The sequence below is a fragment of the Arvicola amphibius genome, chromosome 12 (assembly GCF_903992535.2).
Source record: "Arvicola amphibius chromosome 12, mArvAmp1.2, whole genome shotgun sequence".
Lineage (NCBI taxonomy): Eukaryota > Metazoa > Chordata > Mammalia > Rodentia > Cricetidae > Arvicola > Arvicola amphibius.
The window spans coordinates 99,544,607-99,616,348 of record NC_052058.2 but is presented as its reverse complement, the minus strand read 5'-3'; the positions used below and the strand labels follow the sequence as shown (position 1 = coordinate 99,616,348).

General features: G+C 47.4%; 1 protein-coding gene across 1 annotated transcript; it reads right to left on the bottom strand.

Annotated features, from left to right (window-relative positions):
• Nucleotides 1-35,026: 35,026 nt before the first annotated feature.
• On the bottom strand, nucleotides 35,027-70,700 carry Marco (macrophage receptor with collagenous structure). Its single transcript, XM_038349160.2, has 16 exons — nucleotides 70,551-70,700; nucleotides 56,653-56,754; nucleotides 55,767-55,982; nucleotides 55,345-55,380; nucleotides 52,134-52,178; nucleotides 49,280-49,324; nucleotides 48,816-48,923; nucleotides 46,526-46,624; nucleotides 46,404-46,439; nucleotides 45,689-45,787; nucleotides 45,540-45,602; nucleotides 40,162-40,206; nucleotides 38,154-38,252; nucleotides 37,678-37,722; nucleotides 36,898-37,074; nucleotides 35,027-35,262 (listed from the first exon to the last, which is right to left on the bottom strand). Exons 1-16 carry the CDS (start codon nucleotides 70,657-70,659, stop codon nucleotides 35,132-35,134), a joined length of 1,455 nt encoding a protein of 484 aa, XP_038205088.1. The 5' UTR covers nucleotides 70,660-70,700; the 3' UTR covers nucleotides 35,027-35,131.
• Between the last annotated feature and the right edge of the window lie 1,042 nt (nucleotides 70,701-71,742).

Genomic DNA, 71,742 nt, shown 5'->3' with positions numbered 1-71,742 from the left:
AGGGCCAGGATGTGCTAATGGTTTTACACGCATTGTGACACGATACTGATGTCAACTTGGTCACTTAGATTTTTCTCTTCTCACTTGACAGAAGTGGAAACAGTATGTGGGGACGGAACCAAGTGTCCAAAGTCACCCAGCTAACAGGCACCTGAATTTACACCTGCCTTGTCCCAAGAGTTGTTCCCATTAGAAGCCTTGTGAGGGCACAAGACAGGTTGATCGGCTGCACTGACTGAGGGAGCCCAGGGCACGGTCAAGGATGTAAGTTGGCACTCTGAGGTTTGCCTCTGTGTGTTCTGCAGTAAACGTTCCCATTTCTCCCATGTGCTAGCCTGCTGGCCATGTTTCGTCTTGGATTTGATGACTCTACAGTTACTCTCCTCTGACACACGAGGAAGGGGGTCTCCCCTGCTGTGGCCCCAAGCTGTCTGGATAGTAAATATTGATTTTGGGAACTAGAAGGAGAGACTCATTTGTGAGTTGGTTCTGAGTCAAGCTCATCTTGAGTGGTATCCCAACACTGATGGTGGTGCCTCGTCCTTTTGGGTGACACACTGAGTGTGAAGGGAGGTGGGGTTTTCTGTAGACCACTAGGAAAATGTTAGGATCTCCACACAGCATCCCCGATGAATGCTGCGCCCACTCTGTGAGGAGGGTGTCTGAACAAAGAGTGGGTGCTTCTGATCAACAGGCACAGGGCTTGCCTCTCTGAGGTCTGCCCATGGAGCTGGCTCTTCATCAGTTGGAACACAAGGCACCCCTCCATACACTGTCTGCATAGGGAGAAGCTATGTGTCCCCAGTACTCAAGTGGGGCTAAGATCCCCTTTTCTGTTCCAGAAGTCAGTCTTCAGCTTCCCTGGAAAGACTAGGGTGGCCTTCCCTGGGTAGTGCTCCAGCAGTACAATCATTAAATGGCTCTTGGGGGATGCTCGCATGTGCCTGCAGGGATAGCAATAGAGTGATCGCTTCTGGGTGATATCTTCTGCCCTGGGGGTGGAGGACAAAGTGACAAGAGGCCAAACACACCTTACAGTGAAATTCCCAAAGGAACTGAAGGAGAAAAATCACAGTGCTAACAATTTCCAATGGCAGCCCAGACCCAGAGCTGAGATGCCTGGCTTAAGGAACAGATGCTGAGAGATTCCACTTGTCAAAAGCTCAAGTGCATCTAAGGCCCTGTGTGACTCTCTCCTACATACTGAGATATTCGTTCACTTTTGGAAGAAAGAGGAAGAAACAAGGAGGAAGGAGGTGGAACCAGGGACCAAGGAGCAGGAAGTAACGAGCAGGAACCATAGAGGAGGGAAGAGAAAGCATGGAGGAAGGAAGAAGGAACAGGAAGAAGTGAGGCGGGATGAAAGAGAAGGGACAAAGGAGATGGAACAAGAACCAGAGAGGAGGGAGCAGGGAAGAAAGAGGAGGGACCAGAGAGGAGGACATAGAGAGGAGGGAGCAAGGAGGAAGGAAGCCTTAAGGCCCAGGAAGTAAATGAAACTCAGAAGCCTCAGGAAGCTCCTGAAACTTACAAGACGTCCATGGACTGGTGTGGAGGGTGGACTTCTAAGTGGAGCTGCGAGCAAGTTGTATAGGGAGTTCCTGGGATGCAGCTTTGGTGAGTCTTCACGAGGCTAGGTGGGCTTTTCATTCTGCCCCTGTCACTGAGTCACCCATGCTTTTATACGCAGCTCCCCCAAATCTCAGTGCTTCCGGAGGGCTTGTTTCTTTAGTCTGTTGTCAGTGCCTTATCTGGGATGGATTGACATTTGTTCACATCTTCTCAGGGAAAGTCATACAACACCTTCCCCTCCTGCTTGCCCTTTTCACTCTGCGAAATCACAGCCTGCTACCTTGAGCTGAGTGGCTGAGGTTCAGTCATTTTCAGGCCTAGGCCACCACTAGACCAAAACCTAAGAGATGTACTTCACTGTGTGGCCAGCAGGAATCAGAAGACCACGGCAAGGAAAGACAGTGACAAGAGCAGATATGGTAGCACACAACTTGTGCTGGCTAATTTATGTCAACTTGACACCAACTAAAGTCATTTGAGAGGAACCAAACTCAGTTGAAGAATGTCTCCATAAGATCAGGTTGTAGACAAGCCTGTGGGGCATTTTCTTAATGATTCATGGGGGGGGGGAGGACCCAGCCTATTATACCCACCACCTGAGTTGGTGGACCTGGGTTTTGTAAGAAAGTAGGTCAAGCAAGCCATAAGGAGCATGTCAATAAGCAGAACCCCTTCACGGCCTCTGCATCAGCTCCTGCCTCCAGTTCCTGCCCAGTGTGAATTCCTTCCTTGGCTTCTCTCAATGGACTGTGACTCTGGATAAGTAAGCCAAATAAATCCTTTCCTCCCTAAGTTGCTTTTGATTGTGGTGTCTCATCACAGAAATAGTATCCCTAATTAGGATGCAGCTATAATTACAGGACTTGAGAGGCTGAGGCAGGAGGATTGCCATGAGTTTTTATATCACCAGAAGGCCTTCATTCTCTCAAACTACATGTGTTTGTTCACAAGGATCTTAAGTTAGGAAGCGAGAGAAACCACAGAGGCTGACACAGTGGGAGTGGCTTGCTTTCCAGCCCGGCTGTCTGCCTCCATGGATCCTGACTCTGTCGCCCCATGTTCCCATATGCTGCCAGCTCATCAGACAGACATGGGACACAGTCCCTCACCATGTCATTTTTTCATTGTTTTTGTTAATTTCATGGATATCCATGCTTTCCTACATGTATGTCCGTGTATACATGTGTGCCTGGTGCCCAAATAATCCAGAAAAGGATGTTAAGTTCCCTAGAACTGAAGTTACAGATAGTTGTGAGCCTCTCTGTGGATGCTAGGAATTGAACCTGGGTCCTCTGCAAGAGAAGCCAATGCACTTAACCTCTGAAGCCATTTCTTTAGCCCCTGTGCCATTTCTTTCACAAAAGACTAATCAGGAACTCTCTAAAGGGGGACATACAGGAGAAGCCCCCTCATATCCAACCAGCCAGATCCAACCCGCTGTGCTATCCAGTATCAGGCTGCCCAGTTACAGAGTGAGAGAGGAGAGGGGAAGGGTCTGACAGTGCCACGGGAGCACATCCTTAAGGTAAAGAGAAGTCGGGGTCAGGACTGAGCTGCAGCCTCAGTAAGCAAGCATGGGTGGAACTAGCCAAGCAAGCAGGCCGTGGACTTCCCGGTGTGGGGCAGTTTTCGGTACCCTGCAGGCAGCCATAAATGGGCTTTTAAGCATCTAGGGTTAGTTCTGCCCTCTGCACTTTGGGAAAAGATTGACAGGCCCCAGAGGCTTCCTTCCTCCCACCTTAGGACAGCCAGGAAAAACAGTTTGTGAGGGGAGAAAGCATCAGGCAGGTCTGAGATAGGCAGGGCTGACACAGTGAAAAGAACAAGAAGAAAGAGTGTCAAATCTTATTACTAAGTCTTTTTTTGTTTTATTAGTTTGTAATATTTATTTTTAACTTTCTTTGTGTATCAGTGTTTTGCCTATGTGCATATTTCTGTACCATCTGCGTGTCTGGTACCTATGGAAGTCAGAAGGGGGCTTTGGATCCTCTGGAACTGGAGTCACAAATGACTGTGAACTAATATGTGGATGCCTGGACTTGAACCCAGGTCCCCTGTAAGAGCAAGTGCTCTTAACCACTGAGCCATCTCTCTAGCCCCACCCTGTTGGTCTTGATATGTTCATCATCTCTGAATTTGCTCAGCCAATTTGAAGGCCATCTCTCCACACTGTGAAGGCATTTTAAAATGTTTTATAAAACTGTTTATGAACAAACTCATTTTACATACTTGTAACTTTTTCTTGAATGTTGTATTTTTTAACTATGTGTATGTACATGTGTCTCTCTGTGTGTGCTGGAGGTGGTGGTGGTGGTAGCATGCAGGATCAGCTGGGAACTGATCCTGAGTCCTCTGTAAGAGCAGTATATTCTCTTCAGCACGGAGTCATCTCTCCAGCTCCATGTGAGCTGTTTCATGACCATTTCTAGAGAGATCTCCATTTTGCTTGGCACGCTGCCTCTCTCTCTGATCGTCTGTTATAGGAGTTGTTATAATCAGAATGGGGGCCCTGGCAGCACTAGCAGGCTGGGCTTGGCCACCCATCCTCACTAGTCTAGTAAGGAAACAACAACAACAAAACAAAAATAGTAAAAGGAGGTTTATTCCGTGTGACCTCATTGGGGGAGGACCAAAGTGACCCCAGTCTCAATGGGGTCCGGACGTGATGTTCGAGTTCAAACAGAGGACAAGAACTGTGCATAGCTGAGCCGTCCTGATCAGGTGTGGTCCTGCCCATTGTTGGGGCCAGCAGCTCCAGTGTCTCCTGCAACGTAATCTAAGAAGCTGTCAGAACTGTGTGCAATCTCGATCTGGGAGACAAACCTCTTCCCTGTCTGGCATCGTGTTCCATACTTTTTCTTCTCCCAGAATGAGGTTCACAGGGGACACCCCAATTTCGTGGAATCCAATAGTTTGAAAACAAGAGGGAAGGACACAAGTGTCTCTTTCGAATAACTTCATCCTTGCCAGACCCCTGCCCTAATCCAAGCCCTTCTGTGGATAACTTAGGCTGACAGCTGGCATGTGTCATGTGTCCTTCTATATTTATCCCTCAGTGTGTGTGTGTGTGCATGCATGTATGAGTGCATGCACACACGCACACACACACACACACACACACACACACTCCCCTAAGCACAGCGAGTGATACAAAGGCACTTTATTAAATGGCTGCCCAGCAGGCTATTAGGCGAACATATTATGGAATAAGATAACCTATCACCATTTATTCAGCTATACTTAGCTGACAGCCATTTATAGTCTGCATCCTATTATAAACATCAATTACACTGTATAGATCACGTCCATTTCCTAATTTACTAATGTTTTAATGGGGTATGCTTTTATGTCTATGGGATAAATAACAAGAATGAGGGAATGAGGGCACTCTTAATTTTAGCATCTTAATTTTAACAGGTGTTTGAAAATGATCCTAATAATATTAATTTTCACAGCCACACCAGCAGGAGCTATTCTCAGTCCTGTGTGTGTGTGCGTGTGTGCATGTGTGTGTGCACGTGTGTGTGCACTTGTGTGTGTGTGCATGTGTTCATGTGTGTGCGTGCGCATGTGTGTGTATGTGCTTGTGTATGTGTGCACATGTATTGTGTCTGTGTGGGTATGGGCATAGTGCAGAGCCCACCGAGTCCAGACTCTAGAAGAGTCTGATCCTCAAAGCTGATTGTGAACTTCCAGACCTGAGGACTGGACACTGAGCTCAGGTCCTCTGCAAAAGCTACAAGTGCTCCTAACTGCTGGGCCATCTCTCCAGTCCAGGTTTCCCAGTCTTTAACATTAGTTTATCTGGCAGGTCTAGAGTAACTTCTCATTGTTATTTTATATGTCTGTGACTCATTCGGAATTTGGGTGTATTTTATATTTATTGGTCATTTAAATCTAAGCCTCTGTAGATTTTCTCAGGGTCTTTGTTTATTTTTTTTGGTTGTCTGCCTTAGCAATTTGAAAACAATTATATGTGTTTGGGGGTGAGTGGACTGGTGAGAACAGATGTGTGTGTGTGTGTGTGTGTGTGTGTGTGTGTTGCTGCTGCTGTGTAGCAAGTTCTAACTTGACATGTTACATTCTAGAGGTAGGCTCATTAAAACGCAGAAAGTAAACAACACATGTGTCTCAGGAAGTTCTTAAAACTCAACAAGAGTTGAGTCTTTAAGACTTACACGGTACTTCCCTCCTCAAGGGGCAAGCCTTAGAACTGATGGAGAGAGAAGACACTGGCAGTCAAGTTGCCTGCGAGTCCTTTGGGGAGCTTCATTATATGTATTTTTATGAGTTAACAGCCATGCTGAGGTGCTTTTTGGTCTTGTAGCTATCTTTGAGCTGGTCACAATCCTATAAGTAACCCTTCACCTATACTCTGTAAGTAAATCCAATAAACTCATGGGTTCACTGAAAATTCACACAGCAGGTGTTTGCATACACATGAGCAAATGGGCACATGTGCTTGTGTGTGCACATGCAGAGGAGGATGGACGATGTCTTCATCTATCACTTGCTACCTGATTCCCTTAAGACAGGGTCTCTCACTGAATGCTATCTGGCTAATGAGCTCCCTGTGTTCAGCTATCTCTGAGCCCCCAAACCAGGGTTACAGGCATGTAGAGTCAAGCCCAGCTGTTCATGAGTACTGGGGGTTCAAACTCAGATCCTCTTACTCATCAACCTTGATTGCTGTCTGTTGCTGTGACAAAGCACCATGACCAAATGCAACATGGAAGGAAAGAGTTGTATTGATTATAGGTTACAGTCCATCACTGAGGGAAATCAGGGAAGAATCCTTGAGGCAGAAATAGAAACAGAGATCATGGATGAATGTAGATGGAAGTTTCAGTCCTGCCTGGTCCTGCAGCTGTCTAGTCCCAAAGAAACACACAGGGGATTATATTAATTATAAACTGTTTGGCCTATTAGCTCAGGCTTATTATTAACTAACTCTTACAACTTAAATTAACACATAATTCTTGTCTATGCTTAGCCATATGTCTTAGTACCTTTTATCAGTGAGACATTCTCATCTTGCTTCCTCTGCTCCTGGTTGGTGACTGTAGACTGAAGCTTTTCTCTTCCCAGAATTCTCCTAGTCTGGTCTCCCTGCCTATACTTCCTGCCTGGCTACTGGTCAATCAGTACTTTATTAACCCAATACAAGTGACAAATCTACAGGGTACAAGAGCATTCTCCCATAGCCGATGAATGCTGCTCACTGGCTTGTTTTCAATAGCTTGCTCAGCTTTCTCTCTTTTTAAAAAATATATTTATTTGTTTTTATTTTTATGCCTCGGTTACATGCATGGATGTGTACATGTGTGTACCTGTTGCAGGAGGAGACCAGAGTAGGGTGTCAGATCCCCTGGAACTGGAATTACAAATGATTGTAAACCACTATGTGGGTGCTGGGAACCCACATAGTCTTCTGCAAGTGCTCTTAACCCCTGAGCCATTTCTGTAGCCCCTAAGCTTGCATTTTTAACACAACCAGGACCACCTGTCCAGGATCCATAGAGCACTGGGCCCTCCCACATCAATCTCTAATCAAGAAAATGCCCTCACAAGCACACAGGCAGACCACTCAGATGGAGGCAAGCTCTTGGTTGAAATGTCTTCTTGCAGGTGGTTATTCTATGTGTTAAGTTGAGACAAATTAACCAGTGCATCCACTGAACCCCAACCCTAACCCAGTTTGTGGAAAAGGTTGTGTGTGTGTGTGTTGAGTGATTTGGTGCTATGCCTCCTTGGGATACATTTTTTGACCGCTCTACTCTGCTGTGCTTTAAAACTTGGGCTTTCCCTCTTCAGTTTGGAAGATTTTCCTTGTCCCCACACTAAGTGTGTAGGCTCGGGGGTTTATTGGGTAATCTCCACATTTTAAATCCTTAAGAGAATCTCCTTAGCTTTGTGTTGCGATGAGAGGCTCATGTGCTGAAGGTCTGGTCCAGCTGCTGGAGCTGCTCTGGAGAGTTACTGGAGCCTTCCTCTTTCACCTGGCAAAGACATCCAGATACTAACCTCCCCTCCTCTTCACTGTCCCTGCTGAGTCAGGAGCACTAAATTTGCTTAGTGTGCTTAGCGCTAGACTGGGAGAGAGCTCCCTTTGAGATATAGCCCTTCAGTTTCTCGATTCTTTGTTTAAGAGATTTCACATTCCCAGGGAATTCAGGGTTTCCCTCATTCAGGGACCTTTCTCCATTGTTCCTCTAGTGGTTTTCTTTCTGCTGGGTGATTCCCTTTTTGTTTCTAGAATCCCCTCAGTGCACCACATCGTCTTTTATGGCTCCACCCTCAGCTATTCCACTTTAAAAATATCTTATTTATTTTAAGTGTGTGTGTGTGTGGGGGGGGTGCGTGCATGCACATGCAAGTGCATGTGAGTGCAGGTGTCTAAGGACTCCAGAAGAGGCTTCCAGATCCCTTGGAGCTGGAGTTATGGGCAGTTGAGAGCTACCTATCATAGGTCATGGGAACTGAAGTTGGGTCCTCTGTAAGATCAGCAAACATCTTTAACCTCCGAGCCAGCTCCCCAACTTGACCTTTGACCTTTCACTTTTTCCTTGCTAATTTTCACCATCCAATGCTTGTGCCCTGGGCCCTGTCAGAAATCCTTGCTATGTGACTCTCTGTAGCACTGTTGCAGGTGTTATGGGTTGGAGTCCAGAAGGCACCCTCCAGAATGCCCAGGTTCTTGTGTCTTAGAACAACAATAACAATAACAACAACAACAAAATGGACCAGGGACACAGAATAGTGGTAAAATAGAGAAAGTTTATTTCATTTAATTAAAACATTTTATTTATAGGTCAGTGTGTGCAAGTGTATATTCAGGCATGTGTGCCGGTGCCATGGAGACCAGAAGAGGGCATCAACTCCTTCTGCAGCTGGAGTTGGGCAGTTTTGAGTCTCCAGATGTAGAGGATGGGGAATGAACTCTGGCCCACGCCAAGAGCAACAAGTGCTCTTAACAGTTGAGTCTTCACTCCAGCCCTGGGATCTTTTTTTTTTTTTTTTTTTTGGTTTTTCGAGACAGGGTTTCCCTGTAGTTTCTAGAGCCTGTCCTGGAACTAGCTCTTGTAGACCAGGCTGGCCTCGAACTCACAGAGATCCGCCTGCCTCCGCCTCCTGAGTGCTGGGATTAAAGGCGTGCGCCACCACCACCTGGCTCTGAGATCCTTTTTTAAGGAGGAGAAAGACACCCCCAAGTGTGCAGTGGGGCTAGAGACCTGGGGAAGGGCTGGGGAGACCAGCATTGGTTCCCCAGAGTCGTGAACCTCCAGAGGTCATTTACACAGCTCCCGCTTTCTCCAGATGGAATTCTGGTTTTTCTTTCCTTTCCCTCACACATGCTCTGTGTATTGTGGGGAGAACATTTCTGCTCTTTATCTTTATCATTAATAATCTCTCCACCTCCTCTCCCTCCCTGCTTTCCTGTCACAGGGGTTATATACAATAGCCATCTTTTCCTTTTTCTCGCCAATCATGTTTTGGGGATGAGAAACCCTATTTTTCCTTCAGAAAAACTTTTATATGTGCACACTACTCTTGGTGACCAAAAACTGCTCAGCTTTCCTGATTAGTACCAGAGAATGGCTAAGAAAATAGAGCCACAGACAGATATGAGAGAAATTAAAATATTTATATGCAAATTTGGGCCATCATTTTTGAAGTCCAGAAGAAATGGATAATTTCCTGCAAAACTCGTTTCAAAATTGACCTCAGAAGTGAAACACTTGCAGAGAGGATGAACAGAAAGAGAGAAGTGTTGAGAATCACCACTTAGCAAGTAGCGGGCACCATCACAACCCAGACTCACTGAACATGAGGATCCCAGAAGAACAACAATCTTCTGCTGGCTGGGTGCTTACTCTCATGGGCTGTCCCCTTAAAAGTGGGGATCCCTGGAAACATGTTGAACTAGAGACTAGCACACATCTGGTTCGTCTAGAGGTTCTCAGGGTGAAGACAGCAGAATTCAGGAGAGGGAAGATTTGGACCCTTGGACCAGACGGGCATCTCCATAGTTGGATTGGGAGGCACCATGATGCCTCTAATGGCCCTTCAGGATCACCCTAAACCACATAGAGGGGCTGGGATTTTCCCTCCTTGCTTCACCTTGTCAACAGATGTTGTCCTTGGGAGGGGCACAGCTGTGGATATACCAGGGCAATTCACAAAGAGGCGTGGCACTGAGTCCCTGGCAAACCTCTCAGACTCCTGCAGGGGATTCTGGGAACCACACCGTGATATCCACTGCAGAAGACCCCTGTTCCTCTTCACTCTCGGTGTCTGTCACCTTTCCTGTTGCTGTGATAAGATTGCTGAAAGCTCAATGAAGGGATTTAAGGAAAGGGTTGTTTCAGCTCACACTGGGAGAGTACAGCCCATGGTGGGGGAAAGGCCTGGCGGTAGGAGCAGGAGGCAGCTGCTTGTTTTTACCACAGTCAGGAAGCGCTCAGCTTTCTCTCCTTTTTCTTCAATCCAGGACCCCAGGCCATTGGATGGTGCTGTCCACATTTAGAGTAAGGTTTCCCACTTCAATTCTCTCAGTCTACAAACTTCCTTGTAGACCTGTCTAGAGACGTGTTTCCATGATGACTCTAAATCCCATCAAGTTGACAATGAAGACTAACCATCCTGCATCTCCAGTGTCTCTGGACGGTTGTTGGAAGATCACAAGGGTCAGCAGATCTGAGAATGGTAAACGGGTGGGGGGGGGGGACCCACACTACAACAGCAGCCAAAGGGCTTCCCACTTCCTCCCACTTTCTCCTGTTCTTCCTGCCCCAGGAGCAGGGAGCATGCAGCCACACCCTGATAGCTGAGGAAGGGGATACAGAGGAGGGAGCATCTCTAAAGAAGGAAATATTTTAGCAGGCAAGCTCCTCCCACACTGTACTGTGTCACTATCCTTGCCATTGGGTGCCTGGAGGGGAAATTATTGTGTGAATTGAAGTTTTCAAGGGGAAAAAAACCCACAAAAAAACAAGCCTATGGCAATGATTCTATGAGGCTGGTTGGCTGGTTTCTTTATTATTTTTTTCCTATTCTGGTGTGGTGGTCTCTGCTTTATCTTATTTTATCATCCATTATCCCTTAGAAGCCTATTCATTTTCTAATGAGATGGGGAAGCGGGTGAATCCTGATGGGTGAGGAGGAACTGAGAGGAGTAGTAGGGGAAACTGTAATCAGGTTATATTATTTGAGAAAAAAAATCTATTTTCAAAAAAAGGGAAAATATTTTTTTAAAAAATCTTATTGTTTGTGAGAGATTAAAATGTAGCAGATCAGAGCCAATTGTCTTGGCCTATCTTTAGCCCTCCATAATACTGGACATAACATTTCTGTTACTGTCTAATGTGAAATCTTTTGGAATGTATTAACAGAGCACTAGATTCTACCAAAAGCTACTCATAGGTCATTAGACAGAACCTGAACTCTATAGGAGAGACTCCCTCTTTACTATACCCACTTACAGGATACTCCCATCATATATTTGAAGTGTCATGATTTATTAACTTTAGTTGTTCTGTTACTGTAAAAACTTCATGAAATTGTTACCACTGGAACATGGAATTCTGGGTAAGCTGAATCTGTGTTCCTGACTTCAGTATAATCATCTCTCTCATTCCCTTTGAGGTGAGAGCTATGTTTTGGCATTGATGCTTGTGTCTGTTTCCCTGACCACAACCCTGGGAATCAGCTGACCAGAGCAGACAGTGTAGGGAAAGAACTGAGCACCCCTTCCTCCACACCCCTTCCTCCACATCTTTCTCCCTTGTCCGTGGAAAACATTCCATTTTTTTATGTTGCTCTAACAGAATGCCTGAGACTGAGAAATGTATATATATGGAGGTTTCTTTTAATACTCATAGTTCTAGAGTCTGGGAAGCCCAAACTGAGGACCCACATCTGATGAAGGCTCATACTCTACCAACTGGCAGGAAGTGGAAGGGAGGTAGTGTGCAAGAGAGGCAGGGTTCCTCATCTCACAACTGCCTGTTTCCAGAGTGACTGACCCAGAACTCCCTCTCGGGAGACTCATTCATCCCTTTGTGTCTTTTCGTTGTTGTGATTCTTTATTGGTTCTTTTTGTTTTGAGACCAGGTTTTTCATGAACCCCACACTGGGCTTGAACTCACTGTATCATCAAGGATGACTTTAAACTTCTGAGCCGTCTTACTCAGCCTTCCCAATGCTGGGATTGCAGATGCACAACTCTACACTGAGCTGGGGATCAAAGCAGGGCTTCGTGCATGTTAGGCGGTCAACTCTCTCCACTGAGATATTTTCCCAGCCTCACTAAACCCTTTAACTTAGTCACCTCCTAAAGGCCCCGCATCTCTGTATTGCTCCAGGGACATAAAACATCGACGGGAGTTTATGAGAGGGTACATTGTGATGGAGCAGAGAACACCAACAAGTAGGGCTAGTAGCTCTGGTGGAAGCACAGCTGGGTTAGACCTGGGCTGGAGGCAGAGAAAACACTCCCTTTGGAGCAAGGGGCAAGTTTAAGCAGTCCCCAAATAGGCTGCTTGACTGTGAGTTCCAGCCCTGGCCTGGGCCCTGCAGGGACCAGAGGGGTTAGAAAGTAAGCTCCAAGAGCTCGGGTGTCCTTCCACTGGTGGCCCTCAGTATGAGCCACTTGCCTATGCAAAGCCTCTGCCTTACACATGAGTAGTTTGGGGAAATGTTTGCTCAGTCCTGAGTACTCACAGTTCTTGGAGATTTGGGTCCTTTGAAATTCTAACGTATCCATGAGGCTGAAGTATGGAAGCCAAGGAAGTTGTCTCAAAAGTCAACTGACCACCCTCTGCCTAAGCTTGGAAAGAGCCGTGTCCTCCAGAGGACCCCTGGTGTAAGGAGCAGTGGGCGTCTGCCACACAGACCTGGCCCTTCTGTTTGCATGGCTTGGCCAAGCTTAGCAGGAACCATGTAGAGAAGACAGAAGGAAAGGGTAGAGATGTCCAGGGATCTTAGCCTGGGTCCCAAGGTTTCCAGGTGACACAAAAGCAGACACCAAGTCAAGGACAGAACGCTGCGGTGCGCTCTGGAGCAGGGAACACTGCATTTGCAAATGCTGCAGCCGCTAATGAGCCGAGGTTTGGGAAGGCAAAAGTGAAGGACGAGAGAAAATTAATTTTTCCCATTTTGTATGAAGCCAGCAAAATCTGAATGGGGATAATTTTTAAGAGGGGCTGTGGGTCCCCCACAGGTGACTGTTTCCCAGTCCATGGGCAAGCATGTGTGTGGCAAATGAGCTGTGCTCAGAGCAAGGAACACAAGGGAGGCAGGCGGTAGGAGGACCTGTGGGTGAGCCCTCCCCATAGGACATGCCTGCAGCTGTCATTGCTAACATGACAGTCTGTGTGGTCATCTTTGGCATCAGCTCCAAGTATGAAAAGAACTCATTCACATGGCCTCAAAGAACTCGTGGAATGGCATCCCCAAGGATAATCAAAAAGGAACTTGCCTAAACCTGAGGGGGTCTCTCTCTAGTGGTTGGCACAAGCATGGGTTGAGCCAGGCGACTCTGTGTGATTCAATATGGACCGAAGCTCTTTCCTCCAAATGAAACCTTCCCATTTGAGGAAGGGCATGGGGCGGGGGAGGGGCAGGCGAAACAACACTCAGGAAGTAAACAAAACAAACTCAGCAAGCTCCTGAAAAGTACAGGATTCACGAGGTCCCACCCAAGGTTAGATGAGCAATAACAATGATGGGGAGAGGAGACTCTCCATCTGGCAGCTGCCCCAGGTCAGGCAGGGAGCTCTCGGGATGCAGCTTTTGTGAGTCATTGCCCATGCTGCAGTGGGCGCTTCAGGGATGAAGCTGCCTTTGAGTCACCCTGCTCTTGACAGTGACCCCTGATTCATACTTTGTAAACAACTTCAGGAAACATTTGTTCCTCAAACTAGACTTAGGTAGAATGCTGTAATTGGTACTCTCTCTGGGATGAATAGACAGTCACACAGCAAGAACTGATAAGCACAATGATGAAACACACACCTGTTCTTACTTGAATGAGCTTTTTATCCTTAGACATTGGCTTACTCAATCACATTAGCAGAACTGGGGAATCAAAACAAAAAGTTAGGACCGAGGCTGTCGCTCAGTAGAGTATGTGTTTAGCATGTGGGAAGTCCCTGGGTTTGATCCCCGCCACTGCTACACAAAGTCAATTAACTTGTTGTTTCTCCTCAGCTTCTTCATCTGTGAAATGGGAAACACTTAACTTCTATTTGGAGAATTATTCACAGGCACACAAGCACAAACTGTATATATACTCACGTGTATGAGTATGCAAGTATGCATGTCTGAATGTGTGTATACAGACATGGACTTTTGTGTGCGTGTGTGTGTGTGTGTGTGTGTGTGTGCGTGCGCGTGCGCGTGTGTGTTTGGATGCACATAGAAGTGTACACATGCATGTGGAGGCCAGAGGCCAACTTCAGCTGTCATTCCTCAGGATACCATCCATGAGAGTCTCTCACTTTTACCTGTAACATGCCAAGTAGGCTGGGCTGGCTGGCCACTGGGGCTTAAGGATGTGCTGTCTTTGCCTCCCCAGCATGGGGATTTTAAGATGCATGAATTCTGGGGCTTAAACTCTGAGCCTTGCATTTATCTGGGAAGCAGTTCACTGAATGAGACCCAGCCCCAGATGTATACTCTTTACATTTGTAAAAAACAGCAATTTGAATGTGTCTGTGTGTGTGTGTGTGCATGTGCATGCACATGCACACACACACACACACGCCTTTCATGGTGTCAATGCCTTTAATCTAAGTACTCAGGAGGCCAAGATAGGCAGATCTCTGTGAGTTTAAGGTCAGCCTGGTCTACATAGGGGATTTCAGGCCAGCCAAGGCTACCTAGTGAGACCCAGTCTCTCTATATGATATATGCTTATATATGTGATATGTGAGCATATATGATATACACATGATGCCTACATATACACATAATGAGTATGCATAAATACTACTCTGGCTGATGTTTCAGGTTCCTGGGGTCACCGTCATCTCTCCCTTCAAGAGGCAGGGGCAGGAGCTTATGCCAAGGGCAGGTGGTGGTGGCCCCCAGGGCACCAATGTATTTGAACATCAAGGACTTTATGAAAAGAAAAAATTTAAGGTTGAAGTCAGTCTAAAAGGAAATCGTAAATCCTGAGCGGATTGGCTAAATGAGAATGGATTGCCTTGATCTGGCCAGAGGGAAATTTAGGAGTTAGCGTGGCAATTACAGCACTCCCAGAGTTATAGGGTGCACCGGAGAGTCTTTAACCAATGCCCTGTAGCCGGAAGAGTAATTCACCAGCCTTGGCTGTACGTCTAAAGGGAAGACTGGTTCAAGACCAAGCAGTTTTTTCTTCCAAATTAAAAAGCAATTTGCATCCTTAAATCACAAGCAGCCCAGTTCTCTCTCGCACTATGCAAATCTTATTCTATGTGCACACAGACTGAGACAACAGTAAAAAGAAAGAAGCAAAGGAAAGGAAGCGGATGGAGAGATGCCTGAGTGGACCAAAGCATTGTAAAGAGGCTAAAGAAGAGCCTAGAAAGTTAAGGGGAAGCTGGGAAACCTAGAAAAACATCTAGTTGACCCATCAGCGTGAGATGACTGTCTTGATTGTGTGAACAGTTAGGTGCTTCTTAGGCCTGGATGAAGGCTGGCGCGCTGTGGCTCTGCCTGGTGAAGGCTGGAGCTGTGGCTCCGCTGGATGAAGGCTGGTGCGCTGTGGCTCTGGTGGTGCTCTGTGGCTCCGCTGGTGCTCTGTGGCTCCGCTGGTGCGCTGTGGCTCCGTTGGGTGAAGGCTGGCCATGTGTCTCTTCTGGGTGAAGGCTGGCGCGCTGTGGCTCCGCTGGGTGAAGGCTGGCGTTGTGGCTGTGCCCATGTGTCACCTTTGGCCTCTGGGCTATGTTATCAACGAAACTCTTCTTTGGGGTGCCTACTTGCCTGTTATGGAAAATATCCAGTTGGTTTCTTCTTGTTCACCAACCACTTGTGGCTAATCAAAAGGATGAAGAGAGGCCTTGGAAACCAAATCATGGGCTGGGGCAATGGCTCAGTGCAGTACCTGCTGTGCACATAAGGATCTACTGGCCATTGTAGTGTGCGCTTAGTCCCAGTGCTGGGGATGTGGGGACAGATGGCTTTTTAGGGCTCACTGGCCAGCTGGCCTAGCCTACTTGGTGAGTTCCAGGCCAGTGAGAGACCCTGTCTCAAAAAATAAGGTGCACAGTGCCTTTAGAATAACAGTTGTCCCCAGGTCTCTACATGCACACAGACATGAGTTATCTTGCATGTTGGTGTGTGCTCAATTCACTTTCTTCTTTGTGTTTAGTCTGGGATTACAGCCCAAGGCACAGTGCTACCCATATTTAGGGTGGGTCTTCCCCACTTAGTTAAACCTTCCTGGAAACACCCTCAAAGGCACACACAGAGGTATGTTTCCATGGTGATTCTACCTCTTATAAGGTTGATACCATGTGTACATGTCTTGCCAAAAGAACTCAGGCAAATGAGAGAAAGAAATCTCTTTCCTGTCGTGTTAAATTCGCCACTTGTAATTTTGAAGCATAAATAGGGCAGCCTAGGGACATCTCCTGAACTACCAGGCTGCAGTAGCCCATGTCTCCAGAATAAGGTGGCTGTCAGCGTGGCCTGCACCCTGGCCCTCATGGGAAAGACTAGTGTTTGTTCAAGGAGACTCTCCCCTGTGATTCACTGTAGGGAGTTCCGGGGAGCCTGGCGTCACCACATCCACCAGTGACAAGACACACATCAGTTGAAAAGGTTCATTGCCCTGGGCCTAACCACAGTAAGGAAGGGGGCATGGCACCCTTAGAAGCTACCTGCAAAGGAGGAGGTGGGGGCACCATCTGGTGCCAGCAACAGGAAGCACATGATGCCTGCTACCAGCCTTCACACCTTTGGGTGTCACCGTCTTGAGACCCGCAGACAACACACTAAAGGGGCCTGTGCTCAAGGAGCCTGAAACAAATCCTCTGGCCAGCCGGCACCAGAGGAGTCTCCTGAAACCAATGACCCAGAAGATTCTGAAGGCCCAGGCTCCAGTCCTCTGGGTCGACACCCCTCACTACACCCCCACCTGGAGGAGGGACAGCAGCTCTGAGTCCGAGTCTGAGCCCTGGGGCACCTATGGTGGTCTCTTTAATCTCATGAGTGGAACAGAGGGTCTGTGAGCTACAGGAAAGGAAGAAATATGGGCAATAGCCCAGGTGGCTCAGGAGCATTTTGTAAACATCTCCATAAACCCTAGAGGGCCTTGGGTGCCATATGGGACTTTAGAAAATTGTGAGAAGGAACCCAGGACCCAAATGGATCCAGCCTGGACCTCAGTGCTCGTCTTCAACAGAGTCCCCAGCCCTGGTTGGCTCTGGGGATCCATGTCTGCTTTCTTGTTCTGGGGTGGGTTTCAGCTGGGCAAATAGACCTGGTGTGGGTGATAATCTCTGGATTTCTCAGAGGAGTTATGAATTGCATAAGGTAACTCGACAGGATGGGTTTGTCTTTAGGCCTCAGCACTCCGGGTAAGAGCAGGGCAGGGCTTCTAAACTTACAGGAACATCAGAAAGAACTGAGAATGATCTGAAACCAGTGCTTTGTCGGTCTGGAGACTCTGCGCTCAGGAGTATGCCAAGAAAGAACAGCAAGGTCTTAGGAGTCAACAGTCTAAGTCAACATCTGAATTCCCTCACTTCCAAGTTGTGTGAGGTCAGGCAAGTTGACTCAGATGCCAACTGGAGACGTGGAGGAGTTCAGGCCCGTGTGTTTCTAGTCTTTATGGGCTGTGTGATCTTCGTAAGGTACATAACCTTTCTGAACCTGCTTTTCACCAGTTTATAAATGAACGGAAGGGTGTTCTATCCCACGGGTGTGAGGCTTGAGCAGAATCAGCCGTTTTAAATACACAACACAGCATCGAGGATTCTACAAGGAACTAAAAACATTTTTCCATTTGAGATAATATGATTGCATCATTTCTCCCTTCCTTTTCCTCCTTCCAAACCCTGCCATATGCTCCTCCTCGCTTGCTTTCAAGTTCATGGCCTCTGTTTTTCATTATTGTTACATGCCTATATATATGTATATATATGTATATATATGTGTATATATATATTCCTAAATGCAACCTGTTCAGTCTGTATAATGTTATTTATAAGTATATTTTAAGAGCTAACCATCTAGTATTGGAGAACCAATTGATGTGCTCCTCCCTGGCAGGGGGACTATTTATCCCACTCTAAATATTCTTTAGATGCCTGCAATTCTCTGTATGGGGTTGAGGCTTTATGGACCCCCTCCTGTCTGCTTTGGCATGTCTAATGTTGTTCTCTTTGTTCTGCTCATGTTTAGGCATAAAGACATTTTTTAAAGGGCAATGTCTCATGTATCACAAGCTGGTTTTGAACTCTATGTATAGTTGAGAATGACCTTTAACTTCCGATCCCCCTGCCTCTGCCTCCCTGGAGTTATAGGTGTGCTTCACCATGCCTGGTTTATGTGGTGCTAGGCATGGGTTCCAGGGCTTTGTAGACAAGCACCTTGCCCATCCAGCTGTCTCTGTCCTGAGCCCCAAATCTTAGAATTCTTCCTTTCCCTCTCTTCAACCACTGCTGGAATTGCAAGCATGCTAGGTAAGCGCTCCACTGGGAAGGTTAGGGGACAGCTTGTGGGAGTTGGTTCTCCCTTTATACTGTGTGGGACCTGGGGACTGAACTCAGGTCATCAGTCTCGGTGACAAGCACCTTTACCCGCTAGTCCAATTGCTGGTCCACAAATACTTTTTAAAAGAAGGCTCTTCCCTTGCCTGCAAGTTGCAGAGGCTCAGAATTCCCCATCCAGCTTTTAGCTGTGTCCCCCGCGGCTCCCTGCGGTCTCCTGTCTTGACAGCGCACACGCTCATCAATCCTTCTCTCCACTAACTGCTCCCGTCATATTAATCTTCCATGTTCCCTCTCATCTCTGAGCCTTTGCTCCTGTCAGGTGCCACTGAAGGTTCCCCCTCCTTGCTGCCAAACCAGGATGAGCACCCTTTTCACGAGCCTTTGTCAAGTGAGAATGCCATTCTTCATAGTGAGAGGTAGCAGAAAAGAGGCGGAAGGACAAAGCCAGGAACAAGCTTTCCATATTCATATTCGTGCCGTCGGAAGAGGGGGGAGCGCTTCGAAATTAGAGACGAAGAACAATGCATCAATTTAGAATCAATAGGAAATGAACACACGCTGGCAGCTCACAACTAGGGACGGGGGGGGGGGGTGGTAGGGACAGTCGATAAACATATGAAAGAGGCTTGTCCCAGCTCGTCACTCACACAGCTTCATAGCGACATGCACTTTCCCGTAAGTTTATTGGCAAAATTATGATGACAGTGCTCAGTGGGTCGGGGAGCACGAGGCGACGCCATGGGGTGCTGCTAATGGGCTGTCAGTCAAGGGAGCCTCTCTGGAGGTGCTGTGGCAATATTTACCAAATAGCACTTATTTTCAGTTTTTAAATTCTATTTTGTTTACTTTTTGCAGTTCAAGGAATTGAACCCAAGGCTTTGCATAAGCAAGACAAGCACCCTCCCCTGAGCTACACTGACAGCCAGCCTGCAGGCCTTCCTGCCTTCCTCCCTTTCTCTCTTTCTGTTTCCCTCTCTGTCTCTGTCTCTCTCTCTGTCTCTCTCTCTCTCTCTCTGTCTCTCTCTCTCTCATGTGTGTGTCCTGAGACAGGGGTCTTCCTAGGTAGCCCAGGCTAGCCCAGAATTTGTGATTTTTTTTTTTCCTTGCCTCAGCCTCTGAAGGCTGGAAGTATGGATTTGTCACCGCGCCCTGTTCACGAGGTGCCCTGTTTCTGCCTCCACAGTACTGAGGTTGCAAGTGCTCACCACAAGCCTTGTTCTCACGTAGGTTCTGAGACTTGAACTCAGGTCCTTGCCAGGTCAGCACTTTACCAACAGAGCCATCTCCCAGCCCCAAAGGGCTGTCGGTTACTGGTGGGCCGTAGGCTTGCCGTGATGCACCCTTGTCACCTGAATGTCAGGTACAGGGACATGCAGTCCATGCCTCCACTAGGGCACTGTCCTAAGTGGCAATGGGACAAGCTGGATTCTGAGCTGATGACTGCATGGCCCTGGGCCTTTGTGTGAGGAGAGCACATCTGGAGTGACTCATTGCTGCTCTTTGTGGAGTCTGAGCTTGTGAATGAAGCAAGGGAGCAGGCCAAGGCCGGCCTCTCTCAGTCCATCCCATTGCATGGCTTTCATTTTCTCCCTGCGTGAGGATCACTTTTTTGATAAAGGAATTTGGCCTTCTGAGCCTTTATGTAGCCCCACCCCACTGCATTCACTATTTTTCACATCGTGATGACAAAATGCCTGACACAAAGCTACCCAAAGGAGGCAAGGTTTATCTGGGTTCACCTTCCAGGGTGCAGCTGTCAGGGTGGGGAAGGTGTGACTCAGGGGTGTGAAGCAGCTGACCACATTGGACTCACCTTTCAGGGTGCAGCCATCAGGGTGGGGAAGGTGTGACTCAGGGGTGTGAAGCAGCTGATCACGTTGGGCTCACCTTCCATGGTGCAGCCTTCAAGGTGGGGAAGGTGTGACTCAGGGGTGTGAAGCAGCTGATCACATTGGACTTACTTTCCAGGGTGCAGCCATCAAGGTGGGGAAGGTGTGAGTACAGGAGTGTGAAGCAGCTGATCACATTGGGCTCACCTTCCAGGGTGCAGCCATCAAGGTGGGGAAGGTGTGACTAGGGGGTGTGAAGCAGCTGATCACACTGGGCTCACTTTCCAGGGTGCAGCCATCAAGGTGGGGAAGGTGTGACTCGGTGTGAAGCAGCTTATCACATTCGCAGCTATAGTGGGTAGACAGAGAACACTGAAGGCTGCTGCCTAGTTCACTTTCTCCTGTATAGGTAATCCAGGACCCCAGCTTATGGGATGGAGCTGCCTGTATTCAGAGAGAGTCTCCATCCTCAGTCAACCTGATCTAGAAACTCTCCCACAGACATGCCTGCAGATTCTAAATCCTATCAAGTTGGTTATCAAGATTAATAATCACACCAGCATGCCTGAAGACCCTGCTTAGATTCTCTTCCACCTGGACCTCTCTTCCTAGGTGCTCAAGGGCCAGACATCTATTCATCTGTTCAACAAACCAGGGTAGGCAGCAGTGATGTGCAGGCCCTGGAAGGCAGAGCTCGGTGTCCCTGGATTGGGAGAATGTTTACTGGAACTCACATCTCTCAAGGACGTCTGGTTCACACCTAGGCCTGTTCAACCCGTGACCCACAGGCCACACACACCTCAGGATAGAAATGAATGCAGCTCAACACAAGGCTGAAACGTTTTGTAACTTAAGATATCATGAGATTGCATTCTTACGCTTTGGTTTTGTAACTTGAATTCATGGTCCTTGCACGTGAACTCTGCCAACAGCAGTGTTAAATGGTCAGTGTCAAAAAGTTGGGCACACCTGTGAATTCAGACCCCTAAACATGGGTGTCCACACTCAGCTTGGCCCTGAGCTGGTGGAAGGAACTGCGACGTCAAATTTAGGCCTCAGAGAACTCCAGCTACAGAGGATCACAGAGATCTCAAGGGCTCTCCTGGACAAGCTGGAGAGGTTGGGCTGAGAGGGGTCAGAGGTCTGGATTGAGACAATGGCTTCTGGGAATGAGAAATGATCTCAGCAGGATCTGGTCACAGAACCAGAAGCGCTGGAGGAAGGAGGAGGAGCCCTTGGTTTCCCATCCAACTTTTCGGGAATGGAACATCTTCAAGGAAAAGAGGAGATATGTGGATGGGGAGCGGGAAATGTCCCAGCTTGGGGGCTTGAAGGTGTGTGTGAGAGGAGAATGGCATTCGGAGGATGGTGAGGCCACAACACTAGGCAGGGTGGACAGTGTTCAGTTACAGTAATGGTGCTAGAAGCTTCGGTAGTGCTAGGGCCCAGGGCTCAGCTCCAGGCTGCATGAACACAGATAATGACCTGTTTCTGTTTAGATGACACCAGCAGAAATAAAGTCTTTGTGCTGTAGCTCCTGGGAACAAAGTCTTAATGAGGAGTTGTCTAGATTTGGGTGTCCTGTAGGCATGTGGAGGGATTGTCATAATTGTTAACTGAGGTGGGACGACACCCTGAATGTGGATGTCACTCTTTTTTTTTTAAAAAAAAAAAAAAGAAAGACTATCTTTCTGCATCATACATACCAATCCCAGTTCCCATTCCCAACCCTCCTCCCATTCCCTCCACATACCCCCCCACCCAACCCCCATCCACCTATCCACAGAGAGGATAAGGCACATTGCTTTGAGGAAGGTCCAAGGCCCTCCCTGCTATATCTAGGCTGAGCAAGGTATCCATCCAAAGAGAACAGATTCTCCAAAAGCCAGTACAGGCAGTAGGGATAAATCCTGGTGCCATTGCCAGTGGCCCCTCAGTCTGCCCCAGCCATGCAACTGTCAACCACATTCAGAGGAACTAGTTTGGACCTATGCTTGTTCCTTCCCAGTCCGGCTGGTGTTGGTGAGCTCCCATTAGCTCAGGTAGACTGTTTCTGTGGGTGAACCCATCATGGTCTTGACCTCTTTGCTCATATTCTCATTCCTTATACTCTTCAACTGGACTTTGGGAACTCAGTCCAGTGCTCCAATATGGGTCTCTGTATAGTGATAAGCTGCGGGCAGGCCTGCTTTTCATCCCACCCGGCTCCCAGCCACCGGCTAGCTTATGCCCCGAAATAACAGCACACAAATTGTAATCTTTTAAACACTGCCTGGCCCATTAGTTTCAGCCTCTTATTGGTTAATTCTCACATCTTGCTTTAACCCATATTTAGTAATCTGTGTAGCATCACAAGGTGGTGGCTTACCAGGAAAGATTCAGCATGTCTGACCTGGTGGCTGGCTCCATGGTATCTGTCCCAGAGAGGAGAGGCATGGTGATTGCCTAACTTCCCTTCTTCCCAGCATCCTGTTCTGTCTACTCCACCTATCTAAATCCTGCCCTATCAAAAAGCCAAGGCAGTTTCTTTATTAATATTTAAGATATTCATCAGTCTGGTTACAGGGCAAGGCCGGTTTGGGCACCCTCTTCTCTACTTTTTAAGGTCTTAGCTGGGGTCATCCTTGTGGATTCCATGGAATTTCTCTAGAGCCAGTTTTTTTGCTAGCCCCATAATGGCTTCCTCAATGAAGATATCTCTTTCCTTGGTCTCATCTCTGTCCTTCCTCCATCACGACTATCCTGTTCCCTCATGTTTCTCCTCCTGCCTCCCCTTTTCCCCTCCTTTTCCTCTTCCCTCACTTCTTCCACCACCCCCATGCTCCCCATTTTGTCAGTCGATCTTGCCTATTTTGACTTTCCAGGGGAGGCCACCATTTTATGGACTGGGCCCTGGACTGTATCAGAAGAGAAATCTAGCTGAGTCTGAGAAAGCAAGCAGGCAGCATGGCTCATTCATTCTGCCCTTGACTATGCCTCCAGGGTGCCCAGCCTCCTGCCTCTGACACTCACCTGCAATGATGGGCTGTAGCCAGGAATTGTCAGCAAACCCCCTTCTTCCCCAGGTTGCATCTGTTCCTATCACAAAAATAAAACCAGAGCCGCAAACGGCTCTTTTTAATGCAAGCTTTACTTAAGAACAAGAAAACATACGCTTTGTTTATTTTTCCTTTCGTCCTCTCTCCTGTTTTTGAGGGGAAGCAAAGCTACCCATCCTCCTCGTGGCACCGTCCCTGCTGGGGGACAAGGGGAGCAGTGAACAGAGGAGATGAAGTGATGTCATTCTGATGGGGCAGAAGAGAGGAAGGAACCAAAGAGGAAGCCGGGGCCAGGAAGCAAATGAAACCCTCCAAGACACGACCAGAAGATCAAGGAGAATGTGTTTCAGAATGCATTTTGAGTCTATAAACTTTGTTGGGAGTGGTGTTGGGAGAGATGGCTCAGCTGCTAAAGTGCTTGCTGCACACACATGAGGACCTGAGTTTGATCCCCAGGAGCCACGTAAACATGCCAGGCATGGTGGCACATGCTTCTCCTGTGATCCTGGGAAGCTGGAGACAGGTGGATCCCTGGGGCTTGCTGGTCAGCTAGCCAAGCCAAATGTCAGGCCCCAGTTTCAGTGAAAGCCTCTGACTCAAAAGAAAAAAATTTAAGCCCAGCCTGATGGCTTAGCAGGTAAAGGCACAAGTCTGATGAACAGAATTTAATACCCAGAACCCACAGGAAGTTGGAAGGAGAGAATTGACTCCACAAAGTTGACCTTTAACTTAAACATGCAGGCAGTGGCATGTGCACACCCATCTTAAATACACACATTTATTATTAATGATTACTATTTAATAATTTATTCATTAACTTCATCGATATTTTTATTAGTATAATTTTATTATTTATTAATAATAAATGAAAGAAAGAAGTGGAAGATGATTGAAGATACTTGACGTCAGCCTCAGGTTTCCACAGGTGTCCACTGTTCTCTGTCAACTGGATACAGTTTAGAGTCATCTGGGAAGAAGGGTCCTCAGTTGAGAAAATGCCTCCGTCAGACTGGTGTGCAGGCAAGTCTGTGGTGCATATTTCTGATTAATGACTCAAGCATGATTGTCCCACTCACTGTGGGCATGCTGCCTCTGAGAGTCCCACCCACTGTGGGCATGCCGTCCCTGAGAGTCCCATCCACTGTGGGCATGCCCCCCCCCAGGGCAGGTAGTCCTGGGCTGTGTAAGAAAGCAATCTGAGTGTGCCACAGAGAGCAAGCCAGGCAACAGCGTTCCTTGAAGTCTCTGCTGCAGTTTCTGCCTGCAGGTTCCTGCCCTGACTTCTCTTTATGATGGACTCCAAGATCTTGATCATGGTGTTTATCACAGCAGCAGACAGCAAGCTAGGACACCCATGCACATACACGTGCACACACACACACACACACACACACACACACACACACACCTTATTTTTTTAAAGAGACAATGGTTAAGTGTCAATCACTTTCCATTTCTTTTTTTATCCGTTGACTTCATCTATCAATCAATCTATAGATAAAGATATGTTTTAGCCATGTAGCTAGGTTCCTACCTACCTACATGTGGTTCACCTATTGATATATTTGTCTGTCGATCCACTGATGTGTATGGCATCAACTATTGATCTACTGATGTGTATGTCATCCACTATTGATCTGTTATGTCTATCATCTCTGTCTGTCTACCATCCTCTGTCTGTCTTCACTTGGAGGCATGCTTGCCCAGCATAAGGCATTGTGTTTGAACATGAAGACAATGCTCGGAGCAACTTACGTTTTATTCAAGTGGAAACTGCACTGAAGTTATAAAAATTTAAGTAACAGCTTAACCCTGGAGCCACAAAGAAAAAGAAAAATACATTTGATTGCATAAAAAAAGGCAAAAGCTGCAGTAAAGTTGAGAAGAGAGCTTGGAGACAAAGGGTAAAGGTATCTGCTGGAGACAAACAACGACCAATTTCTTTAATTTATGTTGAATGAGTCATTGAGAAAAAGACTCTGGATGAGCAGATGTGAACAGGAAACTCTTCTTGATGAAAGATAGTAGGAAAACATCTTGAGCCTAACACATAGTCAGAAACACATATTCTAAACAGCCATGAGGCTTTTTGTAGTCACGGATGGACGAATGAGCCTGCTGGGTCTTACTTCCAAGGCCTGGGGACAGGATGCCCTCTGCTGTGGGAGCCAGTGATAACCATCTTTGTTGTTTTAGGCAGGGTCTCTCTCTCTCTAGCCATGGCTGTCCTGGAACTCACAATGTAGACCAGACTGGACTCAGACCTGCAGAAATCCACCTGCTGCTGCCTCCTGAGTGTTGGGATTAAAGGCGTGTGCTACCACACCTGGCAATACCACCTTTTTGGAAGGTGATTTGGGAGCAGGTTAGCCCTTCAAATCCACATTCCACTCAGTCCAGCACAGCCCCATCCCCAGCAGTGAGGGCCCAGGTGTGCACCCGTATTCTAGACTGTGCAAGGACAGTCATAACAGCATGGTTACAACTTCAGTGACCACACCAACCCAGTACCTCCAGCCAGGAGTTCTGGGGTGGCTCTGTCACATCTGTATTTGAGAGTGCCATATGACCACTGAGGGACACAGCTCTTCTGAGTACCACATGCTTAGAGTTATACACATGTATGTTAAGGAAAAGCTGATATTCTGTCTGGATTATCCCAAAGCATTTTTATGCTCTTGGCAGGAATGAAGCTAGTCTAAACAGGCATTTGTGCCCCTCCTTTTGGCTATCAGGCAATAGAGACAATGCACCCTAAGAAAATAGAATTTCCTTCCCAAGAAACTTGTGCTGGGAGAAGGACAGGCTGAAGCCTGGTGCCAGCCAGAGGCGGAACTTGTCACTTTACAGCAAAGACTGATGGCCGGACTACACCCTGACCAGGACTGCTTAGCTATGAATAAACCTTGACCTCTATTTAAACATTTTCAATTTTTTTATTGTATGCATTTGAGTGCTATACTTGCATATATGTCTGTGCACCATATGCTCACCTGGTAACCTAGGAAGTGAGAAGAGACTGCTGTAATCCCTGGACCTGGAGGTATGGACTTTGTGAACCACCATGTTGGTGATGGGAATCAAACCTGGGTCCTCTGCAAGAGCAACAAGTGCTCTTAACCACTGAGCCATCTTTCTAACCCAACTCTGGCATGCCAAGTTGAGGCAGGACCAAGTCCCTTCCCCTGTATCAAGGCTAAGCAAAGTATCTCACCATAGGGAATGGACTCCAAAAAGCCAGTTCAGTCACCCAAGATAAGTCCTGATCCCAGTTCCAGAGCCCCCCCCCCCCCAACAGGTCAAGTCACATAACTGTCACCCACATTCAGATGACTTAGCTCAGTCCCATGCAGGTTCCCAGCTGTCAGTTCAAAGTTTGTGAGCTCCCACTAGCTCATGTCAGCTGTCTCTATGGTTTTCCCAGTCATGATCTTGTCATCCCCCGCCTTGCTCATATGATCCCTCCTCCCTCTCTTCAACTAAGCTCTAGGAGCTCAGTCCAGTGCTTGGCTTCCATCAGTTACTGGATGAAGGTCTAACCCAACTTTTGCCCTCTGTTTAAACCTAAATCTCATGTCAGGACCCAGAATATGGGCTTGGGAGTCACTGGGCCTCTTTTTTCCTCTTCCCCACATGGCCATGAGCAGTTAGCCTCTCTCTTTTCTCTGCTATTCCCTCCCACTTGGATGTTTCATTGGCCTGTTGAGGATGGTGGTCCAGCCTGGCTTGTTAGGACTGCAGGGCCCAGGCTCTGCCCCTGACAGGTCTGATCACAGGAGGATGAGTGTAAAACTCGTACCTTTATTGCCAGAGGCACACAGGAAGAGTGATAAGCAGCACAGAAACACACATTTGGGTTAACACGTGCCTTTGTTAGTTTGTTTCTTTTATTTTGAGACAATGTCTCATGTGCCACAGGCTGACCTCAAAGTCACTGTGTTTATGGGATAACCTTGAACTTCTAATACTCTTGCCTCCAGCTCCAGAGTGCTGGGATTATAGGCATGCTCCACCATGTCTGGTTTATGTAATGCTGGGGGTTCAACCATGTTTCATGCATGCTAGGAAAGTATCCTGGCTAGTTTTGTGTCAACTTGATGCAACCCAGAGTGGTCTGTAAGGAGGGAATCTCAATTGAGAAAATGCCTTCATAAAATCTATCTAGATGGGATTTTCTTAATTAGTGGTTGGTAGGGGAGGGACCAGCCCATGGTGAGTGGTGCCACCCCTGGGCTGGTGGTTCTGGGTTCTATAAGAAAGCAGGCTCAGTAAAGTCAAGAGAGCAAGTCAAGAAGCAGCACTCCTCCATGGCCTCTGCATCAGCTCCTACCTCCAGGTTCCTGTCCTGTTTGAGTTCCGTGTCCTGACTTCCTTCAGTGATGAGCAGCTCCATGGAAATGTCAGCCTAATAAGCCCTTTCCTCCCCAACTTGCTTTAGTTACAGTGCCTTCTCACAGCAATGGAAACCGTAACTAAGTGTGGTGGTTTGAGAGAGAATGGCCATGAAGGGAGTAGCACTATTGGGAGGGTGGCTTTGTTGGACAAAGTGTGTCACTAGGAGGCGGGATTTGAAGTCTTTTGCTTAAGGTTCACTCAGTGTCACAGTTGAGATAGTCTGCCAACCTTCCCCCTCCATAGCTAAAACAAAACCACCCATGGCACCAAAGTCCATCTTAGTGAGCCAGTGAGCTCACTGGGCTTCCCAGAGGAGAGTGAACTCACTGGGCTTCCCAGAGGAGTGTGAGCTCACTGGGGTTCTTAGAGGAGTGTGAGTTCACTGCAGATCCCAGAGGAGTGTGAGCTCGCTAGGGTTCCTAAAGGAGTGTGAACTCACTGGGGATCCCAGAGGAGTGTGAGCTCACTGGGGATCCCAGAGGAGTGTGAGCTCACTGGGGTTCTTAGAGGAATGTGAGCTCACTGGGGATCCCAGAGGATTATGGCAAGAGGAGTTGCTCATAAAAACAAAGCCTTAGCCCCATAGCACTATGACAACCGTGTCCTTGGGGCTTCCTGCACAGCTGGCTTGGCTGGAGAGTCTCTTCCCCCAGCAACCACGCTCTGGTAAGTTTGAGCTTCTGAGATGTGCAAGTCTTGTCTGGGGTTTCATGAACTCCCCTCTTCCCTCCAGGAGGAAATGCTTTACTTCTCAGAAACTACTGCACAGCAAGGTCCCTCCGGTAAAAGCCAAGCCAATCTCTGTCCTGCTTCTGCAGAGTTCTCTGGTTTGTGATTCAAATGGGTCTGCTCCTGGGCCACTAGCCAGTAAGCCATCAATCAGTCCTGATCCCTCCCCCGAGCTCCAGGCGTGGGAGAGCCCTCCATCCTCGGCCCCTTACTTGGTCCCTACTACACCTTAGCTAGGCAGCTGCACTGCTCCTTGCTGGTCTTGCCCTTGGAACCAGCGCACTTGCCTGGGCCATGCAACTCTGGTAGACTCTTACTACCCTTTTCCTCTTACCCATCCCCCTCCACGCTTTAGTGGCCTCTGGGGTTGGAACAGAGAGAAGAGGGAAGCTTCTTGTGTTTCCTCTTCCTGTGTCCTTGGACAACACCATTTTGGACTGAACTAAACCTTCATGCCAGCTGGACCAAGAGCCTTTTGAAGATCTGCATGGCTCAAGCCTTATCTTCCTGCTCCGGGTCAAACACCTGTCACATGGTATGGTCTGGTAGAACATGCTAGGTGTGATCTGTTGAAACACAAACTGGAAACACAGGAGAGTCTGAGGAGAATAGTAGAGGGATGGGCAAGCTTGTGAAGCTGGGATCTCCTGAGGACAGAGGGTGTGACGGTGTTAGGTGGGAAAGGGGCAACCGCACTTTCTCTCCACAGAACAACTGCTGCCTCTTAGCCACACGAAGGCAGGGGCACTTCCTGTCCTCTGGGCATCACAGCCCCACTTCCGGATGCAGTTGCCTCAAGAAAGTGTGTATGCAGGCCCCTCCTGGCTCTCCTCATCCTTCTGCCAGCACCCAGGAGGTCTGGCCAGGGAGTCCTCCATCACAGCCCATGAGAGATAGGAAGCTCTTGAATTTCTGGATGTGAGAGTCTTGCCAACATTTCTTCTCTCCTTGACCATCTCTGGGGTGGTTTGGTGTGGTTTCCTTGGAAAAGGCAAAGGTGTCCTTGGAAGCCATCCTTACCCAGAATTCAGTCTGTTATAATTAGATGTATTATATGCAAAAATATGCAGAAGCAGATTGGGGCTGTAGTTCAGTTTGTAGAGTATCTGCCTAGGACACACAAAACCTTGACTTCCACTCCCAGTACCACAAAAATGGCTGTGGTGGTGCTTGCCTGTAATCTCAGCACTTGGGATCAGAAGGGCAAGTTTGCTGCTTAGGCTAGATATCCTGTCTCAATTTTTTTTAAAAAAATATGTATAAAGGTATAACTATCCATAAAGTCGAGGAGTTTGCGGGAGGAAAGGGCAATGGTTTCTTCCATTTGTTTCTCAAGAGGTCCTCAGCGGGAGTCAGCTGGAACCTGGAGACAGCTTTGCTGCTTTGCCTTGAGCCAGCTTCTTCCTCCTATCTGGGCCATCTTGGCTCTCTCTTACCTGCTTGGAATCCTTCCTGTCTACCTTCCCCCTCCCCGCCCCGTGTCCCAACCCTAACAAAAGACCTAGTCCAACCTTTTCTCCTGGGAGGAGGCTGGCTGGGAAGGAAAGGTGGCAGGCTGCCACCAGGAGCCAAGTTTGAGCATCAGCGATTAGAACTGGACCCTGACTGGCTGAGGCTGTCTGCCACAGATCTTGCAGTCTCTCGTCAACCACCTGGAGAAGTCGTATCTTCCTGCCCAATGTTCTTACCTTACCTCTCTGAGCTTCGGTTTTATTGCGGCTGTAGAATCTCATAGGATGATTCTGAGGAATTGGTGTATGTGAAAAAGCCCTGGTCACAATTGGTGCTTAATAATAAATGGAAATTTTCTTCGCTGCCATTTTCTATGCCATCTATTCAGGTAACAGTAGAAACTGGGGAGGAGGAGGTTAAAGAGGGAGTTTGTGGAAAGCCTTGCTTGGAGAGACGTAAGGGTGTCTTTCTTCCAGGGTAGGAGATCCACAACCCTACAGTGCCCGCAGAAAAGCCCTTGCGGAGACCTAGCCTCTCCTCTCCAGGTTAGAAGCGCGCAGTGTTCAGTAGGGAGACCTAGGCAAGTTCCTGGAGGCTGTACGCGGCCTGCAGCGCCCCCTTGTGCTGGGAGTGTGAAGGCAGGCGACCTTTGCTTCCTCGCTGCAGAGAGAAACCTAGGGAGGGGAACATCAGGCTGGGGTGACATTTGAGAAAGCCATAGCCTGTAGCCTCGCAGGGCCCAGCGAGGGAGATGGAAAGAAATAGAAATAAGGTACTGATTCAATTCAGTGAGGGACCCTTGGTGTGGACCCCAATCTGTCCTCTGTCACTGATGCATCAGGGCTCAGGGACCTGAGGTTTGATCTGGACAGGTAGTGAATGGACCAGGTGCCCAAAAAGGTTGAGAGAGCAGGCAGGACATGAAGGTACAGCCAGGAATCTCCTCCAGGACACATGTCACCATGGCGACCCTGTAAGGCCACACCCTGACTCTTCCTCTCCTCAGCTGTACAGTGGTACCCTCAGCATCTTCCTTGCAGGCTCTTCTGCACGCTGAAGGAGACAGTGTGAGACCGACTACAGACTACTGACATTTCCAATCAAGACAGTGGAGAGTGCACCCTCCCCCTGGCACCTGTCCCTCCCCATCTGCAGGGCTGCCGCCCTTGGCTCTTGTCCTTTGAGAACACAACACAATCAGAGAACTCCCTGGTCCCAGCACCAGATCCACCAGATACTGCATCTTTATTCTCAATTTTGCCCTTGCTGAGAACCCTTGGCCTTCTACGGCTTTCTCGGGACTCTACTCCTAAGAACTGATGTCCTGTCTCCTTAGCAATTGAGCCTCCCTCTTACCCATCCACACACAAACAAAACTTACTTTATCTTGTTATAAAATGCCATGCCCTCTGGACACCCACCTCTCTATCAGCTGCAACCCATCTCTGCTCCTCATCCAAGGATTTTCAAGCCCTCATCTTCCTCCCATCCTTTGAGGGTCCTGTCATCAAGCACACAAAGGAGACCCAGGGAAATCATGACTGGGAATCTGTGCTTAGGATGAGTAGGATTCTAGCCTTTGCGATGACCCATACTATACTGTTAGGAGTTCACTTGAACTAATAATATTTTTCTACTTATAAATACATATATTTCTATTTATAAATATATATATTGTGCTTGTAAATGTCAAAGCAGCCAACTAAAGAACCATGACAAAGTATTTTAAGACGGAAGAGGGCTAGGTTTGGAGGCCACACCTTTAATTCCACCACTAGGGAGGCAGAGGCAGGCAGGCTTTTGTAAGTTTGAGGCCAGCCTAGTCTACACAGCGAGTTCCAGGTCATCCAGGGTCACATACCTTTTCCTAACGTGTGTTTGTGTGTGTGTGTGTGTGTGTGTGTGTGGTGTAAGCACACGTATACACCATGTGTATGCAGGTGCACTTTCCTGTGCTGGTATACACGGAGGTCAGAAGCTGATATGGGGATGTCATTCCTCAGTCATTCTCCATCTCATTTTGAGACCGAGTCTGTCAGTGAACCAGAAGCTCATTGTTCTGACTAGACTGCTGATCATGGAGTTTCAGGGAGCCTCCTGTCTCTGTCTCCCCTACCCCAGCTCTGGGGTGCAGGTTCACATTGCCATTCCTGTGTTTTCTTTTGACACAGATTTTCCCCCATATATGTAGATACTGTAAACAATCCATACACACACCCACACTCAGGCACAAACATGGACACATACACAGAGACACTCACATACACGCATATGGTTGCACACACACACACACACACACGCTGTGTGTGGCACACTGCACACTTAAGAAGAGGATGCACCACAGTTACAGTTTCTGCTCTAGGCACACTGAGTTAACAACAGCTACCCTGTTTCAAGGTTGTTCCATTGTGGGTAGCCTCTTGTTTCAAGCTCAGAGGACAGAGGAGCTCTGGGGAGCAGGGCTGGTGGCTACATCTCCTCAGCCTGGAGAAAGTTCTAATACAGGGAAAGTAGCAATTTAAACATGAGAAAGACCAAGAGGGCCCCCCGTAAAACACAGCTATGCTGTATCTGTCTTCTGGTGATAGTGGTTGGTATTTGAAGAAACTTTTCCCCCTGAGACAGGGTCTCCTTTATCACAGCTTGGCTTTGAACTTGTTATACAGTCAAGAAGGTCTTCAGACTTCTGACCCTCCTGTCTCTACCTCCAGAGTGCTGAGGTTACAGTCAAGTCCCACCGAGCACAATTTATGCAACATTGGGGGCTGAACCCAGAGCCTTGTGCACGTTAGCCAAGCACTCTACCAACTGAACCACATCCCCAGCTTTCCCCCTCGCTTCCTAGACCACGGGTAATACCTGCTACCTCTTCCAACATCAGCACCAAGGATGTGTTTTAACATCAATTTTTCTAATTTTACATGTATGTATATATTGTTAGCATTTCTTCTACAGTAAATAAGGATAATAAAATACACATACATATGTATATATTGACTACCCTATAGACTTTATAAAGATTTATTATATATACATATATATGTATATATACCCATATATATGTATATATACCCATATATATATGGGTGTTTTGCCTGTTTATGTCTGTGAATCACATGTGTGCGATACACACAAAGTCCAAAAGAGAGTGTTGGATCCCCTGAAACTGAAGTTTAAGGCAGTTGTGAACCACCATATGGGAGCTGGGACAGAACCTGGGACCTCTGCAAGAGTAGTAAGTGCTCTTAATCATTGAGCCATTTCTCCAGCCCCCTGTAGCCTCTTTTTCCTGTGTGAATTGGTGATTTATATTTTTGGGGCATGGCCTCTTTTCCCTCTGATTACCCCCATTACAAAGGGGAACCAAAAAGTGTTTGGACAAATCCATGCATATGAGCATCTGCCTGTTGGCACAGACCTGGCATAACCTCATCAGGTGAGTTCTGTTTGTGTATGATATTAGCAAAGATCTCTGGGCACTGTTTCACTCATTAGCAGCAAGGCAAATCTCCTGGGTGCTTCTGGAGTCTGACATTATACAAATGAAAAGGCACTGGGAATCCCAAGCACGGGAGCTGAGTCCAGTGGACTGAGATGCAGACGCTGGGTCTAATCTGTGAGAGGAGGTACTGTGAGATGGGATGCTGGACCACGTGTTTGCTGCTGTGCTGAGTCCTCCACACATACAGCACAGCTAGCCTGGGCTAAGTTCACAAGCACACAAGGAGCCTTAGGCTCAGCGTCGTGTTTTTTTCTTCTTTCAAATGGGTTATGGAAATTTAGAGAGTGGAAACCAGTATTTGGAGTGAGGGTACATGGATCATTTCTTTAAAAAGCCAAAATTCCACTTGGGTCTCAAGAATTTTCTAAAAATTGAGATAGAGTCTGATGTAACCCAGGCTAGCCTTCACACACTGTGTAGTGGAGGATGACCTTGATCCTGCACAACCACACTGCATCTACATGGTGCTGGAGACGAAACTAGGGCTTTGTGCATGCTAGGCAGGCAACTAAATGAACAGACATAATTTAAAGTAACATTTTCTTTTCATTTCCCATTTTGTGTTATTCTCTCAAAATGAAACTGTTAGCAACACTTTGCAACCTGGGAAGCTGGGACCCAGTGATTTATTGTGCAGCTGTTGAATTAAAATGTGTGTGTGCATGCGTGTGTGGTGTATGTGCATGTGTGTGTATTTGTGTGTGCATGTGTGTGGGGTGGGGGAATAAATGCAGGTGAGCACAGGTGCCTGAAGAGGTCAGAAGAGGGTATCAGATTCCCTAGAGTTGGCACTGGGCATGGTTACGTGCTCCTTTGCAAGAGCAGTGTATGCTCTTAACTGCTGAGCCATCTTCTCCAGTCCCAGATGATGCCCTTGGAGGCTGGAAGGGGTACCAGAGCCACTAGAACTGGAGCTGCAGGCAGCTGTGAGCTCCCTGTTATGGGTGCTGGGCATAGAACTTGGGTCTTCTATAAGAGCAGGTAGGGCTTTTGATCTCTGTGTGAGCGATCTCTCCAGCTCCCCAACAATTTTTAAATGTGAGTTCTGGGTTGCACACTCAGGAGAGCCATCTCTCCAGCTCCCCAACATTTTTAAACGTGAGTTCTGGGTTGCACACTTAGGTGAGCCATCTCTCCAGCTCCCCAACAATTTTTAAATGTGAGTTCTGGGTTGCACACTCAGGTGAGCCATCTGTCCAGCTCCCCAACATTTTTAAACGTGAGTTTTGGGTTGCACACTTAGGCGAACCATCTCTCCAGCTTCCCAACATTTTTAAACATGAGTTCTGGGTTGCACACTTAGGTGAGCCATCTCTCCAGCTCCCCAACATTTTTTAAACGTGAGTTCTGGGTTGCACACTCAGGCTCTCACACTAGCACAGTAAGTGCTTTTATTCACTGAGCCATCTTCCTAGCCTTCAGTTTGTATTTTCTGAGTTTTTGCTCTGGGGGTGGGGGCTGCCAAAAGTCCTCAGAGTTGTGGACCTCAGAGTAGCCCGTGGATGGAAAAGGACAGTTTGCATGTATCTATGACCTGGCACTATTGGCAAGCTAACCCCTAAGCAGCAGACAGCCAAAGAGAGGGCCTCGTGCTGGGGACAGAGGAGGGAGGGAGGCCCTGAAAGGTGATGAATGACTGAAGGGCTGGCCAAGACAAAATGTGGCCACAGTAACTTTCATATGCTTCAGCCTCATCTCCCCTCTAGCTTTTGAGTCACGGGCATGTCTGTGAGCCTAGCATGCGCGTTTTGAGTGGGCATGGCTATAAAGAATAGGGTTTCTAGCTCAGAGACACTCAGACACAGCAGATCCCCAGCTGAGTTTTATTTCCCCCCAACAGAGTTAGGGAGCCCACAGGTCTCCATGTGGTTGGAGTTCGAAGACACCTGGGGACAGCAGTAACCTCCGCCCAGGTCAGCGGCATTCCACACCTGCGTCTTCATTATGGTTGCAATTGTGAGAGCCCCAGTTGTTCTTCGTGCAGCTCCACAAACTGCTCTCTGTCCCCCGACAACCCACATTGTCCAGCCAGATATTCCCAGTGCCTGACACAGAGGAACAAAGAGAGAGAAAGGAAGGGTGTCAGGTGAGAGGTCAGGGAAACATGCCGGTTCCCAGGAGCTCCCAGGTAGGGCGAGAGACCAGGCAAGCCCAGGGCTCTAAGACTCTTATAATGTCTCTTACAGTATCTCCGATTCTTCTCCTACCTCAACCACATCATGAAAGCCTCATGCAAATATTTACTACTTAATCCACACACTATGTGTGCACACAGCCTTCCACTGTCTCCCCATCAGCTCAGCTCCCTCAAGTTGTGTCTGTATTTCCACAGGACCTACGGCAGCCATACAACTGGAAGCCCCTTCCCTCTGATAGGGTTGAAAACATCATTTTCCAGCTTAGCCAAACCCTTATTGAAAGGCAAGCATAAAACCAGGGAGATGGTACCGTGGATAGGAGAATCTGTGTATGGATCTCCAGCACCCACATAAAAAGGCCGCCAGCCCAGCTCCAGTTCAGTGAGAGACCTTGTCTCAAGAGAATAAGGCAGAGGGTGGCCTCTGTGTGAGGAGTGGCTCTGTACTTTGGGGTGGGGTGAAACAGAGAACACCCAAGGAAAGTAACAAGGAGAGCTGGCCTTGTGCCCTGTTGTTCAGCCATTGCCTTTGCTAAGGTGGGAGGATGGGTGTATAAACTGATTTCTAGAGATGCAGAGCAACTCCCCTGAATTGAGGATAGTAAGTCTCACCATGGTTTTTTTCTTCTTACTCTCTACTTTTGGTTTTGTTTGAGACTGAGCTGAGCTGTGCAGCACAGAACGGCCTCAAACTCTCTGTCATACTGTCTCAGACTCCCAAGAGCTGGAATAGCAGGTGCTGGCCACTACCTCTGACTTCTCATGGATCCTTTAAAAGACCTTCACAGGGGCAGGGGAGATGGCTCAGCCGGTAAAGTGCTACCACTTAAGCCAGAATCCCATGTCAAAAAAAAAAAAAAAAACAAAACAAAAAAACCAAAACAGGATCTGGAGGTGTGGTCTTATAATCTCAGTGCTTAGGAGGTGGAAACACGAAGCTCCCTGGCACTCACTGGCCACGCAACCCAGTCAAGTTAATCACTCTGGGCCAGTGAGAGCCCCTGCCTCAGCAAAACAAGAACTGAGAAACATCTGAGGTCTTACTCATGTGCAAACACATGCATGCTCGCCCACATGAACATACATGCACATGTGCACACATACAGAGGTTCGGTATCTTCAAGGCTAAGACTTCTGGCAGCTTCAATTTGGGTTTCCAGATGTGAAAATCTGCCTTTGCTGTGGTTCTGTCTTTTCCCTTGGCTTTCAAAAGCCACACTTATCCCTGCTTTATAGACAGTCCTGGCTATGTGGCATTTGCTACAAGACTGCATAGACAGTGACCTACGGTAGTACTCAGAGCCCTTTAAAGCCTTTGCTGTCAGTGCTGGGGATGCAACAGCATCCTTCAGACAGGGGGCCACTCCGGAAAGAGGTAAGCCTTGAGCCCAGAGCTGCAGCTACTCTACCCACTGCTAAGCTGCAGGACTTCCCAGTTGCTTGAGCCAATGATTTTTTTTTAGCCCCAGCCACACTACATTACCTCACCAAAGGACCACGTGAACACGTCTAGCACAGAGCCCCAGGCTGCAAAGCCACTCACCACCTCCATAGCTGGAAAGTCCTTTCCCACTGGAGTAACCGAGCATGCGACAGAAGACAGTGGCATCGTTATTGTCCCAGTCGTCATCGCAGATTGTCCCCCAGGCATTGTTATAGAAAACTTCAGCTCGGCCTCTATTGGTGCCACCCACGATCCGGACGTTTAGGGCCGATTCGCCTGGACAAGAACATGTGCGGAAGGTGAGGCGAACGCCAGCCCACGATGCTGTGCATTTGTTTCCTGCTCTTAGAGGTTCTACAGCTATGGGGGAGGATGAGTCCTGCTTGCAGGGCCTTGTCGTGGAGCTTGCACTAATCCCCCTTTCTGGTGTACAGCCCTCCTTCCTTCTGCAAGCCACAGGGTCAGATGCCTCTGTGGGATCATGACTTGCCATGTGTTGTGGAAAGGGAATAAAGGGTGAAAAATGGGACAGAAGGAGAGAGTAGAGGCAGAGATGAGGCAAATGGAAAGAGGGAGAAATTGAGAAGATGAGAAAAAGAAGCAAAGACGTGAGGGAGGAAGGGAAGAAGAGAGAGTGGAAGTAAACACGGGGGGGGGGCAGGAAGAAGAAAAGATGTTAGGAATGAGGATGGGGGAGAGAAGATGGAGAAAGAAGGGAGAGAGGAGGTGCTGTCTGGGTCTCTGGTCACAAATAGGCTCAGGTCAGAGATAAAGAATGTCCTCAGGAAATACCCCCCCCCCCCACACACACATACCCAGAATTCTGCAATAGGTAACGAACTCTAAAAGATAAGGAAAGACAATTAAAGCATCCATTACCTTTTTGGCCCTTCTCTCCCTTCTGTCCTTGCTCGCCAGAAGACCCTGTCACAAAGAAAAAAGCACACAATTTGAGCCAAGAGTTTCCTTGCCCTTTCTGCCCACATGAGAACATGTAGAGGCAGGAAGGGTCAGTCGCCCTCCTCCAGTTCTGCGTGTGATCTAGCACCTCTGGGCATAGCTACCTGTGTTGTGAGCACCAGTGGGTAGGTGGGAGGACACAGGCCTCAGAGGTAGCAGAAGGTTAGAAGTTAGATAGTGACAGCATTTAGTGAGCAACAGGATGCATGGAAAGATTGGCTGTGGTGCTGCCTGAGGGGGCCGAGCACAGACAGGAAGGCTGTGTGCCTGGGGAAACTTGGTTATATCCAGGACAATCTCTAGCATGCAACTTGACAACCCAATAAAGACACCCCCCACCAGCCTGGTTTCAGAAGATCCCTAACTTTTAAGTCCATTTAAATGGCAGCACCTACCTTTGATCCCAGGGTTTCCTTTCAGGCCGGGTTGTCCAGGTTCTCCTCTGGGGCCTGCTGGCCCAGGGTTCCCAGTGTCTCCCTTTCTGCCTGCAAAGCCTGAGAGGAGATAGTTAGCCCCATAGATGCCCCACTCTGTGCCCTAGATGAATACAAGGGCCTTGCTGATTACTGGATGAATGGCCCTTGGCTATCAGATCCTTGAGGAATGGGCTGTGTAAACATGCAGCCAGAGCTTTGGTCCAGCTGAGTGCTGTTCTTTTTGTCTGGTCTTCCACCTTAATGCCATGGAGAATGCAAAGGAAGATATGGCTGGTAGAATCCTCATAAGATGACATAGTTATATGGAAGTTTTAGTCTTTCTGTGAGAATTTGCTAGAATGTTTCTAGGTCCCCATGTGTGATTAGCAAACTAAGACTGCAACAGAATATGTAGCTAACATGGAAGAAACATCACTCTGGAAGCCTGCCTGAGTTCTGTTGTAACGCTTGCTGTGGCGTGGGCATGGTTTGCACCCACCCAACTAAGGTTCTTTTTTGTAATATTTATTTATTTATTTATTTATTTATTTATTATGTATATAGTATTCTGTATGTATGTATGCCTGTAGGCCAGAAGAGGGCACCAGACCCCATTAGAGATGGTTGTGAGCCACCATGTGGTTGCTGGAAATTGAACTCAGGACCTTTGGAAGAGCAGGCAATGCTCTTAACCTCTGAGCCATCTCTCCAGCCCCCCAACTAAGGTTCTTGTGTTGGGAGATTAAGCCTCATACAAAGGGTGTTAAGAGAATCTGGACATGGTGGGAAGTCCTCCAAGCTGTCTGCAGGCGCTGTCTGCAGAAGAGAGCCTGGGACTCTGCTTTGCCACTTTCCTGTCCTGCCTGAGCTCACATTGCTCGATGATGGTCCAGATGGTTAGATGGGATTTTATGCAACACATGAGAAGAGCACACTTGTGCCCTTGTAGAAAGGAATCCCTTCAAGCACACTGTAAATAGCTCAGCAGGACACCTACCCACACAGGGAGCAATGATGGGACAGAGGCATCTATTGGTACCATGGTTCTCAGAGACCAGGCTGACCTCCTCATAGAGGGGCAGGACCAGGCTTTGGACTGACACTATTCCTCTCACTCTCTAGAAAGTTTGCTAGCGGGAGATGGCAGAGCGGGGACGGCAGGTCCTTTGGGATGTTGCTCCCTATGCTCCCAGCTTGCTGGCTGACTGAGTAAACTTTAGTCAGCTTTAAAAGTTCAGCATGTGGGAGGCAGGGGTAGGCAGATCTCTGTGAGTTTGAGGCTAACCTGCTTTACATAGCGAGTTCTAGTCCATCCAGGGCTGCACAGTGAGACCCTATCTCAAAAAAAAAAAAAAAAAAAAAAAAAAAAAAAAAAAAAAAAAAAAAAAAAAAACCAAAATAAAAACAAACAAACCAAATCAAAACAAACAAGCAATAAGCAGAACTAGATTCAGTTCTTATCATTTTTGCTCATTGGTGTTTGCGTTGATAGGCAACATGGGGCTATGCCATGATCTTTCATTTACTGTTTCTGTTTACAGAGGAGACTCCTTTGGGCAGTACGGTGATGGTGATGACGAAGAAGATGATGGTATCCAGATGAGAAGTAGCAGCAGAAGGGGAGGAGGGACTTGGGGAACCAAGAAGGTAAAACAGGTCAAAGCAGAGATGGAAAAGCCTTAACACTAAGACGAGAAGGAGATCACCCCGTTCTTTGGTGGTGGCATAGCCTGGCGCTGCTACATGCATTGCCAACCCTCCTTGGGCTGACTCCTCCACTTTCTAGCCATTTTAGAACACCGAGTTCCTGCCCTTTTCCCAGATCCTCCAGGGAAGGAATGGAGGCTTGGCTGACAAAACTTGGAGTCTCTGCCTCATCTTGGAGGAGCAAGGTCACAGTGTTCAAAGTCAATAAGGCTTTGCTCCACACGCACACAGTTCTCCCCAGTCATCAGTCTGAGAAATTAAAACAAAGCCAGCCCTTTACCTGGGACTCCTGATTCTCCTTTTGTGCCTTTCTGTCCTTGAATTCCTAAGATGGAAACACAAGAAAAGGGGAGAGGATAATAAAACTTAGATATTAGACACTTTTAATCTTAGACAGTCTCTACCTTTGTCTGATTAATGCTGATGGAAGGCTGATTGCTTCACACTTCACAGTGGGGTGGAAGGGGAGACAGGCTGCAGACGGATGAAGACGGTGCTTGGGAAAAGTGGTGGTGTCTTGTGTGGGAGCTTGAGGCCCACAGCCTCCAAACGCCCTGGCCTGTCTCCCTCTCTCCACCAGTGACCCGATGTGACCTCGAAGCCAACCCTTATCCTTATTGCTTTCTCACTCATGAGATTTGCACAAGACAGAGCAGAAATATTTTATAAATGAACATTTTGGTTCCAAAGATTGTGGAGTGACCACCCTGATTTTCAGAGGCCATCACCTATACAGTACATGAGTCGAAATAGTTTGTGTGTTTGTATGTGTGCACGGGGAGGCCAGGGGACAACCTTCAGTGTACCTCCACAGATTTTATCTGTCTTGTATTTTAAGACAGGGTCTCTCAGTGGGGCCTAGAACACTCCAAGTAGTTAGGCTGGATGGCCAATGAACCCTGGGGATCCTTCAGTTTCTCTATCCCCAGCTCCAGGATGACAGGAGCACAGCACCAAGTCTGGCTAATTCTTAGTTTGGATTCTGGGGGATCAAACTCAGGTCTTCATGATGTGCAAGGGCAGCCCCTATTTACTAACCTCGGATTAGTTACCGCATCTCACCCACATGGAAAAGGAGTCTCAATGTTCAGAAAATGAAAAAATAATAAAGCAACCATTGGGGATTATTACACTTGAGCTTAATGTGATAGGTCCTCTCTCCTGCTCCTCCTTTTGTGTGGTGTGTGTGTGTGTGTGTGTGTCTGTCTGTCTGTCTATCTGTCTTGATCAAAGGACAACTTTTAGGAGCTGGCTCTCTCTTTACACGGCATGGGGTGCTGGGCTAAAATTCAGATTGTCCAGCTTGGCAGCACATGGAATTACCCATGCGATGTCACTGGCCCCTCCCCTTCTCTACTCCCTCCTCTCCAGTCATTCACTCCTCCGTGAACTTACCTTTCCCAGAAGACCCGCTGTCTCCAGCGTCCTTCAAGCATCCCCATGATGGGTCATAACCTGTTCTTTTAGCACTTTAAGGGCCCATACTGATTTCTATCAAATCAGTGGGGCTCCCCGAGACCATTCTGCAAACCTGGGGGAGTGCGAGCCTACTGTGGGGCATTGAGAAGGGGTGGATGATACAACAACTATTTATAGTCTCCTGTGCCTGACAGGCTTCCCACCTGTGCCATCAGCCAGCCTTACCACAGACCCATCCTACCATATCACCAGAAATCATGTGGAGCCGTCACCTCCTTCCTGTCCACCCCATGACTCCCTTCTCTACCTGAGTTTTCAGACTCACTGCAGTGCCAGCAAGGGGAGCAGAGGGAGGGGTCTGGGTGACCTCTGGAAGGGGTTCCTGAGAGAAGTGTTGCTCAGCAGCAAATCCCTGACTGACCCAGAACTCACTCCTTGATTCATGCTGGCTATTGGGCCCCTGGAACCTTCTGTCTCTGCCTTCCCCGTTTTGAGGATACAATGGATGCCACCAAACCCAGCGTGTTTTCAAATGGGTTTTGGGGATCAAACTCAAGTCCTCACATACGTTACCAACAGAGCTGCCTCCATAGCCCAGCCCTGTCTTCTTTCATTGCTTGCTCCCCTAGCCCCACCCGAGGATTCCCGCTGCTTCCCTGCCTACAGAGGATAGTGTTTGCAGAGGATGCTCAGGGACTTGAGGTGATCTATCCAAGGTCACAAAGGAGTGAGCAGTACAAGCTGGCACTTCCCCAGACACCAGCTCCCACTGTGCCCTGAAGTTGTCTTTGTCTGCCAGTGTGCCCAGCTTGGCCTTTCCTGGAGTGTCACTTAGCTTGGTCTGAACGACCTCTCCAGGCCCCCCTGAATGACATCACTGTCTATCTTCAATGTGTCTCAGAACCTCCTGAATGTGGCTTGTGTGGGGCTAGGAGGAGGTTCACTGGGTGAGAATAATTCCTGTGCAAGCATGAGACCCTGAGTACAAATCCACAGCACCCGTGTGAAAGCCAGGCATGGACTGTGCATGGATGTGCACGGTTACAGCACCCTGTGCTGGGGAATGGAGAGAGGCAGATCCTGGTGGACATGCCAGACAGTCTAGCTGAAGCAGCAAGCTTCTGGCTCAATGGCTTCTATCTCAAGAAAAAAAGAAGTCTAGAATTGATAGGAGGAGGTTATCTGACAAGTTTCTCCGATGCCTTCTGCGTGCATGTGCAAGAGCACACACACACACACACACACACACACACACACACACACACACACGCACAGAACCATTTTACCAGGTCCACTCAGAGATGTTGATTAAGTGGGACTGGGGACTGGGATGGGGATCCAAGAACATGTATTTCTAAAAAGTTGCTGGCCCAAGGTCCCACTTAGTGTGGCAGTCCTCTGTATTACTGCATCTAAGAAAATCGAAAAAGCATATTTTTGGGATCAGACATTGGGATGGACTCTCAGATCCACTGGGCATTAGCAGCCTGTGGCATGGGGTTTATTCTCCCTGAGCCTTTGCATGATGTGCACGTACATGTGGGCACATATGTACGTGTGAGAGCCCATGTGGAGGCCCAAGACTGATGTCGAGTGTTCTTCTAGATCACGCTCCTCTTTATCAAGGGAGTCTCTGGCTGAATCCAGAGCTCACCAGCTCAGGCTAGTGTAGCCCTGGCGATTCTGTCTCTGTCTCCTGAGGTTGGAATTTCATGGATTAAGGGGATCTGAGCTCAGGTCCTCATCCTGGTGCGGCATGAATTTACAGACAGAGCCATCTCCCCAGCCCCGTCGACTGCTGTGCATAGAAGATAGAACTCAGGTGTGGGCTTGATAGACCATGAGTGTGGTGGTAAGCTTCCATGCACAGCAAACAGACCTCTCCTCGTTTGTAATTAGCCCGTAATAGTGAAACCCAGGCCAAGCCAATGCAACGTCATTCTTCCGTCTTCATCTGAATCAGCTAGATATTTGCTTGAGAGATTCATGGTTTTATTTACAAAGTGGGAAGGTCATAGGTTTGGAATCCTGGAATGCTTTATCAATGCTGAATAACTGCCACCGAAGCTCTAGCTGGGGGATTACCAGCCTCCTGACAGTGAGGTTACAAGGGGATGCTCTCCTCAAACATGAGGATGACATCTGGATCACATCTGCCACCTACCCCAGAAATCACCCAATCTAACTGGCACCGCCATTCATTAGCCCACAGAATTCTGGGAAGTCCCTTCCATGGGAAGTCCACATAAGCCATCAGATGCGGCACCAAGGCAAGCTTCAGCCTTGGGTGAGCCACCAACCCAAATGGTGATTATCAGACATTGAAAACTGAGTATATAATTCATCCTTTTTACCTAAGGAGACACACTTAATGGGTGACCCATGAAATTGGGCTGGTGGTATTTACCACATGGATGAAAAATGGAGTGCCCGCACACATACAGACGCCACATAAAGATGCTTCATGAAGACACACGAAGACCAATAAGCCAGAGACTAAAATGTCTGTAATAAAATTGGCTGGGATCTTGGTGTGTATAGGTGCATGCATGTCTGTTGTGGGTACTTGTGTATGAAACTGGTGTGGGGTCCTGTGTGTGCGTACACACGTGCGCATGTGGCAGGCAAAGGACACCAGCTATTGTTCCCTAGATGCTGCCACCTTGTTTTCTGAGACAGCGTCTCCCACTATCCTGGAACTTGCCGAGCAGTCTAAGCTGGCTGGCCAGCGAGTCCCAGGGATCCACCTCTCTCCACTGCTACAGAACTGGGATTAAAAGCAAATACCGCCAAGCCTGTTTTATTTTGACATGAGTTCTGGAAATTGAATTTGTGGCCTTGAGCTTGCTAGGCACTCCAGCCATCTGAGACATCCTCCCAACCCTGGTGAGGGATTTTGAGGGAGTCTGGGGCTGGAACCTTGGGGAGAGCTCTTGAGAGAATCTGGGGCTAGGGTCAGGGGACTCAAAACAGAGATAAAGCGCAGGTGAGGCAGTGGCTTCTAACTGACTTCAGGAAATTCACAAAGATCATACACTCTGTGTCCAAGGCTTGCTAGGAGGTACTGATGTGTGAGTGAGTGAGTGAGTGAATGAATGAATGAATGAGCTAGCCAACCACTTGACCCAGTTCAAACTGGGATGGGCCAGCTTTTATGTTTGTCCATATCTGCAAAGGCAAGGATACCCAAATTATTTGACCCTGTTCAGCCTTATTCTATGGCAGAGGAAGGAGTCAAGGCAGAGGATGCTTGGACATTCTTGGGGACAGGAGCCTAGTACCATAAATCCTCACAGAACTCTCAACTGGCACTCCTGACCGCACGGAGCTTTCCAAATGGCATCAAAGAGTCCGCGGGAACTGCTTGCCTGTAGTCTGTCTACTGCATCCACCCACAAACTTAATGTCACCATAGTCCCCAGTGCAGTGGCCTGAACTTTCTAGAAAGGTGAGCATAATGTAACAGCCCAACTTCAGATATCAGACAGATTATCTCAGGGACTTGGGAAGTGGCCCACACTGATGAGTGGGTGTGTTACATAGGCAAAACTGGCAAGTTGTTTATAACCCAGACCAAAAAATGGAAAGTCTCTATGTTAATCTGCATGACAGTATAGAATAAATCTGTTAGTGTATACAATAGAACAGAATGACTCCATGTTCGTCTAGATGACAGAAAAGAATTTCTGTTTGCCCACATGGCAGAGTAGAATGTCTGTTAGTCCATATGATGGAGTAGAATGACTATATTATTCTACAGAACAGAATCTGGAAAAGACCATCTTTGGGATAAACCCCCAGACTGATTATATACCAAGAGCTTCAGGTAAGCTGTTCAAAGGCTTGTGAACTAGCCTCCATGAGTTCCCTGGGTTGGATCAGTGTTCCCAGCTGTTCCCAGAAGAGAACACAGGGAAAGATTTTTGCCCCCTGTCCTAAGTCTAGGTGCTGATGTCACTGCAGGAGAGCCCGGCTGGAACAGGTTTCAGCTTCCTCCTGTAATGCTGAGGTTTGGTCATAGCATTCGAGGCTCTCCGGGAAACACAGGCAGAAAAGAATAACCCAGAGACCTTGGGCTCAAGGAGACTTAGTGGAGGGAACTATTTTCCTTCTTCAGGAGCCTCTGGGGCCAGAGATCAGGAGAATCTCTGCCTCTTGTGGGATGCTGGGGGCAATCCTCCTTCCTGTCCTTCCAGAATACGCAGCGACCCGACTCCCCACCTCTCCACACCCACTCACCTGTGTCCCCCTTGCTTCCTTTCACACCTGCAGCCCCTGGAATCCCGGGGATCCCTGGAGGTCCTGGACAACAGACACCACATGGGCATAAGGATTGGGCTCGGCAGGCATCGGAATACCACTCCCAGTGCAGGGATAAAGCGCCTCACCTATTGCCCCAGGAGGACCTATGAGGCCTGGTTCACCCTTGGCACCTGAAGATCCTGCTGCACCAGGAGGGCCTGGAACACCCTGCACTCCAGGTTGTCCTGGAAGGTAAGTGGTGATGGCAGGGTCAGGGGTGAGTAGCACAAGGGCTCCCCGCTCTTCGTGACACACATCTCCTAACACTATCCAGCTGCCATCTTTAGAAGTCTGCTACTCCCCTATGGGTGAGAGAGAAGCAATGCCACAGACTTCATCTCCTCTGTCACAGCTGTAGGACTGAAGATGGGGAACAGATTGAGGACGCCGAGTAGAACCACTGAGCTCTGTTCCTCAGCAGCCAAGGAGGTAGACATGTAAAGAGGGTTATCATTAGGGTCTTCCCCTCTACCAGTTGATCTATTCCTTTTAGGAACAGTCAGGTTTCTAAAGTCCTGGAGTGCTCTGGGCTAACTCTAAGATGAGATGCAACCACCTGTGATCCCAGCCCTTGGGAACTGGAGAATCAGAAGTTCAAAGTCATCCTTAGATAAATAGTGAGTTTTAGGTTAGCTTGGGCTACATGAGACCCTGTCAGAAAGAAAGGATAAGGTAAAATAAGGAAAGAAGAAAGGAGAGTGGAGAACGGAGGAATAGAGAGAGAAAGATAATGAGTAACTTTCCCTACTCCACTTTCTCTGGGGGCCGCAGTCACTCTGCCCAGATGCCCACAGTTCCTACCTTGATCACCTTTGACTCCAGGAGACCCAGCCAAACCTGAAATGAATAAAGACTCCTAAGGATGCTCCCAGAAAGAGGGGCATTTCCTCCAGGTCTACAACCTCTACAGTGCAACCTCTTACCTGGTAGGCCTGGTTTCCCAGGGTCTCCTTTATTTCCCTGGGCTCCAGGGGCCCCCATGACTCCTGTGTCTCCCTTTAATCCCATGTCCCCTTTGCTCCCTGTAACAAACAAATGAAAAAGAAATCAAGGCTGGATATGGGAGAAGGGTAAAACAGCCCACTTAGGCATTTGCTGTCTTACGCAAACTCCAAACTAAAGTGCCCTGTGCTGGAAGTGGAATATCTGGTCACAGCCCTACAGGAATGAGTCCCTTTCCCAGAGACAGGCCAAAAACTTGTAACAGGTTGACCAGAAAACCTGACACCAGTGACCATTGGGCTACCAGGATCCCAGTCAGAACCATTACCCTAGGAGAAGGATCACAGCCTGGGGACACCCAGTATTTAGGGGGCTCATTTTACTGTCTACAAATTTGGGAATTATCTTTCATAGCCTCTCAGACTGAAATCTGAATGTTCTAGAAAGCATCTCTCAGATGCCGAGAATAGAAAGGTCATTGGGAAAGAGAAAAACAATGCAGTACTTTCTGTGCCTGCCTGCAGTACAGACACGGGCTGCCCTGGCCCCCAAGATTTCAAATTTTCCACTTGTCATCAGCATTCGGAACTCGTTCTAGCCAGTCCTCTCCTGAGTCCTCTGTCTCTCCCTCCTCCTTTCCCTCAGTACCTGGTGCATATCAATTGAGGGCAGTTGCCTTCCTGAAGGGCAGGTCAGCTGGGGAGGGGGCTGCACAGTGGACTCGCTCAGTAGTAGCCACTCTGAGAGCCACTAAGGTCACACTGTCACCTGGGTGTGGACACCCAGCTCTGTTCCCACTGGGACCAACACGGGGGGGGGGGTGAAGGTCGCAAAGAGGACTGTCACCCCAAAGCAACCTTTCCAGCTCTCTAATGGGCACACGGGCAGAAAATTTACTAAAAGAAAAATATATAGCTCTATTCTATAATATTGAAATGCACTAATTTTGTGAAGTGTATACCTGTGCATGTATGCTTAAGTGTGTGCATACACATGTATGTGTAAGCGCGTGGACATGAGTTTGAAAGCCAGATGACCTTGGGCATTGTTCCTCAGCTGCTATCTGCCTTGTTTTGTTTTTGAGGCAGGGTCTCTCACCGGACTTGGAACTCAGCCGACAGGTTGGCCGGTTACGAGCATATGCTAGCATGCCTGACTTTTCTCCATACCTTCTGGGGATCAAGCTCACATCCTTGCACTTGCACTTGCACAGCAAGTGCTTCACCAAGTGAGCCATCTCTCCAGCCTTCTACTCTTGTTATTTTGACAGGGACCTGTAAGAGGACTCGGGTGCCATGCCAGCTTCCTCCCAGTGAATTCAGAACGGATTCATGATTAATTAGCGAGTGGTTCCGAAGAGGAGAGCAAGAACAAGAACCAGCCTCCCGGGGTCTGAGTGAGTGAGGGTAGTCCAAGGCTTGGGAGCGAGGATAGATGATTAGACGTAAGGAATGAATGATTCCTGGGACCAGAGAGATGGCTCAGTTGGTAAAGTACCTGCTGCATAAGCCTGAGGTGCTGAGTTTGAATCTTAGCATCCATATAAAAAGCTAGGCATGGTGGTAAGTGCTTGTTATCCCAGAGCTTGGGGAGAGAAGGCAAGAGATCTCTGGGACTTGCTGGCCAGCCAGTGAGTGAGCTCCAGATTCCATGAAAGACCCCATCTCAAGAATAAACCACAATGAGAATGTATTATATGAAAAAATACATTTTCAATAAAAAACAAAACAAAACAAAACTAAAAGACATAAAAGAAGAAAAGTGTAAAGTGATTGAGGAAGACACTCAATAGCAACACATGTACAATCATGTGCACGTGTACACTATATTCCATACATGTTTTTTTTAAAAGAAGGGCTATTTCATGACGGGACATCAAGTGCTAATAAAGGACTGAGTTCAATGTGCACAAAGATGTCACCAGGAAGCAGGAGCATACCCTGGTGTCCTTGCCTTATGAGTCCAAATAGTTCCATGAAAACCATCTTGAAGGCTCTTACCACACAGAATCAAAAATGTCACAGATAGGGCAAGTATCTTGTGTTGATCAGTGTACAACCTACGTATCACACTGTAACCCGCAAACATGAATGATTATTTATCAATTGAAATTAATTAATTTCTTTTCAAAAGAATAGGAGTACAGTTGAGGCTTCTCTTAAACAGCCAAGCAGGCAGTTCTTGAGCCCTGTTCCCAGCCAGAGTAGGCATACACAAACCCCCATGACCTCCAGCTCCCTGCGAATGCTAACACCCCAACACAACTCTTACCTGGAAGGCCTAGCTCCCCTTTGTCTCCCTTGGTGCCATGCTCCCCCTTGGGGCCAATGAGACCTTTGTCACCTTTGCTTCCCTTCTCTCCTTGAGGTCCTGGGGCACCTGTGGCAAGACCAGGAATGAGGCAGGCACCAACTGTCCTGCTGGAGATGGGCTCCCTGGGACAGAAGCAGAGTGAGATGGAAAGGGATCTCTAGGGAAAACCTGGGGGACCCATTGATGAGCTCGTCTCTTTGATGGGCTTGGTGAGCTCTTTGAAGTCTTGAGACAGAAAGCAGAGTAGAAAGGCCTTGACCCTCAGGGGTCAGGGCAGGGCTGTAGAGAGAACACATGGGGACAGTTGCTCTATGGGAATTGGCAATGCATGTCTGGTCCCCAGAGAGGAAGTCCCATGGGGACAGCTGCCCTATGGGAGTTGGCAGTGCATGGCTGGTCCCAGAAGAGGAAGCCCAAGTTACCCATTGCTCCTTGTTTTCCTGGTGCACCAATGAGTCCCTGAGGACCTGTAAGACGAGAAGAATGACTCAGTCACTGTGGTGTGGTTTTTTTTTTTTAGTCAGCTGACATTCTGGGGACCCCGGGGTGTTGCAGGTACCCAATCCTAAGTTAACTATCCCTACACACAAATGCACAAGCAAGCATATGTGGCAGAAAACGAGGCAGGGTTCAGATGGAGGTGACTGTTTTTCAAAAGGCTTGGGGCCAGAGTATGGCCATGGAAGGAAGACTCTAGAAGAAGGCAGGTTGGGTTGAATCATAGCTGTCTCTCCAAGCAAGGTAAATGACCTTAAAAAAGACACCTCAGTGTCCCTTGCCTCAACACTCTCATCTGCAAAATGGGACTGGTGATGAGTGGGCCTTCTGCAAATACCTTACTAATGCTCCTATGCCCAGGACAAAAACTTGAGTTGGGAAATACCAGTCCCCTCCTGGGTCACTGGGGTTATAGGTGAGCTTGCAGGACACAGCCAAAAGTGGAGGATATTCCCGGGGATGAGGACTGGGACAGGATAGTGAGCACAGGGAGAAACAGGGAGATCCTGGAGGGTAGGTGAGAAGGGAAAGGAAGAGGGTCTGCAAGGCAAGGTATAGAAACAGGTGCCTTGGGTGCCTGAGCCCCAACTTTTCCTGGGGGTACCAGCTGCTCTTGGCTCTTGACCTCTGTGCCACCATCACAGATACTTCCTCCTCCTGCTAGGTTTGTGGGTTCCATGGAGCCTGAGAGGAGTGTTGAGAGTCAGTAAGATTGTCCAGCTTTCTCCTGCACTCTGCAGATGCCTGCTGGAGCCAGAGGAAGAGTGGGATTCCAGGCTCGGCCTCCAGGGATGGTCTGTGCCTGTTCTTCCAAGTGGCCTGGTTAGCTGCATCTCTGGAATCTGGGGAACCTAGTCCATGTCTCTTTCTCTCTGGATAGAAAGAGGGGAGGCTAGCTCTCCTCAGAGTGGCCTGCTGTGTGAGTGAGTGTGAGGCTGCTTGTGCACAGGGCATGTGAGTGTGTGCAGGCACATACTCCTGAGTCTCAGTATGCTGTACCTAAGTGTGAGCACCAGAGTGTGTGCAGAATCCTACATGTGTGCATGAATGTGTGTTCATGTGACTGTGAGGATGTATGTGTGTGGATAAATGTGTGCTCACACATGTGCACGAATATGTGAGCGTGTAGTTCCTTGATTGTGTACTGTGAGGATGCACGTGTGCCGAAATGTGTGTTTACACAAGTCTGAGTGCATGAGTGTGTGGCTCTGAGAGCGTGTGGTGTGAGTGTGAACATGCATGCATGTGCAGGCATCAGTGTTCATATGAGTGCACGAGCGAATGTGCTGCTTTGTGTGTAGCATATGAGTGTGAAGACACAATAACACGTGTTGCCGCGTGCTTGCAGATGAATGCATGTGAGTGTGAGAGAGCACATAGTGCTGTGTATGGAAACGTGAGTGTTCATGTACGCTTCTCACCATACTTTTCCCATGTTTAAAGCCCCTTGGAAGAAGCCCTGCTTAGACACAGAGCAGTGAGTTCCCTGGGATTCTATTAACTGCCTTCCTATCTGAGCCAGTTCCTAAAAGTCACTTTCTCTTCTCACCAGCGCCCTTTTGTGCGTGCTGGAGCTTTCTGGAGGGGTAAGCCTGCGATTTTGTTTACTTCCCCTTTGACCTAGACCAGCTGGCTCCGCTCACTGCTGTTAAAAGGTCTCAGGACTCTGCATCCTTCCTCCTCCGCAGCAGGTCCACCCACAAGGCACAGGGAGAGTTCTGTGAAAACAAACAGTCGCTTGCTCCCCTAGGCTTTCGTCTCCTCAGAGAGACAGCTCCGAGTCTATTACTCTGACAGAGCTATGCCAATGGCTAAGACAGCTGGGCAGGTCTCAGCCTCAGCCTGAAGAACAGAACCTAATCCATGGCCTAGCAGCAGCTGTGGACTTTAAGCCATTGTCTGGAGGCTGGTATGGTGATGCAGGCCTGTCATCCCAGCACTCAGGAGGCTGAGGCAGGAAGACTCAAAGTTGAAGGATAGTTTGTGTTACCGCTGGGCTCAAAAGACAGTAACAGCAATGGCTTGGATGACGACTGTCTCAGTAAAGTGCTTACCTTGCAAGCGTGAGGATTTGAGTTTGACTCCCAAAACCCACGTAAGGCGGCTAGGAGTGGGGCTGTGTGCTTGTAGTCTCAATATCGAGGAGGCCGAGACAGGTGGATCCCTGGGGCTCACTGACTAGTTAACCTAATCTATTTGGGAAGTGACAGGTCAGTAAGACATCTTGCCTCTAAACAAAACAAAGCTCAAAACAAAACCCAAGGTGGGCAGTATCTCAAGAATACTGCCAAGGTTGACTCCAGCTTCTCCATGGATGCATGTGTGCCAGGACACAACACATATGTGCACATGTACGAAGAGAGAGAGACAGAGAGACAGAGACAGGGAGAGAAGAATGTACACAACAGCCGCTCACTGAAGTCTCAACTCCATTTTACATAGAAAGAAACCGAGATGCCTGGAGGTGAGGAAAGCAGGGTCCCAAAGGCAGGTGTGTGGATGTTTCAGCCTCTGCTGGACCATGGAGCTGCACTCCCCCCACCCCCGGCTCACAGGCTTACGTTCCTCAGCAGAGAAGATTCAACAGGGCTGTCCACATCTTACAACCTGTCCAGGCTGAGGAACCATTGGGCAGTACTCCTGTTTGTATACTGCCCTCACCTTTGAGCCTACCCCAGGTCTCATACAAGCTTCCTCCCCTTGTGCAGGCCACCCCATGGGGTTAGCGTCCACTGTGGAACCTTGTCACTGAGAAAGCCCACTGTGACACCTACTCACCTGCTTCTCCCTTGATGCCTGGTGGGCCCTGGGGTCCTGGGACACCTGGAGATGTTAGGGTAAAAACATAAAGTTAGGGACCCTGGGGAAGATAGATAAGAGGGCTTACAGCTGGCTGGGAGATGTGGGATTCTCCTCTGTATGCTATGAATACCATTGGTGAGTAAAGAAACTGTCTTGGCCTGTGATAGGGCAAAGGAACAGAGTTAGGCAGAGAAAACTAAACTGGGAGAAGGAAGGTGGAGTTTAGAGAAGCCATGTCGCCCCGCCGGAGACAGATGCCAGAATTACCCAGTAAGCCACAGCCTCGTGGCGATATACAGATTAATAGAAATGGGTTAAATTAAGATGTAAGAGCTAGCTAGGAATACGCCTAAGCTGTTGGCGAAATAGCATTGCAAATAATATGGTTTCTGTGTGATTATTTCGGGTCTGAGCAGCCGGGAACAAACAAGCAACCTCTTAAAAGTTGGGTAGGAACAGACAAGTTAAGAAGAGGAAGAACAGGACTCTGGAAAAAAACAAAACAGAGCTGATCTCAGCAGGAGGTGAACCAGCTCCCTCAATCCTTCCTCGAAGTTCACATGTAAGGCACCATTGCCCTTCCCACTAATGAACTTCTCAACCTCACAAGTGGGTACACCTTGAAACGCGTTTTCCACAGCTAACACAGCTAATTGCAACAAACTGCATGGTGGGCAAGCCTCCATCTCCAGGGCTAGGATGTGGCTCAGCAGTTAAGATAGTCTTGCGGATAATCTGAGATCAGTTCCTGGTACCCATGTAGGACACATGTGCCTGTATCCCCAGCTCCAGGGCATCTATGTGCTTCTTCTAGAACAGTGTTCACATGCATGTGTCCCCAACTTCCAGCACAGCACTCACATGCATGTGCTCCCACACTGACACATACTCATACATATCGTCAGAAAAACAAAACCTAACAAACCATTAAGAAAAACTCTGTTTTTAAAAAAGCAAGCCCCTGCATTACACTCCCTGACTTCAAATTCTACTACAGAGATACAACACTGAAAACAGCCTGGTATTGGCATAAAAACAGACAGGAGGATCAACGGAACTGAATCAAAGACCCAGATATTAATACCACACACCTTCGAACACCTGATTTTTGACAAAGAAGCAAAAAATAGCAAATGGAAAAAAGAAAGCATATTTAACAAATGGTGCTGGCATAACTGGATATTAACTTGTAGAAGAATAAAATAGATCCATATCTATCACCATGCGCAAAACTCAAGTCCAAATGGATCAAAGACCTCAATATAGAGCCAGCCACACTGAACCTCATAGAAGAGAAAGTGGGAAGTACACTTGAACACATTGGCACAGGAAAACACCTCCTAAATATAACCCCAGCAGCACAGACACTGAAATAATTAATAAATGGGACCTCCTGAAACTGAGAAGCTTCTGTAAAGTAAAGGACATGGCCAACAAGTCAAAATGATAGTCTACAGAACGGGAAAAGACTTTCACCAACCCCACATCAGACAGAGGTGTGATCTCCAAAATATACAGAGAACTCAAAAAATTGGTCATCAAAAGAACAAATAATCCAATAAAAAAAAATGAGTACAGACCTAAACAGAGAACTCTCAACAGAGGAATCTAAAATGGCTGAAAGACACTTAAGGAAATGTTCAACATCCTTAGTCATCAGAGAAATGCAAATCAAAATAACTTTGAGATTCCATCTCACACCTGTAAGAATGGTCAAGATCAAAAACACTGATGACAACTTTTGCTGGAGAGGTTGTGGGGAAAAGAGAACACTCCTGCGTTGCTGGTGGGAGTGTAAACTGGCGATTTCTCAATAAATTAGGAAACAACCTTCCTCAGGATCCAGGAATACCACTTTTGGGTATATATCCAAAGGATGCTCAACCATGCCACAGGGACATGTGCTCAACTATGTTCACAGCAGCATTGTTTGTCATAACCAGAACCTGAAAAACAACCTAAGTGCCCCTTGACCAAAGAATTCATAAAGAAAAAGTGGTACATTTACACAATGGGGTACCGCACAGCAGAAAAAAAAGACATCTTGAAATTTGCAGGCAAATGGATGGCGCTAAAAAACATCATTTTGTGTGAGATAACCTAAACCCTGAAAGACAATTATCATATGTACTCACTCATAAGTGGTTTTTAAACATAAAGCAAAGAAAAACAGCCCACAAATCACAATTCCAGAGAACCTAGACAACAATGAGGACCCCAAGAGAGACCTACATGGATCTAATCTTCATGGGTAGTAGAAAAAGACAAGATCTTCTAAGTAAATTGGGAGCATGGGGACCTTGGGAGAGGGTTGAAGAGGAGGGGAGAGGCAGGGAGGGGAGCAGAGAAAAATGTAGAGCTCAATAAAAATCAATAAAAAATATATTAAGAAAGTAAGCCTCTGCCTATCTCAGGAAAAGGACTGCCCTGAAGCACTCAGGGAGACACAGACAGGAATGTGGTAGACTGAGATGTTAAGTCCAGACGTAGGAGTGGTCAATTGCTCATGTCCGTGGCAGGGACCACTCTCTACTCTTGAGGGTACATTTCATTTCCTCTTTGAAAGCCTATTCTTTATGTGTATGTGTGTTTGTCTGTGTGTATGTCTGCCACATGCAGGGGTACATGCAGAGTCCAGAAAAGGCTGCTGGTTGTTGTGAGCCACTTGACATGGATGCTGGGAACCAGACCTGAGTCCTCTGCAAGAGCAGCCAGCACTCTTGCCACTGAGCCTTCCCTTGGACCCTCTCTCTCCTTCCTTGCTTGTTAAAAATAAGCTTTTGTTACTCCCAGTGTTACACACTGTGTCCTAGTGTGGTTTGTTTTCCTGCCATGACTGGGGGCAGAGGCAATTCAGACGGAGACATCTTCTATTCATGACAGAGGGAAGAAAGTTCTGGAAACCTAGGACATTTGAGAAAGGTGGGAGGGGGAGATAGACGGACTGTCTCGGGAAGATGGCAAGGTCTGGATGTTGAAGAGAGAAGGCAATCGTTTGGGACAAGGGGGAAGGCAGGAGTCCAGAGCAGGGGACCTCTCTCTATGGGGCACAGAGGTGGTCCATGAAGAGGCAGCATAGGGAATGAGCAGATCATTGGAAAGTGAGCTGAACTTAGAAAATACACAGCTCCCAACTAAGGAGCCTTCCAAGGAATGGCACGGTAGGTTAGACAGGAAATGGACATACCTGGAGAACCTCGTTCACCCTTCATCCGGAACAGCTCTGTGAGGGAAGGAGAGAGGGTTTCAGACTGAGCCAGGGTGTGGAGTGGAGCTTGTGTCGGCTCCTGTGCCCCACAGAGAACTCAAGACTCTGCAATGGAAGGCTGGGCCCCCCATGGTTCTTACAGCCTTGGGGGTTAGAACAACACCTGAATGTGTTCAGGTAGTCAAGCTTCGAGAAACCAGGAACCCGGCCCCCAGAAGCTGGGAAAGTACAGAAATATTCAGATGGTCCCAAATCAGTTTGCAGAGGTGAAAGCCTGTTTGTGTTGGTCTAAGGGCTCTTTTGCAGGCAGGACACAGAGTTCAGCTGGTAGAGTGCTCACCCAGCATGGATGGAAGCTTTGCTTTCATCCTCAGCATCACAGAAACTGACTGTGTTGGTACCTGGATTCTGAGTCAGGTTGTTGACCCGCTGAAACAGTTGCTCCTGGCTGGTGTGCACCTGAGTAAGCTGAACCTGCAGGGCCTGCAGCCTGGGAGGCACCAGGTGTGCTTTGGGATATGCCAGCTGTAGCGAGAAGAAAGACTTGTCCTCCACAGCTGGTGTTTCATTGCTGAAGAACATATCCAGGAACAGGACCCGCTCCTGCAGATTGAGAACTGGAACCCAAACCCAAAGCATCATTTAGGGGCCTCATTGAAGCCTGAGACATTGGGGCAGGGTCCCAAAATTCTGTGCCACGTGGACATTATGTCTGTAGGTCATGGAGTTCCAAACACAAGCTCTGTGCAGTGTGGGGCAATGGAGAAGAAAAGTCTCTCCACAGAGGATCCCTGGGAACTTATGGGCAGTCATCTGGTGAACTCCAGGCCAGAAAGAGAGCCCTTCTCAAAATGGACAATGCCTGATGAATGATCCTCAAGATTGCCCTCTCTCCCCCACACACATGTGCATGCATGTGTATGTATGCCCCCTACACACATGCACATGGAGAGTAAGTGAGAAACAACCCAAAGTTACCGAATGGCTTCCATATGCACACACACAGAGGTGTACACACACACACACACACACACACGTACCCACGCAGACAGACACAGGTACACACACATAGGCACACAAACAAACACACACACACATACCACAGATGAACACACCTTCACTCCTCCATTACCGTGGTGGGTCTAACTACTGTGCCCTAGCAGGAGGCCAAATGTCCTCTCAAGATGCCTCCACTTGGCCTCTACTCAGCACCCAAGGAACTTAAGTGGCCACCCCATGAAGAATCACACAGGGCCAGGACCAGGACCAGGACCAGGACTGCCTCACCTAGAACGAACAGCAGGGCAGCACCTGCCGTGAGCAGTGTCAGGTGGATGGCCATGACTGCCATGCAAAAGGTCCCTCCATTCCTCTTCTTGGGGGTTGGATCTGGAATACAAGAAGAGAAGTAGTGGTTTCAGAGGCGCCGAGAAGGAGGCCACTGTGTCAGGTCACATGTGGGGCAGCAGGGAACTCCTGAGAAAGCAGGAAGGGCACCCAAATCTTTCCCGTTTCTGTTTTTGCCAAAAGGCAAGACGGTCCACGTTTAGCTCTTTATATGCATGGCTGGGGAGGAAGAGACAAGCAGATCCCCAGGGCTAGATGGCCGGTCAGCCGAGCCTACTTGGTGAGCTCCAGGTTAATGGGAAATGCTTCCTCAACAGAAAAGGAGGGGGAGGAAAGAATAAAAGTGTGGAACACTTGTGGAAGGACAGCTGAGGTTGACCGCTGGCTTCAGGTCCACACATGGATAACCAGGTGGATGGAGCCTGCTCCATCTCAGACATCAGCACCAGCATGATGCCCCACCTGTGCTGGAGACACCAATGCTTACACAGCAAAACCACTGAAGCTACAGGTTTCATTTACACAGGCTGCGAGGGCGAAGAGGTTTGTTCCTGCTTCCTAAACACTGTTTGAGGCTCAGAGAACTGAGTTACTAGCATATAAGATGCAGGTATTCAGTTCATGACTTTACTCCCTTGGTCTTTGGCTTCCTCTCTCTCTCTCTCTCTCTCTCTCTCTCTCTCTCTCTCTCTCTCTCTCTCTCTCTCTCTCTCTCTCTCTCTCTCTGTGTGTGTGTGTGTGTGTGTATGAGTATGCATGTGAACATATGTGTGTTTATGTGTGTGTTTAAAGCTATATATGCATACAAAACATGCTTGAAATAAACAAGCAGAGCAGCAGACACGACGGGTTCATGGCCTTGCCTCTGTTCTATAAGGTCCCCAGCCTGCTGGGGAATACATTATGAGCATTCAGGGGTGTGTTCTTGTATTTGTCCCTTCTGTGCCCACAGATCCATATACAGTGGTTCTGTGATGTCTATGCAGGATGGCTCCAGAGCCACACAAAAGTACCTAAAACAAAGAGATCATTGAATCCTTTGTACAATATGACTTTTGTGGATGCCACACAGTCCTGTGCAAGAGGTGGTGTGCAATGGGATGGGAAAGTCAGCTATGACAGGTCCCAGGCATCAGGTATCAGGGTGGGGCAGTAAGAGCAGTCACGGAAAATGGCATGTTGCGAGAGCATGGCGGGAAACCTTGGAGAAAAGATTCTCAGGGCCTTCCCTGGGGTAAAAGAGGGAGACTGGGCAGAGATTTCCAGGGGAAATTCCGGACTGTGACAACATACCTGGTGGGTTCCAGAAAAGCGAGGGACCCTGTCTTTAGAAGAAAAGGTGGTTGGTGCCTGAGGACTGTCACTCCCAGAGGTTGTCCTCTGCTAGCTCCGTGTACGTGAGCATACACACACACACACACACACACACACACACACACACGCACGCACGCATGCGCACACACAGGAACACATTGCACTTGCAATCACATATGCAAGCGTGAGACGTTAAAAGCAGAGGACATTTAAGAGCTAAAGAGATAAGACTGGATGCAGTTGGAAAGGACACTTTCTGCCAAGACACACTGATCTGAATGACAGCCAACTTTCTACCTGAAACCATGGAGATCAGACAGAAGTGGCACACTGTGTTCTGTGTGCTGAAAGGGAAGAACTGCCAACCACGAATCTCTTGTGAATGAAAACGTTTTCAGGAATGAGTGGAAAAGACAGACAGTCTCAGAGGAAGGGCGACCAGGAGAATTTAAAAAGACTTTTCGGAACAGGAAATGACATAGAAGGCCTACGCTTCAAAACAGAAAGAGAACAATAGAATGGTTAGAAACGGGACATGCACACACACACACACACACACACACACACACACACACGATTTTCAAGTTTATAAAATCACACTCTATGACTAAAAACAAACATGCTGTCTTTTTACAATGTGCTCAATGCACGGAGAGGAAATTCTTAAGATCATTTCATTTTTCAAGTGTAGAAGTGCATAAATGGAAATAAAAGTTCTATGCGTGCCCTTAAGTGGGAAAAATACTAATTCCAACAGATGGTGGCATATTCCGTAAGTATATTACAATACCCAGAGAAAGCCCTAAAGAAACTGCTGTGGTTTAAAATGTTCCCTGTTCCCCATTGGCTCACGTGTGTGAGCACCTGCTCTCTGGCTGGTGATGCTGTTTTGGAATGCTGTAGATCCTTCAATAGGTGGCACCTTGCTGGAGGAAGTAAGTCACTGGGGTGGGCCTTGAGGCTTAACAGCCTGGCCCCACTTTCTATTAACTCTCTGCTTCCTGAACAAGGATGCAGTGTGAACCCTCCCTCTCCTGCCACCACGTGCCTTCCCTCTGCCAGCACTCCCATTGCCGGCATGTCCTACAGCTGCTGCCACGCTCTCCCGCTGCCAGCACTCCTGCTCCCGGAATGTCCTCCCATGCTGCTGCCATGTCTTCCAGCTCTGGTGACTCCATTCCTCTGGAATTTTAAGCCAAAATAACCTCTTTCTCCCTCAAGTTGCTTTTGTCAGGAAATTTTATTACATTGCGGAAGTAGACAAGACAAAAAAAGAGGGGGGATACATTCAAATGAGATTTCAAAAAGTATTGAAACAATTCATCGGAAAGAAAGAAAAACCAGAAATGGAAAGTGTGTGGTAAGATGACCTGTTTAAGCCCTAGCATTTGATGACTGATAGACCTGTCAACGGACCCAGCCTACCAACCTGAGCACACATGTAGGCAAGGAGAATTACACGTGACACAACTACAGATTATCTATAAGAAACCAAATAGCTGAACTTAAAACTACAGAAAGAAAAAAATGATACAACTGAAAAGAGAAACAAATCACTAAATTAATTAGAGATTTTAATTTTAGTACTTTGCCCTCAACAACTGATAAAACCCAGCGAAGATACAGAAGGACTGGACACCATCAACGAATGTCTAGTGAACAGTTCCAGAATGTTCCATCCAGTAACAACCAAGGGCACAGCTCTTTCACCACACTCAGAACATCCCTTCCCCAAGACTGAGCATATCCTGGGTTGAAACAAGGCCTCAATAAGATGTGACGGAAACAGAGCTGGGCCCTGGTGAGATGGCTCAGTCAATTAAATGTTAGATCCACAAACATGAACATCTAGGTCCAGATCACAAGAACCCAGGTAAGAGTCAGCTGCTGTAACGCTCGTCCATAATCCCAGTGCGAAGAGACAGGGACAGGAAGAGTACTCTTAGCCAGTCAGTCAGACTGGTTGAAACTGTAAACCCCAGGTTCAGTGAGAAACTTCCAAACAATGGGGGAGAAGAGTTGTCTCAACAATTAAGAGCACTTGCTGCTCTTCCAGAGGACCCAAGTTCAATTCCCTGCACCCACGCAGGGTGACTCACAACCACCTCCAACTCCAGCTCCTGGGAATCTGATGCTCTTTTCTGGATTCTGTGGGAATAAATGCATGTGTGCAAACATATAGAACACAGACATATAAAAATAAAATGAAGAACTTTTAAAAATAAACTAATAATAAAAGGGCATCTGCAAATGTCTAAAGCTAGTATCACACAGTTGTAAGGGACACAGTGTTTCTCCCTTAAGACTGGGAACAAGACGGGGATTCCATTCCTGTCCTTTTATTCAATATAGTCATGGAGATCCCAGTGCAATAAAGAACAAAAGAAAGAGACATAGCTCGGAAAGGAACATATACATTCCTATTTGCAAAAGCAAGAGTCAATGCAAAGAATCCCTAAAATATTTAAAAGGAATCTAGAGAGCAAATAAGTCAAAGCTGTAGGATACATGATCAACACCCAATTTTGACAAAGAAGCTAAAAAAAAAAAGCTTATGAAACAAATGGTGCTGGCATAACTAGATATAAACATGTAGAAGAACGAAAATAAATCCATATCTATCACCATGCACAAAACTCAAATCCAAATGGATAAAAGACCTCAATATAAAAATCAACCACACTGAACCTCACAGAAGAAAAATTGGGAAGTGCACTTGAGCACATTGGCACAAGAGACTACTTCCTAAATATAACTCCAGTAGCACAGACACTGAGAGCAACAACTGATAATGAGACCTCCTGAAACTAAAAAGCTTCTATAAAGAAAATGACATTGTCAACAGGACAAAACAACAGCCTACAGAATGGGAAAAGACCTTTACCCACCCTACATCGGATAAAGGCTGATCTCCAAACTACACAAGGAACTCAAGAAACTTGACAGCAAAAGAACAAATAATTTAAAAAAAAATGGGGTAGAGACCTAAACAGAGAATTCTCAAAAAACGAATCTCAACTGCCTGAAAGACACTTAAGGAAATGTTCAACATCCTTAGCCATCAGAGAAATGCAAATCAAAACAACTCTGAGATTCCATCTTACACCAGTCAAAATGACCAAGATCAAAAACACTGATGACAATTTATGCTTTGAGAGGTTGTGGGGAAAAGGGAACACTTCTGCATTGCTGGTGGGAGTGCAATCTGCTACAGCCCCTTTAGATGTCAGTGTGGTGATTTCTCAGAAAATTAGGAAAACAACATACCTCAATACCCAGAGGTACCACTGTTGGGTATATACCTAAAAGAAGCTCATTCATACCACAAAGACATGTACTCAGCTATGTTCATAGTAGTATTATATGTAATAGACAGAACCTGGAAGCAATCTAGATGCCCTTCAACCAAAGAATGAATAAAGAAAATGAGGTACATATTGGAGTACTACTCAGCAGTAAAAAATAATGACATCTTTAAATTTGCAGGCAAATGGACAGAACTAGAAAAACCATACTGAGTGATGTTTAATATATATTATTACCTATAATATATACTATGTATACAAATATAATATGTATTTACTCATAAGTGGCTTTTATACAAAAAGTGAAGAAAAAACATCCTACAGTCCACAACCTCAGAGAACCTAGACAACAAAGAGGACTCTTAAGAGAGACATTCATGGATCTAAGTAGGAGGGAGAAAAAGACAAAACCTCCTGAGTGAATTGGGAGCGCGGGGGGGGGGGGTGGGCGTCATGGGAGTAGGTAAAAGGGGAGAGGGGAGGAAGGGAGGAAAGTGGAGAAAAGTGTATAGCTCAATAAAACAATTTACAAAAAAGAACAGTGAGAAAGAGCCAGAAGGCAATAAATAAATAAATAATAAATAAGTAAATAATAAATAAATAAGTTCAATGTCGCTGTTATATTCCAATAAAAAACATTTGGAACTAAAATTAAACATAGTCAAACCCTGTCTCGAAAAACCAAAAAAAACAAAAACAAAAACAAAAACAAAAACAAAAACAAAAACATAGTCATATTGGGCTGGAGAGATCGTGGCTCAGCAGTTAAGAGCACTTACTGCTCTCCCAGTGGACCAGAGCTCAGAACCCTGCACCCACATCCTCCTCCTCAGGGGTTCTGGTGCCCTCTTAAAGCCTCCAAAGGCACCCACAAGCATATATTCATGCACACACACGTGCATGCACACTCATGCAGAAAGAAAACAAAATAATTTTGTCATTTTAATTTAAAATTAAAAAAAATAAATTCAACTCAGGATTTAATTTAAATTAATTTAAAATAATAGAATTTTAAAAATTTACTGTTTTAATTTAAAAATTAACCCCCATGGTAACACTATGTTCAGTCCAGAGAAAATAAAATATTCCAGTGTAAACAGATACAGATAGAAAATAGATACAGGATTTGTATACATACTAGAAATTACAAAATTCTACTTTGGAAAAATAAAATCCATAAATGAAGAGATACACTATGTTCATAGGTTAAACCTGTGTGGGGCAAAGGTGTTAATTATTGATACATTTATTTAGAGGTGTAACACAATTTGTACCAATACTGGTGCACGCTTTTTATGTAGTAATAGATGGACAAGCTAATACTAAAATGTGTGTGGAAAAGCCAGGCTGTAGAATAACTGAAACAATCTATAAAGACTGGAATGTGAGAGGAACAGCTCTATCGAACGCAGTAATCCAGACAGGGTGGACGGGGAAAGGGCTAGTCATAGACCCTGTGAGCATTGTCAAACCATCCTTTCGTGCTTGGAATAAAGTCCACTTCTGGTGATGTGAAATTATCCTTATGTATTGCTTGATATGTTTTGTGAGTATTTCCTCAAGACTTTCGTGTCAAAGGTCATGAAATTTATTGGTTTTCAATTTATGGTCTATATGAACCTATTAAATGTAGTGGGGGAACATAGTATCAGCCTTAGCAAAAGGCTTCGAAGTGTCCAGTGACCAAGACTGAATTCAAAACGGTGAAATAGTGATATGAATCCACAGTGTTTCTGGTAGGGTTGTCATCGCTGCGTGGTGTGACTTTGCTGCAGTCTTGGTCACATGACTTCCACGAGCATGCCCTCATGTCACACAATGCCAGCAAGCACCACCCGAAGCACCTGTGTGGGATCTGAGAATTTGCGTGTTGGTTACCTGGTTTGCTGTGTGGGGGAAGTGTTCTGCTCTTACACAGCGAGTACTGAAAACAAAGGCAGCATGTCAACACAACGAAGGCTATCCTCAGATGCTATGGGAAGGAAATGTTTATCCATACAGAAGATGTTCATAAATACCTATAGCAACTTTATTTGTAGAAGCCCCAAAGAGGAAAGAGTCCTAATGCCCCCTGAGGATGAACACATAATAAACTCTGGTGCCTTCACCCTGTGGGTCACTACTCATTCGTAAGAACCGACTCCTGGGATCCCGCTGTCTGAACGGCTCTCAGGGTACTACACTATGTGATAAAATTGAAAACCCTGGTTGGGGAAATTGTTCAGTGGACTGAGCGAGTGTGTGCCATGGAATTGTGAGGATTTGAGTTAGAATCTCTAGAATCCATCTAATGTTGGCTGCAGTAACACACAGTTCCAACCCAGTGCATCTGTGGTGAGAGGAGAGGAGAATACAAGAGAATCCCAAGAGACTTGACCCCTGAGGTTGACCTTTGACCTCCACTTGCATGTCAAGGCATGTGCACATGCATGTATACACATATAAAATTAACATGCATGCATCACACACACTATGCATACAAAGAGAGAAAAAACCAATTTTTATTACACTTTTGTCTCTCTCTCTCTCTCTCTCTCTCACACACACACACACACACACACACACACGCCTGCCGAAGCACACATTGTGGTGGTCAGAGTCTAACTTGTTAGAGGCAGATCTCTCTTTCCACCGTGTGGACCCTGGAGATTGAACTCAGGCCATCAGACTTGGCAGCAGCTACCTTTATCCCACTGAGCCATCCTGCTAGCCTCATAACCAATCTTTAGAAAGTCACATATGGGGCTGCAGAGATGACTCAGTGGTTAATAGCATTAACTGCTCTTCCAGAGGACCCGGATTCAATCCCCAGCACCCACATGGCAGCTCACAACTGTCTGTAACTGTCCAGTTTCAGGGAACCCAATGCCCCTGGCAAAACAATAATACACATCCAAAAAAAGCTGAAAGAAAGTTACATATGATGCCATTTGTCTAACATTCCCAAAATAGCACAAGTGTGGAGATAGAGATTTGATTGGCCTTGGCAGAGGAAATGATTCCCTGTGAGGAGCTGAGAACTATTTGTGTCTTAAAACCTCATGCAGAGTGGTAAACACACATAGATGATTCTGCCCACAACTGGTAGAATGGATGTGAGTCACATTGTGGGGTAATACCAAAACTATGCAGAAGCTATGCCTCAAAGACACTGGTAAAAGGTCCCTGAAGACCTTGAAAATATTTCCTTGCTTTCTGTGGCTCTGCATGATTATTTAACAACAAAAAGGTTTTTTCCCTATACCTCTATGGTAAAGTCAGATGTTTCAAGACTCGAAGACAGAACAACCAGGCGTGGTGGTACACACCTTTAGTCCCAACAGTCGGGAGGCAGAGGCAAGAGGATCTTTGTGGGTTCGAGGCCAGCCTGGTCTACAGTTTGTTCCAGTACAGTCAGGGCTATATTGTAAGACTCTATCTCAGAAAAAAAATAGAGAGGGGGAAAGGGAGAGGGAGGGAAGGAGGGAGGAATGGAAGAAGAGAGAGAGGGGAAAGAGGCAGGGAGAGAGAGAATGTAAGACGGCTGTGTAAAATCACAGCAGTCATATCCACAGAGTTGAAGGGACTTTGGGGTAGAGATGTGTCAGAAGGCTTCAAGGTATCTTAGATTATCCTTAGATCAAGAAGAAGGGGTACCTGGGGGGAAGAAAGGACACCTGGGAGTTGCTGCTGGGGTCAAAGGTAAGTACTATGATAACTACAAAGCCCTAACTTCTCTATTAGCATTTTTGGAGGTTCTTTCTGTCAAGAAAAATATTGTGGATAGTGGGAAGGTGGCTCCGTTGGTAAAGTGCTGGCTGTGCAAGCCTGGGTACCTGCGTTCAAATCCCAGAACCCACTTCAAACAGGACATCGGAGCAGATACCTGTGAGCCTAGAGGAGAGGCTAGGCATCTCTAACAGCTTGTGACCAGCTAGCCTGGAGCATACAGAGAGAACAACAGGTCCCGTCTCAACACTCGAGAATCAGCATCACACCCAACATACACACAGCATTTGAAAGTGTGTGTGTGTGTGTGTGTGTGTCCCCACAAAGGACATAAAAACTCATTGAATCACCTGATATGGGTGTAGGGAACTGAACTCAGGTCCTTTAAAAGGACAGCAAGTGCTTATAACCAGTGAGCCATCTCTCCAGGTACTCTCAGAAAGATCTATAAATTTTATTGTTATTTGGTAATTTCTACATGTATATAATGTATTTTGATCATGGCCATGCCTACTCCTCTCTACAACTCTTCCCAGATGCCCCACCTCAGTCCCATTCCAATTTTCTGTCCCCCTTTTCTTAACCCACTGATTCTACTTAGGGCTGGCTGTATGTGTATGGTTGTGTGGCCACTCACTGGAGCATGGGCAACCTAGCAGGGGCCCTGCTAGGTTTCCCCTGAAGGAAGCTGCCTCTCCTTCCTCCTGCTGAAACTCTCCGCTCCCAGGCTCATTGGAGAGGAATGGGGCTTCGTGAGCCCTTCCCCTATCCATGCAGGAGTGTTCCCTGGCGTAATGCTGTGCATGTCTGTGCAGGCCACCACAGCTGCCGTGACTTCAGGACTGCAGTGGTCCTGCGGTGTCCAGAAGACACTGTCTCACGCCAGCCCTCCCCGAACTCGAGCTCTCGTGATCTTTCCATCCCTTCTTCCTCGATGTTCCCTCGGTCTTAAATATAAGACCCCAAGCCAGGGTGTGATATGATTTAGGGTTGGATTTATACCCACTCTCTTATTCTTTGCACTTTCGGCAGTTCTGGGTCTCTGCAGTAACGCTGCCCCCTACCCAGAGCTCCTGCAATGAGGAGAGGCTCTCCACCCGTGGAGAGTTTGAAGGACTTAGCACGGGGCTGCGCTGGAGTCACGGACATAGACGATTCTTTTAAAGGAGAAAGTTCTCAGATTAAGGATGTAAGGAAAGAGGTAATGGCTGAGAGTTTGGGCGTGAGAGGACTAGGCAGTTCCTTGACTGACAAGGGCTGCCAGTGGAGAGATGGAAGTGAAACAGAAAACAGACAGAGTCCGGTATTCAGGAAAGGAGGCAGCATCCACATACACACCCCAAAGGCCATGTAAGAACTCTCCCTTGGGCTCAAATATCCCACCAACCCTATATCATGGCAAAGGACCTGGCTTGAGCTTTCTGTGTGTAACGAGATCTATTGTAGGTGACACCCTTCAGAGATCAAGGCCATCTGTGTGTGATCATTTCTCCAGGTTTATGCTATAGATAAACAGATTTTTATTTCCTAATGCCTCTCAAGATCTGGGACAGGTTTGGGTACAGCTCAGCCAGTGAAGTGCCTGCCACACAAGTATAAGGATCTAAGCTTGACCTCTAGAACCCATGAAAAAGCTAGGTGCGGGGACATTCGAATCCCAGTGCGAGAGAAACAGAGACAGGCAGGTAGGTCCCGGGTTCACTAGCCAGCCATAAGCACCTTTAATAAGGGAACTCATTGTTACAGAGACAAGGGGGCAAGCATGACTGTGGGAACATATCCTGGCCAGAGAGAGGGAGACAAAAGAAGATTTTGCCTTTTTAATGAAACTTAAATCATCATTTTATGTAAAGTGATAGGAAAAATGCATATTTCAAAGTCAAGCTACAATGAGACTATCACAAGACATCTATGAGAATGGAGAGAGAGGGAGAGAGAAAGGGAGAGACCAGAGACATATATAGAGAGATGCTGCCACACTCAAAACGCCCCATGTTATTCCTGAATAGTTAAAATAACTAATAAAAGCTGTCCCCAGGAGGCTAAAGTGTGAGGACCATGAATCTGAAGGCCCTGTCTCAAAAAGAGATATGTTAGTATACTATCAAGCAGGAAGACTTCAGTGTAGGCCAGGTAGTAAAGTCCCTGTTCAGAATGCACAGAGCCCTCCCTGGGTTCCGTTTCCAGTACCACAAACACTAGGTGTGATGGTGCATGTCTGTAATCCCAGTACTTGGGAGACAGAGGCAGGAGGATGAGACACTCAAAGTCAGTCCAGATGACAGAGATCCCACGTAAAAAAGAAGAGGAGAGGGAGATTGATGACGGCACTGCAAATGCTTTTCAGTGATTCGTTGCTGTTGTTGTTTGAAAAGCATAACATTTTTTGGTTGTCTGTTTTTGCCTTTTTTCAGAAGAAATTAAAAATAACTTACAGGCATGCTTTCCTGAGTATCGAGGTATTTCGGTTATCACAGGAAACCCTGAGGGGTCTCCATGCTTGCCAAGCCTTTCAGCAATTACTGTTTAGCATGGACTTTTCTAGAAGGTTTCGTATATTCCCTCGTCTTCATACTCAAGAGCAGGACGTTGTGAGTGCACGGGGGAAGTGTTCTGTCCTCCGTAGTTTCTCAGGAGTTTGCTGAGGTTTGGTCTTGGCTTACGGCTCACACTTTTTCCCCTCTGAAGCATAGCTGCAATTCAAGTCTTAAGTCTAGAGTTTGTCCTTGCCACTTGTCCTACCAATCTTTGCCCAGGGCAGTCTCTGTTTTACTGTGGTGTGGGCATGTACTTGACACATAGAGAGGCCAGGGAACAACCTTAGGTGTCAGCCCTCACCTTCCAGCTTGCTGAAGACAGGGTCTCTGTTTTGTTGTTTCCTGCTGAGTCACCAGTCCAGCTGGCTTTTGAGCTTCCAGGCACTTGCTTGTTCCACCTCCCACCACACCATAGGAACGCTGGGAAAATAGACAGGCGCTACCATGCCCATCTTTATGTGAGTTTTAGGAATTTGAACTCAGTTCCTCTTACTTGTACAGCACAAACTTTCCACCAGACTCCTGTGTGCATTCTCCCCCTCCTCCCTCTCTCGCTCTCACTCCGTGTGTGGTGTCCTTGTTGTGTGTGTGTTCCCGTTTGTAGGGTGTGTGCCTGCACATGTGTGCAAATGTGAGTAGAGGCAGGAGCTGACATCAGGTATCTTCCTCAACTGATCTTCCCCTGATTTTCTGAGACGAGATCTCTCATCTAACCCAGAGCTCAGCAGTTGGCTAGACTAGCTGACCAGGGAATTCCAGGGATCCTCCTGTCTCCACCTATCCCCAGTACTGGGTACAGATTGTGCAGCCCTGACCCACTTGCTACAGGGGCACTGGAGATCTGAACCTAGGTCCTCAGCTTGTGGGCTAGGCACTTAACCTGCTGAGCCATATCTACTGCTCTTATTTTGCTTCTTTACAGCTACTGCCTTGGTCATCCCTTGTTGTCTGGCTCTCCACCTATCTCCCACCCACCACAGAGAGCAGTCTCAGCTACAAGCCAGTGCGTTCAATCTCTATGTGGCCCTCCAGGCTTCCAAGTCACCTCAGGATAGGGATCAGAGTCCTCCATCCCACCCTCAATCCCACTGCATGGAACTCTTTAGATTTCTAAGGGCATTCCTTGTGTGTGTGTGTGTGTGAGAGAGAGAGAGAGAGAGAGAGAGAGAGAGAGAGAGAGAGAGAGAGAGAGAGAGAGAGAGAGAGAGACAGAGAGACAGAGACAGACAGAGAGACAGAGAGAGAGAGAGAAAGGGGGAGAGGGAGAAGGAGAGAGAGGAAGAGAAAGAGAGAGAGACCTAAACGTGTCTCACTCCTCCCCAGCCACTCACCGTCTCATTTCTGTACTTAGTTTCTTCCATCCTTTCAGCTTGAGAAGCGACAGCAGCTCTGTCCTCAGTTCCCATCCCAGGTTACATCCATGATGTCCTATACAATTTTCCACCTCAGCCGGCGTTGTTTAGAAAGGCCAGCCAAGGCAGGGCTTGCCCTCCTCACCTCAGTATGCTTCCCTGAAGGCCAGCAGCCCTGTTTATCTAGTATCTTTTCTCTGTGCTCAGTGAGGTGTCCAGAAGGTAGTAGCTGCTGAATATAATGGTCATCTGAATCTTCTAGACTAGTGTATATTTAAAAAAAATCCAGAGGGTGAGATGAGAAGATTAGTCGGTGGAGTGCTTGCCTAGCAAGCATGAAGGCCTGGTTCACATCCCCAGAACCCATGTTCAAAAGGTCAGGAACAGAGGCTGTAAAGAAAGCTCAGTGACTAACAGCACTCTCTGCACTGCCAGAGGACCTAAGCTCAGGTTCCAGCATGCATGTCATGTGGCTCACAACCCCCTTTAACTCCAGCTGATCACTATGAAAGATGATTCCCACAGAACGTTCTAGAATGGGAAACCAGAGCTCTCCAGTGGTAAATAAGTCCGCCCCTGACTTTAAATTTTGCAAACTCCTGAGGATGTAAAAGAGACTTCACCTCTATAATGCTGAGAGGTCCTCTAAACCATCTTTGGAGGGCAATGACATAGTTCAGTGTGGAAAGACACTCACATCCAAGCCTGACCAGCTGAGTTCCATCCCAGCAGTCCACAGGACTGATTCTTAAAGCTGTTCCCTGACTGTCACTCATTCACCCTGACATATGCATCACACACACACGCACGCACACACACACACACACACACACACACACACACACAAATATGTAAGAAAACTTTACTAATATTTGAAAGCTGCGTTCCATCTAAATTAAAGCAGTAACAAAGCTAGAGAAACTGACAGGAAATGAAGAATGTGCTCCCAGGTCAACACACCGGCTATCACAGAAGCCCCTTAAGGCATATTAAAAGACTTCCATCCAAATATATATACGGCTTTGGTTTCAGCGCCGTTGCCTTTCTTTTTGAAACAAAGCTTCACATAGTTCAGGTTAGCCCCAAACGTGCAGCATAGCCAAAGATGGCCTTGAACTCCTCATCTTTTTGCCTCTGCCTCCCCAGAGCTGAGATCACAGGCATGCATTACCCCACTTATGTCGTGCTCCGCACTGAACACAGGGCTTCATGTACGCTAGGTAAGCCCCCCACTGTCTGAGCTGCATCTAAGCCCCTGTGGGACTTCCTCTCATCTCTCGACTTGTAGCACCATCTCAACAGACATCCAGTGTGTCCTCATGAGATACTCAATAAGGAAGGAGCCATTGCCTTAATAAGCACTGGCATTTGTACAAAAGAAAAATACGTAAATATGACTTTTAAAGAGGACCAGACTTTAAGCAAAAATCAACTATGCACCAAGGACCAGCATCTGTAGTCAGCTTTCCAGAAATTCCAGGCTGATGCAGTCTAGCTAGTGAGAGTCAGGTGTGAAATGCACCAGGTCACAGGCCTGCACCTCCCATGGTTGTCTCTTCTTTCTTCCCACCATTAAAGGCTAAGTTTCTGTGCAGTCCCATTACTAGGGAGTCGTACTTTACCGTTGATTTCGAAGGTCTCCATCACAGGGAACATAGCTTGGTCAAAATTGTTTCCTTCTTCCGTGCTCCCCAGCAAGGCTTCCTCCTTGAAGATTTCTTTATTTCCCATTGCTAAGTTTTATAGGTGACCAAAGCCCTGGAGCCAGCAGAAATGCTTCCCCAAGAGGAAGTGGGGCTCCTATTTAACTGCAGCATCTAGCTGGAGACCTGTGTGACTTCCCTTTGGCAATGATTCTACAATTTGCACAATGCTTCCTGATCCCTTAGTGTATAGTTGATTTTTGCTTACAATCAGGCTGTTCACCTGTGGAGCTGTATGTAGGGAAGCTGCTGATTAAGGGTAATTGAAGAGGTTGGGGAAGACTCTCCTTGTCCTCAGGACTCTAGGTGACGCCGAAACAGGTCTTCTGTCTTCCTAATCCTGCATTCATGCAAACCTAGCTAGCTATCCCAGGATTTCTCCTTTGACTCTCTTCAGGTTGAATTCATCCTTAGACATAAAGGGTCCCTGTATCAGCCTCAGAAGCATGACTTGGGACACAGATCGAATCCAAACCTATAGTTTATAAGGTCCCCATGTGGCTTATAGCACATTAAAGTTTAGGAAACAAGCTGGAAAGATTAAAGTGCCCGCTGGGCAAGCGTGGGGACATAAATTCAGGTCACCAAAACCTATTAAAAAACAACACAACAACAATAAAATCCAGGTGTGGCTGCAATGTCTGTCAGTCACCCCAGAGATGGCAAGATAGAGCCAGGTGTCCCTGAGCTCCTTGGTGTGTGTGTGTCTGTCTATCTGTTTCTCTCTCGGTGTGTGTGTGTGTGTGTGTGTGAGAGAGAGAGAGAGAGAGAGAGAGAGAGAGAGAGAGAGAGAGAGAGAGAGAAAGAGAGAGAGAGAGAGAGAGAGAGAGAGAGGAAGGGGGTGGAGGGCCAGAGAGATAGGCCCTTGTAGCCAAAACTTCCAACTTGAATTTGAATCCCAGGATCCACATGGCGAGAAAGAGAACTGACTCCCACAAACTATCCTCTGACCTCCACACACATGTATGCACACCATCACACACGTGTGTACATACATACATACCACACACAATTAAAGTTAAAACACTTTTACGATCACCTGGGAGATAGCTTTCTATAGCACACCAGAAAGATTTCTGCCCAAGCTTTCCATATCACTCTTGTGTGTGTG

Excerpts from the sequence above, each read along its gene's own strand:
- Marco (XM_038349160.2), bottom strand. The coding sequence starts at position 70,659 with ATGGGAAATAAAGAAATCTTCAAGGAGGAAGCCTTGCTGGGGAGCACG. Across the intron at positions 56,755-70,550 it reads GGAGACCTTCGAAATCAACG|ATCCAACCCCCAAGAAGAGG; the intron begins GTAAAGTACGAC and ends CTTGTATTCCAG. Across the intron at positions 55,381-55,766 it reads CAACCTGACTCAGAATCCAG|AGCTGTTCCGGATGAAGGGT; the intron begins GTACCAACACAG and ends CTTCCCTCACAG.